General features: G+C 39.2%; 1 protein-coding gene across 1 annotated transcript; it reads right to left on the reverse strand.

The window, feature by feature from the left end:
- Positions 1 to 7916: 7916 nt before the first annotated feature.
- LOC136858011 (cobalamin trafficking protein CblD) lies at positions 7917 to 58211 on the reverse strand. Its single transcript, XM_067137206.2, has 7 exons — positions 58054 to 58211; positions 57779 to 57917; positions 53488 to 53645; positions 46343 to 46412; positions 25484 to 25602; positions 8375 to 8588; positions 7917 to 8286 (listed from the first exon to the last, which is right to left on the reverse strand). Exons 1-7 carry the CDS (start codon positions 58054 to 58056, stop codon positions 8228 to 8230), a joined length of 762 nt encoding a protein of 253 aa, XP_066993307.1. The 5' UTR covers positions 58057 to 58211; the 3' UTR covers positions 7917 to 8227.
- Between the last annotated feature and the right edge of the window lie 13878 nt (positions 58212 to 72089).

Raw genomic sequence — 72089 nt, forward strand, 5'->3', positions numbered from 1 at the left:
TTCTAAGATTTTTATAAGATCACGTCAATTATTTCATCAAAACCGCCAGATTAATGATGACAATTTTTTTTAAAACAGTAAATCCTTACTTGCAGTAAATGTTCAGGAAAATTGAAAACAGTTGGCTGCGCATCACTTCTAAGGTGTACAGTTTATCCAGTTCTATCAAAACAGTCTTCCTCAGAGAAAATTAAATGGTGTATGGCTTTTAGTGCCGGGAGATCCCAGGATGGGTTCGGCTCACCAGGTGCAGGTCTTTTGATTTGACGCCCGTAGGCGACCTTCGCGTAGTGATGAGGATGAAATGATGATGAAGACAACACATACACCCAGCCCCCGTGCCAGGGAAATTAACCAATGATGGTTAAAATTCCCGACCCTGCCAGGAATCGAACCCGGGACTCCTGTGACCAAAGGCCAGCACGCTAACCATTTAGCCATGGAACCGGGCTTTCCTCAGAGTGATCCAACCAGACAACAGCTCTTTTAGAAGGCTCCCAATTCTCTCGCCTGATGCTCCTAATCCATGATCTTAGAAGTTCGGGTCTCGAGAAAGGAAAGCTACAAAAATTGTCATTTTGCTTCCAGAATATGCGAAATGAGATACATTAAACCTAAAACTCAAAATACCCTAGGAAGATTATTGCGTAGTCCAAAAGTCAATGTCCGTCTCCGTGGTGTAGTGATTGGTGTGATTAGCTGCCACCCCCGGAGGCCCGGGTTCGATTCAGGGCTCTGCCATGAAATTTGAAAAGTGGTACGAGGGCTGGAATGGGGTCCATTCAGCCTCGGGAGGTCAATTCAGTAGAGGTGGGTTCGATTCCCACCTCAGCCATCCTGGAAGTGGTTTTCCATTGTTTCTCACTTCTCCAGGCAAATGCCGGGATGGTACCTAACTTAAAGCCACGGCCACTGGCTTTCCCCTTCCCTGTCTATCCCTTCCAATCCCGCAAGGCCCCTGTTCAAAATAGCAGGTGAGGCCGCCTGGCCGAGATACTGATCATCCTCCCCAGTTGTATCCCCGACCCAGAGTCGGAAGCTCCGGGACACTGCCCTTGAGGCGGTAGAGGTGGGATCCCTCGCTGAGTCCGAGGGAAAAACCGACCCTGGAGGGTAAACAGATGAAGAAGAAGATAAAATGCACCGATGTAATGATTTCTCCGTATGCTGAATGGTTCTGTTTGTATAACCATAAGCTGAATACTGCGGCATGTTAATACCCCGTAGGATGTTTCTTCATTCAGATTTAACGTAAACACATACACATCGAAATTGAATCTTGAAATTTACAGGCATACTGCAAGGCAAAGAACCTAAATTTGTAAAGTACACTACTATTTCCTTAGTAATAACACAGCACAGGACACCCGTGAAACTGCAATCAAGAGGCCTGGCGTCTCTGAACTAAGCATAAACAAAGCAAGCGCACTCCTCGTGGTCTTCTGCATGATGCGCTTGCTGCCATCTTACTACGCCAGTCATCTTCTATTCGGCTTACTGCTACTCAAGCTACCAGCCATCCATGTATAGAGATCAGTGGCAGATACCGAATATCGTAGCCTCCAGTAGCCGTCTACTTTCCTCAGCAGACGTTGTCTAAATGAGAACAGAACCATTATTGAGCTTTCTCATTTCCTCAATTTCACCAAGAACAATAGCTTCTACAGAAGTGCTGATCAAGAATGGATTTTTGGGGAGAAAAAACTGAACGTCGACCTTGGAAGCAACCAGGAATCAAGGTACTCGTTCGTCACTTTCTGCAGTCAATGCAGTTGGCGTATACATTCTAATTTTCTTGGATGCTGTTTGGAGTATGCCACCCTTTGCCACTTTAAGGCCGGCAGCCTTCTCTAAATTAAAACTAACAAGACCAGATACCATGCATGGTCCCACAAGTAGCTAGGGAAATAACAGGTCAACCCTCAGCAGAGCCCTGCATGCCAAAGTAAGGCTCTATACTCCAGAGGGTGCCTAGTATCAGAAGGGGTTGCTAATGACTACTTTCCCAGTAGTTATGCATCACTTCGCCATGACCCGAAACTTGTGATTGGGGGAGGATGAAACCTCCATACAAATGTATTCTACCCGAGGCAGAGGAGTCGGCTAGACAGTAAAAGAAATTAAGGAAGGTTAGGATAGAAAGGCAGAAATAGAAATGAAGAAAAAAGAGCACAGACACTCCTCAGGCAACTCGGGGGACACCTTGTTAGTCTGGCTTTACAATGAGGCCAATCCAGCATGGGAAATCCTGAGCTGGCACAGCCCTTGGGATCAACAAGCACACAAGCCCCGACACAGACGTCAAGCTCACAGTGTCCCTAGAGGGGGTCTAGGCGGTTATTGCTGCAACTGTGGTTTTGCATAATATAGTAAGACATAAATGAACATGAGCCAGACTTGGTTCATGTAGATGAATACACACTATAAGGTACGAGGGCAAGTCAATAAGTATCTGCAATCAATTTTTGTAATTTATTATAAGAAGAGTACACACTTTTCATTGATATCATTTTTCAACATAGTCACCCTGCTTTTCAATGCACATGCGCAACAAGCCACATATGCACCGCTTCCTTCACCTGTCGATCAGAGCTGAATCGACGGCCTCTTAGAGCATTTTAAGCGGACCAAACAAATGGTAATCTGGCGGAGCGAGATCGGGACTGTACGCAGGATGCTCCAACACCTTCAAACGCAGCATCTGAAGAGTTTGAGCAGTGTGGGTGGCAGTATGTGGACGCACATTGTCATGCAACAAAAGAACTTCTTCCGACAATCGACCTCTGTGTTTGTTGCGAATTGCAGGTTTCAGCTTGTTTACCAGCATTTCACTGTAATGCTCAGTTTACCCCTTTTCCTGGTAATGTTCCAGGATTGGCCCTTGAGAGTCCCAAAACACTGTGATAATAACTTTTCCTGCAGAAGGTTGACTCTTGAATTTCTTTTTGAATGGAGATCCGGGATGCTTCCATTCCATGCTCTGACGTTTGTTCTCTGGTTCGAAGTGGTGAACCCATGTTTCATCTCAAGTGATGATCTGTTTCAGAAACGTTTCACCTTCATTAACATGACAGTCCAGTAGGTGCTGACAGATTCTCACACGACTGTGCTTCTGCTCTTCATTGAGTTGTTTTGGAACCCATCTCGTACAGACTTGGTGAAAGTTAAGCCTGTTACACATGATTTCATATGCAGAACCATGGCTAATGTTCATATGGTTTGCCACGTCATCAACAGTCACTCAACTGTTATTCAGGATCATATCATGCACTTGTTCGATACTGGTATCAGTTACGGCTGCAGATGGAAGCCCGTATCTTTCCTCATCCTTCATGCTTGTGCGACCCCTTTTGAACTGTTTAATCCACGGGTAAACACTTTGCTGTGGAAAAACATTATCCCTGTATTGTGCTGAAAGTCTAATATGAATTTCCGCTCCTGGTACACCCTTAGACTACAAAAAAACTGATTACGGAACGCTGTTCTTCCTTGGTGCAAACAGAGAAAGGCGCAGTCATCTTTACGTCGCAACAGCGCAAGCTGTACTGATCTGATAACACTGAAACCTACCACAGACGTAGACAACGGTGCCATCTAGCGGCTGGTGAGCACACAACGCCATTGAGCCAACCTAAAGACAATTAGAGCAAAATAGTAGAAACTTATTGACTTGCCTGCGTATAATTGAAAAGGCGTTAGGGATTGAAGAAAACAGAGGTGGAGAATTTGTCAGGCAAATGTTAATTCAAGATTATTAATTTTCAAATTTATTGTGAAACTGATGTAACTAAATGCATAAATACACAAATGGTAATTTTCACTCAACTGTCTTTTTGGAATCATTGTTTCTAGATGTAAATCATCTTGGTTCATTTCAAATTCTCTCCTTATAAAATCCATTCTCATTTCATGCTCTTTTCTCTTCATCTCAGCATCCTCTTCTTTCAACCTCAAGTCTAAATTAATGCTTGCCTTTTGCAAATTCACCTCAAGCAGTGGACATTTGCTATATTTTACATGGCAGTCCACTATCAAATCATTCTTCTCCTTCCTGGACCTTCCATAATTTTCTCTAGAGGCCCTGCCTGTAGTGTCTGTAGTCTCCATTTGTTCAACTTCTTCGATCACGGCATCAGAATCAGGGAACTGGACACAGGTTGCCTCAACCTTATGGAGTCCCAGCTTTTCCACTGCAAATCACTGAAGCTGAGGGAACAGTCAAAATGGGAAACCACAGAAAGCCATCTTCAGGACTGCCGACAATGGGGTTCGAACCTACTATCTCCCGAATACTGGATACTGGCCACACTTAAGCGACTGCAGCTATTAAGCTCAGTGCATTATCTACTGATGTTATTTTAATGGCTGGAGTTGTGCCATCTTCAGTCTTCTACACTTCCTGCTTTTCATGCGCAAATGCTTACTTTCCAGACTTCTTCAAATTTTCATATTTCACTTTCTAATTTTTACCTGATCTGGTTATGCCACAACAACAAGAATTTAATTCCTCAGCAAGTTTCTCTAAGGCCAAATCTTTTTCTTTCCATGTCATAGCATCTGTCTTTTTGCATTTAATAGTGCACGGTCTTTCTGTACTAATTGTACGGTCAATTCTATTTCCTTAGAAGCAAAATTAGGAGAACTACCTTTATGACACTCGTATCCACCTATGCTCCATCCTTAGATGCCGATGATGATGTAAGGGATGAGTTCTACAATCAGCTGAGCACAAGCATCTCCAAGGTACCATCTATAGATAAGCTCTTAGTCGTTGGCAATGGACTGTTGCTTCTTGGTCTATGTGCAGAACATGAACTCTCCAACACCAACACTCAGTTTCGACTGCCTAACCGATTCAAGACCCTGTGGATGCATCCTTGATCCAAGCATTGGCACATTCTTGATTATGTCATTACACAGCATTGTGATAAGAAGGACATACTTATCATGGGCTACTATGCAGAGGATAATCACAAAGTCAGCTGAGGAAACCATTGGTTTTGTAAAGCAGAAGAGATGAGACTGGTTTGACTACAACAATGAAGAAATATTGTGTCTCATCTATGTAAAATAGGGAAGCTTTATCTATCCCAACATAAAGATCCATCCTACAACACGAAGAAAGCACATATCAGACAAAGATAAGAGAAATTAAGAATACCTGGTGCCAAAAGAAAGCTCAGGAAACTTCAGAAACTATCTGATGCTCAGGACCTGAGGAACTTTTATGCAAGAATAAAAGAGCTGTATGGTCCACCTCGCTCTTCAACACGTACAATGAAAACTGCTGACAACTCTACCACTCTTACCGACAGCCAAGAAATCCTAGAGCGTTGGAAGGAGTATTTTACCACCCTTCTAAATCATCCTTCCACTGCTGATGAAGACTTTCTTCGTGATGTGCCTCAACAGCTCGAACAACCATGCATGGCAGATCTGTTAACTTACCAAGAATTCAGTGCAACTCTCAATCATCTGAAAATCAGGAAGGCATCTGACCCGGATAGGCTAACATCCCTTTGGAGTTAATTCAAGCTGGTGGTCAATCCCTCAAGACAAGGATTTTCACTCTCATCCTCAAAATTTGGGAAGTCAGAGAAGTACCTGGTGAACTAAACAATGCCACTATCATCACAATTTTCAAGAACGGTGACCACAGTGTTTGTGGCAACTATTGCGGTATACCACTATCTATTGTAGGTAAAATTCTCGCAAGAATTCTCCTTAACCACCTCCAGGTTCTCTCTGAAGGAGCCCTCCCAGAGTAACAGTGTGGGTTTGGAACTTCCAGAGGCACAGCTCATCTGATTTTCTGTGCAAGGCAACTTCAGGAAAAATGCAGAGAGCAACAGCATACTCTCTTCTTAGTCTTTTATGTGTTGGAAAAGGCTTTTGACTCTATTCCAAGACCTGCTATGTGGGCAGTACTGAAGCACTTTAGCTGTCTTCAGCATTTTGTTAATCTGGTTCAGGCCTTCCATTATGGCATGACCGGACAGGTTTGCCATCAGAATGCGATATTGGATGAATTCTCTATTACTCATGGACTAAAAAAGGGGTGTGCACTTCCTCCAACACTATCTGCATAATATTTGGCTGCCATGCTACATGAATCTTCTACAAACAACCCACGTGTGGAGGTTAGGTATTGTTTCGATGGAGGGCTTTTCAACCTAGCAAGACATCGCTCCCGGAGGCTCACCCAGGTTACAAAGGTAACCAAAATGCTGTATCACCTACCTTTACACCAGAGAAATTACAACAGTCAGCTAACTTCTATAAGAGTGCACGTGATCATTTTAGTTCCACCCTTAACGTTCAAAAGACCAAGGTCCTGGCACAACCCTTCCACATTTCAATATCTCCATTTCAGATACTCCACTGGAGCAGGGAGACCACTTTTCGTACTTGGGTAGTATCCTATATATGGGCTGTAACTATGAGCAAGATGTGGAGATTTTTTTTTGCTATTTTGCTTTACGTCGCACCGACACTGATAGGTCTTACGGCGACAATGGGAGAGGGAAAGCCTAGGAATGGGAAGGAAGTAGCCGTGGCCTTATTTAAGGTACAGCCCCAGCATTTGCCTGGTGTGAAAATGGGAAACCACGGAAAACCATCTTCAGGGCTGCTGACAGTGGGATTCAAACTCCTATCTCCCGGATGCAAGCTCACAGCTGCGCGACCCTAACCACACGGCCAACTCTCCCAGTATGTAGAGAAGAGAATTGGTGCTGCCCATGCAGCATTTGGACGACTATTACACCGAGTTTTCATGAATAAAGACCTGATCGTTAAGACGAAACTCGTGGTGTACCACGTTGTTGTCATCACAACATTGCTGTATGGTTGTGAAACTTGGACCCTTTACTGACATGACTTGAAAAGGCTTGAGTGCCTCCACCAAAGAAAACTTCAATCCATCCTTAGGATTAACACTGCTGTTCTTGAGAAAGCGCATGCCAAGAGTATAGAATCGTCCATCATTGGTCATCAGCTTAGATGGATTGACCATGTCCGCCAGATGTGTAATACCAGATTTCCACTCCAAATCCTGTATGGTGAATTTTGTTCTGGCACCAGACCTCGTGGAACCCCCACAATGAGCCACAAGGACCAGCTTAAGCACGCTATGAAGATGACAGGTCTCAGTCCACAAACCTGGGACACGCTTGCTCAAGACTGTTCAGTCTGGCACCGGACCATCCCTACTATTGTCAATCTATTTGAAGGGGAATGATGCAGATGTGAAGAGGTTAGGAGAGAAGGACGTAAACTCCGTGCAGCACAACCATGCACTCCTCCAACAATTCTGTGCAATCTGTGTGGATGCTTTTTCCAGGTTAGAATTGGTCTGTTCAACCATCAAAACTACATCCACAGACAGAAATGAATTTATTGGAAGAAGTTAATTACTCAAAAACGAGTTAAAGCTGCTGTCGATGATAATAGTGGCCCTAGGACCAGGATTTTGAAATTTGCACCTCAAAAATTATAACTTACATGAAAAGATGTGCATTAAAACAAATTTACCTGAAAGTAATATAATTTTGGGAAACAACTAAAATCATCCTTTTGTCAAACAACCTGACCAGCCACTCATAATGGTGCTCGAGGGGTAGAATATACCTCTGGATAAAATTGGACATTTTGAGATTGGGGCCACATCTCTGCCCTTTGCTCCTTCTCATGACTATCATAGGGTATTTCCCAATTTAAAGAGGTATAGCTTAAAAATATGTGTGAGAAGTAGATGTACATACAACAACAAAACTCACTGAAAGTTGTTTTTAAAATCATTTCAAGAAAAAGTTAGGTGACTGGAAACCTGTTATATAATGCACAGGTTCTTGAAAGGCTCATTAGGGATGGAATGGCAGACTTTTATTCAAACTTCCGAGAGAAAAAGCAGAAAATTTTAACCTAGGTAATTTTTATTTAAACATTTATCCTTTTCCAAGGACTGAGCAAAGTACACGCAATGAAACATTGAGACCATACATCTTATCAAGAGAACTCCTTTCCATACCTATAAACAGTCCATATCAAGCAATCTGCTCTTGCATACTAACCTTAGGAGTCAATCTTCCCTTTGTGTTTCCTCTAGTAATGATCCAATGTTCCCTTTCAATGCACACTTCAGAAATAATTTGACGATGCAATATAACATTGAGAAACAATGATCAACAATTATGTACAGAATAAAATTACTAGGTGTACAAAATAACTACTTTAGTAAGTCCTCCAGTAGAAGCATGCTTGAAGGAGCAGTGGTGAAGAGGCTTCCTGCAAGAAATAAAGACACTATAAATCAAGCCCCAATTCCATTTTAACACAAAAAAAAGTACATACAGTATTTTTCAAGAACACAAACCTATGAAATTTTTCTCATCTTCATTCATGATGAGTTTACAGTTAGCACGCTCCTCAATCTGAAAACCCAAGCAGCGAAATTTCTCATGTGTTTCATAAAGACTCACGCCATGGTAAGGACTAAGGTATGGGCGTCCGGAGAATGGATTGATGAAATCTGCCCAGAAACCTGCTGCCCTCAGTTTGTTGCATATATCTTCGGCTGCAAGGACAAACTGAAATATAAAAATTGAATACATTTACTATATATATTTACTTAGGCTCTAATGATACCTCAGTTATTCTAGATTCATCATCATATTCATGTGTCACTTTAAAAAGACTACTGCTATAGGTTGTACTGTGTAACTTTGATCCTTTTGAGAACAACCTAACTATTTCTTCCCCATTCCTATTGAAAGCAGTAATTTAAAGTTATAAAATAACTGTTGGGTTACATTCAACATTACCAACAATATAGCATAGGGACCCTGCTTGTCAATACAACATCCTGCAGTTATCTTTCATCTTGCACGTTGGCATTATGTGGCGATTCCTTTTTGTGACTTACGAGATTATTACATTCTGCCAACAGTTATACTGCCATATTGTGAAAGTCACTACTGGTATTTTTAGGAGTGTAATGAAATAATATTTTCTTTTTCTGCAGGATTGCAGTAAATCTATTTGGATACAGTAAAACCTAACGAACATGTTTTTGCAAGGAACAAAGAAAAAGAATGTGTTAAGCGAGAAAACGTACTACTGAATATACGAATAAAACCTATCCAACAGGGATATGCAAACACTAGATAATATTTTTTCTGACATGAGGATGTTTATTAAATGGTAAACAATTAATTTATTGATACCACCTATTCAATACTAGTAAACTCTTTAGGACTATAACATTGTCATTATATTAAGTTTAAGTATGGTACATGTTTCACCTGTTATTGCAGGCATCGTTGGCCATGAATTCTAACTCCAGTCAGAGCTGTGAGTGGATCACCTTGTAATGAGGATGTTTTACATTGTCTATTCGTGGGAACAATGAAAACTATATCTAACATTTCTAAAGATGAAATTAAAGAATTAAAAGGTGTGAAAAACATGAGAACAAATAAAAAAAATTATGTTGGGGCTTATAAAAAACAACAGTCTACTGAAAGGTGTAAAAAACACCGGACAAAAATATAAAAACATTTGCATGGGGTCCCATAAAAATATCAAAGTATTACTGCAGAGCATATTCTTTCTAGAGTTCAAAGGGGCAGTATGTGGTCCTGTGGATTCACTTCTTGCTGGTGGAAGTGCACTAACAAAACACAGGAAATGCCATTTATTCCTACCAAGTCTGATACATGCACGTCCACGTCGTGGCCCCTAGGCACACTATTTGTACACGGCTAAGTCATGTAAGTACGAAAAGGTGAGCTCCTGATGCTTCAAAATGGGGTCCCACCAGCTAAGGGAGACAACCCCGAAAGAAAAAAAAAAAAAAAACATCGGCCCTCCAGGAATGCTCGGGGCTGGCAGTGGGCTGACAACCCAAACTGTAAAAAAAATTTGTTATGAAATCTGAAGAAATAGCCAGCCTGACCTCTTTATGACAACCTTGCAAACGTTCAAAGGACTTGAGAATTGGTTTGAAGAAAGTTTTAACTCTTTACCAAGCTGGAAACCTAAGAAAGTTGCTTGATCAGCTCGATGAGTATTGATTAAATATTACTGCTATTCAAGAAGTGAGATGGATTGATGAAGGAGTGATACAGAGAAAGAATCACATGGTATTCTATAGCTGCCACACGAAGGATCACATGTTTGGTACTGGTTTTATTGTAATTAAGCAGATAAATCATCATGGATTTTCAGGCAAAATCGTATACTGTAGATTGTGCAGACTTATTATTAGAGGGAAGTTCTTCAGTTACAGTCACATGCTCCAACCGAAGAGAAGAGCGATGAAGATTCATTTTACAATGAATTAGATGACATTTATAATGAGTGCCCAAGAGCACACTGTAAAATAATCTTTGGGGATATGAATGTGAAGATAGGAAAGGAAGATTTTAAATCCTTGAGAAATATGGTAGTGGGAAGTACAACTTTTAATCACAAGGAAATAAAGGATGACATGGAAATCTTCAGACGGAAGTACTTTTAACCAAATCGACCACCTCTTAATAGATGCAAGACGCTTCTCTAACTCGAAAGATGTTAGAAGTTATACGCAGGGCCAATATTGACTCTGACCACTATCTTCTGCATAGCTGCCAACTTTTAGAAATCAAAAATAGGAAGGTTTCTTTGCTCTTGGATTTCATCACATACAGGGTGAACTTTAATAAAACCAACAAACTGCAGGAACTTATTCCTGACTGGAAATGGAGGAAAAAATGTCCTATGAACATGTATCCAGAAATGCATTGTTGCGACGGTAGAGGGCACGGACGAATGAAATTTTCTCCGACTACTTGCAGTGTGTTACTTCTGTTGCAGATAGTGTGATTGAAGCAGCGTACCGTCGGAAGCAGAATAGTCCGGTATTCATGTCGAGAACAAGCCAAGATGGTGTTTGTGTATGGCCAAGCCAATGGAAACAGTCGAGAGGCTATACCAAAACAAGTACCCTCACAGACACTAACCACATCACACAACGTTTCAAGCTATTTTTGGGGGTTTGTGTGATCATGGGTCCTTTCAGACAGACGAACGTGCAGGGAGGCGGCAGACTGTGCGTACACCAGATCTGGAGGAACAGGTTCTACAGGACATTAAGACGAACCCTAGTACAAGCTCCAGGCAAGTGGCCCACCAACATGGTCTAAGCCAGACTACGATTATGTGTATCCTGCATGACAACCGCTATTGTCCCTATCACCTGCAACGAGTGCAAGTATTATCTGCAGCGGATCCGCCTCAACGGAGGAATTACCTGGACTTCCTGCAGAATACTCTGCCAGGATTGCTTGAGATTGTGCCTTTGGCAATAAGACAGATTATGTGGTTTCTGCATGATGGAGCACCACCCCACTTCTGCATTACAGTTCACCAACACCTAAACAACACCTTCCCCAGACGCTGGATAGGATGCGGAGGCCCTGTTGCATGGCCTCCTAGATCACCAGACTTAAACCCCATGGATTTTTACCTCTGGGGACATCTAAAAAGCATTGTGTATGCTGCACCAGTTCCTGATCTGCTGTGATGTGGATGCGATTCAGCTATGTACTGTGTTCCGGGACTATTTGTTGTCATTTCACGCACACCGTCCATTTCCGGACACATGTTCGTAGGACATTTTTTCCTCTCCAGTCAGGAATCAGTCCCTGCAGTTTGTCAGTTTTAATGAAGTTCATCCTGTATATTGCACCACGGTCTAACTGAAAAAAGGACAGGATGAAAGGCATACATATCTACAGTTACAATGCGAACTGACCAATAAATTTAAAATCTTAAACTAAAAATAAACCATTAAAATGGTTACAAGAATATGTACCTAATCACTCTCATGTATGACACATACATACAAATAATAATACAGTCGAACCTTGATATCTCGAACCACCATTACTTGAATTTTCAGTATCTCGAACTAACTTAGATTTTCCGGCCGTTTGTCCTATTCTTCACGTGTATTTATTTCTCTATTCTCGAAATTCGGTTATACGAATTTCTCGATTTCTAGAAGGAAACATGTCCTCCCTTGAAGCAAAAAATTCTAACTCTAACTGTGCAATACGGCATTTGTGGTTTGTGAGCAACAGTTAACAAGTAAAGGAAGGGTTACAGTGAAGCTGGAAACTAATATGACGGGAACCGAAACACTCAAACTTCTAGTGATCGGCAAAGCCTCGCCGTTTCTCGGGTGTCAATTAATTACCGGTCACGTACGAAAAACAAGCCCAGAAGTAGCGGATGACAAGCTCCATTTACAAAACTCGGATGAGTGGTATTGATGAGAAGTTTCAACGTGAAGGGAGGAAAGGTTAACTGCAACAAACAGAAGATAACGGAGCTATGTTACTTGTTTCACTACTGTATGCACAACATCCTGTGTGCCATTTGGTGATGGCCCTGTATCGGTAGCATTTTGCTATTCTTTGCCTGAGTTTTTGTTTTTATGACATGGAATATCAACATGGATCCCAGGCGGAATGAATCAGCCTTTGTGGCGTTAATCAGAATGTTTTTAAAACGTTCAAATGAAAACAAATGACCCTTTGATCTTTCTAACCGATTGTTTTATATCTTCAGGTATGTGTACTCCTTGTTTATGTTTGTTTCTCGTCTTATATTTTTGCTACATACTGTTTCCACCGTCATTTGAATGGGATGGATGTATGTGATGCCTCGAGGGTCTTATTCCTATTAATGATATGGGCCTGCACCTTTGCTCTTGTGCCTTTTGTCTGCGTGCGTTGAATTAACCGTGCGAAATAACTCGTGATCTGTGTCAGAGCCCGTGATGGCCGGATCTGTATGAATCGTGATATGTTGGTAATGTATGCATGGTTTATTATATGGTCTGAAGGATATGCTTATTGCCTTGCTCGTGGCCTGTGAAGTGCTGGCATTTGATGTGTCTGCGCCCGTTATCCCGTGACTCTGGAGGTCACTATTTTGGTTGTGTCGTGTCCTTAACCTACTGGCGATATTGCTACCATGTACTGTATATCTTATCGTGTTGGAGTGAAAGGTCGCGCGAATGTTGTGATTGAATGAATGGAGGATAACAGACGTATTTATGTTTGTATTTTATTGGATGTTTACTTTTCATTTCATCATTACGACATATCTTGCGCATGCTTTTGGTCCTCAGCCCCTATTTACCCTATGGGAGCTTAGGTACTTTAAACCCTTTTGCTCCTGGATTTTTCTTGGGGAGAGAATTGTTGCCATTCTGATTTGTTGAATTTTGTGTAGGCGTGTACTGCGTGGGCATTTTTTATTTGATATATGATGCTTACATGCACTGACCAAATAAGTTTCGTGCTATGAATTTGAATAAGAATCTGGTGGGAAGCGTGACCTGTGTGAACCTCCTGGCATAATCAGTTACTGAATGTAGTTGCCCATTTCCCTTGATTGTCGGTGGCAGTTGTGCCCTTCTGAATTTGCATGTATGTATAAAACATTTATTATTCCTCCTTGACCTGTTTCATGTTAAATATTTTTCCTTCCTTTTCTCTTGATGCTTTGTTTGAATAAAATATGAATTTGAGTACTTCTCAGCTTTCATTCACAAGTAGCACCAGTCCTTTGGAGGTTTAATTTAAGGGACTGGTCTCCTGTTCAAGGCCTGTTTCTTGCAGCCTTTCTCAATTGTGGTCCTCGGACTTGAACTGATTTTGTTTGTTGTGCCTCTGTGGATTGCATACGTGGAACTTTTGCGTGTATTTAGGGTGGGGGTACAGCTCACCTATCTTCTAAAATGTTACTACAATAAGTATTACAATTAAAGTGATGCCATAAAATAGAGTTTCTTTGTATATCTTTAAGTACCGTTAAATATAATGTATTCAGTAAAAGCCCATAGATATGCATAGATACATATGATTCAATTACAGTAGAAGTCTGTTATAGCGAGAATTCATAACAGTGAAAAAATTACTCGCTATAACGGATTGTCGTTATATCAGATTTTTGTATACAAGTTGGAAAACCCCCATATACATTAAAATCAGTATGAAACGGCAATAGGTTTGTTCAAAACTTGCATTTCCGCAGATGATATCCACACTGGCTTACTTGTTTGTTATTTTTTGAAATCCGATACTAGGTGAAAGTGTATGTTTAATTTCATTCTGAAAAAAATATAGTACCGTATTTCTCCGAATCCAAAATGAACCCCACTTTTTCCTTCAAAAAATGTAAATAAGGCTCAAAAAGACTTTGTAAAATCATATGAATGCCTTTGTTGTACAGTAGGCCTACACATTTTTAGACGCCGAACATTAACTTTCGTCATGCTTTTTTTTTTTTTTTTTTTTTGCGGCTGCGCAATTATTTATTTCCGCGGGTTTAAGGACCATTAACTTAAAATTGACATCATAATACCGAACAGAACCCGCTGAAAATTTGCCAGCAATACCTATTACATGCATCTCTACAATACGATGATCCATCAGGAAATTATTCTTGCTGTCTATAAAACTGTTACAACCAGCTAGCGGTGTATAGGCCTAATCGCGGACATTGAAAGTCAACGAACGAGTTTACTGCGCCACGGTATGGCCATTCCGCCCTTGCGTTTTTCGTGCACATACCTCAAAATTTTATCTTCGACTTCTTTAAAGCGCCCTTGTTGCGGACCACTGAATGCATTTTTTGTACAGTACGCATTTTTTTAGCTCTTTGTCTTCACGCTAACGCCAAATATTGGCTTTAGTTAGGCCTATGCCGTATTTTCTTGCGGCTGCACAATTATTCTACATTTACGAGTGTTAAATAACCATTAACTTACAGTAAAATTGGCATCATAATATAGACTAGAACCCGTTGAAAATTTGCCAGCAATACCTTTTCCACGTATCTCTACAGTACGACTATCCATCACGAAAATATTCCTGCTGTCTATAAAACTTAATTTTACAAAGCGTCAAGTACAATAGACGCGTTATAACTCTGCCACTGAGTAGCCATGGTCTTTCCAAGAATTTGAAGGCTCGCAGGTTTTGATGCCATTCTGCAGATTTGAGAAACATTTCTGTAGAAGCTAATAGAACGCCATACTCTCTTCACTATTTCCTGAGATCCAGTGACGTTACACACAGGCACTGTACAACCAGTTGTCGTGGCTAAGGATGTAGGCTATAGCAAAGAGGCTATAGTAAAGAGCCGGTTGTTTGTCAACGAGTTTTGTGTGCGTGTGAAAAGAAGCAGTGTGGTTACCGCGGTAGTTGCCAGTGGTATCCATTAACTTACTGTTAGGCCGCAAATGCAAGACAACCCTTGAATTTTCGCAAGAGATTCTGAGAAAAAAAATGCCTTGGATTCAATGAAATACAGTATCACTCCAGAGGTTTCTGTGGCAAACACTTCAGTTTTCTTCTTCAAATGGCGTCACCTAACGTAACCGCATATGTATCATGAAAACATACTTGAAACACATGTAGAGAAATGATAACCCACTCGCGAAAAATTTACATTTAATAGACTTTCCGAAATTTAACTAGATGCAAGATATGAAATATCCTCTCAAATCAGTCATGTACTCTGCCATATCTTGAGGTGTATCACATTCTTACTTAATTTCCATACATAACATTCAAATCAAGATATCGTTTACTTCAGTCATTATTTTTAGCGAGTTAACAACTACTATCGGCCACGTTATTTATGCATTTATTACGAAAACGTGTTATCCTCTTTCATTTTGAATTTTCTTTAGAGAACAGCAATCGACGGGTATTACTACTCAATTCCAACATCGCCTTTGAATGTCGACGAGAGAGCTCGCAAATGCAAGTGCACTATACCTTACCGAAGATGATCAATCGCATTTTGTTGCAAACATTTCAGTTTTCTTATTCAAACGGCGTCACCTCTTCAAACTTAACCGTACTATACGTATGATGAAAACACACTTCAAGCATCAGTAGAGAAATGATAACCTTCTCGCTATAAATTTTCATAATAGCCTTTCCGTAATTTAACCAGACGCGAGAAAATATAAACTAACATCTGAAATCAGTTAAGCACTCTGCCATATCTTGAGGTGTATCCCATTCTTTCTTAATTGCAGTATTTAGCCTCAAAATTAAGCGGTCGTTTAGTCGGCCTTAATTTTTAACGAGTTAACAACTGTTATCGGACACGTTATTTACACATTTACTACGAAAATATGTTCTCTTTCATTTTGAATTTTCTTTACGGAACAGCAGTCGCCGGGTATTACTAATTGACTCTAACATCGCCTTCGAATGTCAACGAGAGAACTCACTAGTGCACATGACGAGAAAACGATGCCGAAGGTAATCGATAGCATGCAGTATCATCCCTGGGGTGCATAAATATCGGTAACGGAAAAAATCGTGTGCGCTTAATCGCTCGTAATAACGGATGCATCAGTGATAGGGCTCTCGCTGTAACCGAAGGACAATACACAGTTTAATATAGGAATTTTGAAGGGACAGAAAACAATCGTCGCTATAGCGGAGTTCTCGTTATATGTCGTACTCGCTATAGCGGACTTCTACTGTATGTGCTATACATGCTCAAAAACAGTATTCTCTATATCTCGAAGTTTTGATAACTCGAAATAATTATGTTTTTTGACCATAATGTGAAGAGAAAATACCAAAAACTGTCAGCGACACTACTCCCTGAAATACATATACATTCAACTCATTAAAATTATGAGGTAAGAATAAACAAAAATGCACTGAAATACATGAAACTACCGCATACAAAACAGATCGGTATGTCTCATACATTATTAACATACGACTATGACATGGGGAAAAGCACAGACCGCTAGAAAAAACACAGGGTATACAACTCCAAAGAAATTACACAGAAACAATGTTAATAGTGCGCGAACCACACGATAAGAAAGTACATTCTTTTGTCCCGATTAACTGAATCACTAGCTTCTCTTGCTTGTAGGACGATTGCCGTCCCGAATCCCCAACCGTAAAGCACATATGCTGCTGTAGCGAGCAGGAAACACGATACACGAAGGCGACTGTCTACATTCGCGAAATAAAGCATCAAATAAAAACACTTGTAAATAAGGTTGGGTAAATTACACAAGCACAGAAGAATTTATCCTTTATCCTAGTGGAAGAGTATTGACTGTACTGGAGGTTGTATTGATCAAAAATAGGAAGAATTAAAAATAAATCGGAAGATAAGTTAAAAAATGGAAAGTTTCCGGGTAAATCAGAAGGGTTGGCAGGTATGCTTGTGGCAGCAACCATTAGAAGACTAATACCTAATGCGAGAAAGGTACATGGATCCAATGCAAGGGAGTTCAACAGTGATCGGCTGAAGGAGTCCGAAACTGCTTTGAAATATGCTAACTTGCTTAATGAGGCCCTGACCGATTTGCGTAATGGCAAGAGTATAGATGAAATCTGGAAGAATCTTAAAGACACACTATTAACAACTGTAAATTAAGTTTTAGGAAGGGACGAGAAAGTTAGCTACAACAATTAGTTTGATAAGTGTGCACAAGCAACAATCTTAAAAACTGAAGCATAAAGGAGAATGCAACAGAGGAACCACACCCGAAAAGCAGTGGAGTACAGAACTTCTAGGAGAGAAGAAAAGAGATTACACAAGAAGAGAAAGAGACAGTATGAGAGGAAAGAATAGGAAGAAATGGAACAGTTGAAAGGGATGAATGATGCAAGAGCTTTGTATCAAAAGTTAAATAAAAGTCGTAAGGATTTCCAGCCTAGAACAAAACATTTGTGTAGAGATAAAGATGGCATTATATTGGCAGTGAAGGAAGCAATACTAGAAAGATGGGCCCAATATATTGATGAACTGTTGAATGAATGTCCAGCTGATGACCAAGAAACCTTACCTCCTGTAAATACAAGAAAATCAGAAATAGAAGTACCGGTACCTATTACTGAGGAAGTTGAGCTTGCCATTAAAAAGTTGAAGAATAACAAAGCCCCAGAAATGGATTTAATACAATCAGAGCTTGTGAAAAATGCTGGAAAGGGATTTCTTAAACACTTTCACAAAATAGTGGCAAAGATATAGGTAGTTGAAACAATCCCTGATAAATGGAATGATATATAAGAAAGGTGATATCATTATGTGTTCTAACTATAGAGGTATCTGCCTCTCATCCATTGTTTATATTTTTCAATATTCTCTTTAGCACACTGTTGCCTCATGTGGAAAATGCGGTTAGTGACTAAGAAGGTGGATCTTGCCAAGGAAGATTACTATGGATCAGATCTTCACAATCTGCCAGATACTTGAAAAATGTAAAGAATCTGGAATTGATACACACCATCTCTTCATTGACTTCAAATCATTTATGACAGTATTGATAGAAGTAGTCTCTATGTAGCAATGGAAGCATTAGAGATCCCTAAAAAAACTGATCGCCCTTGTGAAAGCTACTTTGGAAAATACTCTGAATCAAATTAAGATACAGACTATATGTTATCAAGTGCTGTAACGACCAAGAACAGAGATAGGCAAGGAGATTCATGGTCATGCCTTTTGTTCAATATAGCCTTGGAGAAGGTTATTAGAGATGTGGGTATCAACACAAGCGGAATCACCCTATATAAATCGGTTCAAATTTTGGCAGATGCAAATAATATTAATGTAATCGCAAGAACACAAAGAGCAATGAGAGAAGCTTTCACAAGCTTCGAAAAAGCAGCAAGAAGTATGAATTTACAGATTAATGAAGGGAAAACTAAGTACATGTCTGTAACCAAGAAAACACTACCCTAGTGGAATTAAGCTGTTGTTCAGTAAAACTAAAGTCCTAATTTGTAAAGTTTTAGTAAAGTCTGTATTAACATATGGTGCTGAATAAATAATAATTGTATGGCCTCAGCTACCATGTGCAGACATTTCAATTTGACACCATCAGGCTGTCTGCTCGTCAATTTCGACGTTTTGTTTTACTCTAGGGCCACTAGATGGCAGACCCAGTAAACCGAAACTCTCTTGGGCGTCAATGGCTGAGATTTAATGAATTTTGTAGGGTAAACACCAAATGTGTCACCAGAGATCTTTTACATGCCGACATCGTACGATATGGAGTGTCGAATGGACTTTTTTTCGCCCTTCAAAAATCCGACCACCTCTGTCGGGTGAGACCTGGACACACTCAAAATCTGACGAAGGACAGCTTAGTATATTTGAAAGAAGGATTTTAAGGCAAATTTTTGGGCCAGTGGAGGAAAACTGTGTCTGGAGAAGATGATTGTATAATTTATATAATGAACCAAACATTGTGAACTGCGTAAAGATCAGAAGGTTAGAGTGGGCAAGATGTGCTGCGTGCTAATGACATAATGATAAAGAAGATATTTAATGCAATGCCAGAAGGAATCAGGAAAGTTGGAGGATCAAAGCTAGGGTGGGAAGAAGGGGGTGAGAGAGGATGTAACGATAACTGGAATCAAGAATTGGAGGAGCTCTAAACTTAACAGGAGAGAATGGGGAAAACTCCTTCAGAAGGCCAAGGCCCACAGATGACTGTCCTGCCAGTGATGATATATTTCTAAAATATTAGTAAAAACCTTTTATTTCGGACCAGTGGATTATTAAGGATTATTAAACATTATTTTCTGGTCACAAAATTAATTGGAGGTTACACTCAACCATGTGCGACTGTGAAGAATGACTTTGGCCGCCATTTTCAAGCCGACAAAACTTCGACCAACTCAAGTGATCAAGTCAAAACTCGAAGGTGCGAGTTTCACCAATATGCACCACCTCTGAAGATGTGGATGCCAGTCCACTTGCTGACATTTTAATTTTGTCTTCATTAGAAAGGTTCCCATATTCATAAGTAGGCTATCACAAGGCAAATATGCACCACACTAGTCAACTTCACACGATTATGTACCTAATCCAATTACAGGCTATCATGCAACAAGTATTCGCTACACTTCACTGTACCACTCAACACAAAATAAATTTCTAACTTCTAAATGGAACTGTAGGACGAAGGCGCTAGCTATCACGCCAGTGGATTGTGCCTCAGTCAGTAACTTCCTTTTCACAGAGCTCTTCACCCCTTCGGAATTAAACCTAGCGAGGAATTCCCTCTTGAAGCCCGTCCAGTTTAGATTTAATCCCTTCAAGTTGTTCCACCAAGTAGCGGCTTGCCCCTTTAATCGCGGGGTGATGATTTGCACGAAGATATCCTTTGGTAAACTAGTCCTTCCTAATAGGTTGACCAATCCCTCGACGAAGCTAGTCGGGTTCTCCTCCAGTTGGCTGTGGAATTCTGGAAGGCTCTCTATAATCACCTTCGCGTCTAGGTGTCCTGTATTGCTCGTTAGTTTTGAGGAGTTTAGAGGTGTAGCAGTATGTCCTGTTTGAGTCAATCTATTTTCCACTGCGTGAAGGACGCTTTCCCTTATATTCTGCACATCTCCCTTGAATGGCCAAAATCCGGTTTTCTATCCTTCCTTCGACAGCAGAAATATGGCTCCCAAGATTTCCCTCCACAGCAGATATACGACTGTCAAAATTTCTCTCGATGTTAGAAATCCTCCCTTCAACCTGTTGTTTTATGCCGGAAACCTGGATTTCCAGCCCTCCTTGAGCCCCAGTTTTGACCTGATGACCGTTATCTGCTGTGTTAATTGATCGGTTTTGTTGCTAATTTGTGAAGAAATTTTGTCCTTTACAGTTGAAATTTTTTATTCTAGGCCCTGTTTCACATTGTAAACCTCTGTGTACACTTGTGATATTTGTCCAGTTAAAACTGAGTTAGCTCGAAAAATTTTGTCTGAAATTTTGCCTGAAAGTTTATTATTTACATCTGAAATTTTGTTATTTATGTCTGAAATTTGGTATGAAAGTTTGTCATTCTGTTCCGTAATGAGTGCCTGCATCATGGTCCTTAAGTTAGAACACATTTTGGGGATATTTACCTCTTCTTCTGTCTTCGAATCTTCGTCGACTTCAATGAAAAACTTTTCCGGATGTACTCTTTTCTCCACGAGATCTTCCCGTAGTCGGGTCTGTAGCGATTTCTTCTTCCCGTTCGTCGAGAGCGTCCTCTTGGTATGTTCGTCTTTGAGCTGTTTGAGCGACATATTCTCTAAAATGACTTGCATTTTGACCCACTACACTCGTACTCACTCGTAAATTTTTACACCTTCGTTACGGTCGCGAGTTAACGTAGCCACGCAGATGCACACAAGATGCTGTCAGTTGGTACAATGCTTTTATTTACATATATTCACAAATTAATACACACATAACCTTAATCACCGCACCGCAAAACAAAAACACTTCACTTGTAGGATATCAACAAAGCCGCCATCTTTAAAAAGTTGACAAATTACACCGAATACCACAGAGGCTACAATTTGAAACACAGTTGAAAACAGATGACTACCAATCAATTCAACATGGAGACTGCCTGGCTCGGCATGTCAGCCACGTGCCACTAAACAACAATAACTCTCTTCCAATAACTTCCAAAACACAACTAACTAAAAACTCTAACTCACTTCACCATCAAGATCGTCTCTTTATCTATATGCTGGCCAGTCTTCCAGAAAGATAAGTTACCACAAAAAAAAAAAAAAAACTACCTTCTTGAATATTCTAGAGTGCCCAATACATAGAAATAGTGAACAGATCATTTTCAATCATTCTAGTGTTTATACCATTCTGGAAGTTACAGTGTGTTTCACAATTATAGATTACAATGTATATATACAGGTAAGAATAAATTATAACATTAATTTACAGGTATTTACATTAATGGAACTGCTATCAATGTCTATGCACAACACATGTTCATGACATAACCTCACATACAATGTGATCGTATCGTAATGATAATACAAATACTAACATGATGTAATACTTCACAGCCGCGTGCCCTATGATTGCTGCAGAGACAGATATTACTTGACATAACTCAGCTAGGAGACAAGTATAACTACTACAATAGTACCTAGTACCACTGTGTGGGTGGGTACCACAATGAAATTAAGACAATCGCTGTCCTCCTTTCAGCCATTGTCATCATCAACTACAACAATGACCGAGTGAGTTGGGTGTCCAGTTAGGGGTGCAGCTGTGAGCTTGCATTCAGGAGACAGTGGGTTCAAACCCCACTGTCAGCAGCCCTGAATATGGTTTTCCATGTTTTCCCATTTTCATACCAGGCAAATGTTGTGGCTGTACCTTAAGGATACAGCCGCTTCCTTCCCATTCCTAACCCTTTCCTATCCTATTGTCAACATAAAGACCTATCTGGGCCGGAGCGATTTAAAAAAAAAAAAAGAAAAGAACAACAAAGAGTGGTTCAGTCTTCACCGTACAGGGTGACTTGGTAACCAAGCACACCGTAGAAGGTGAACTCTCACTTTTGGAACAGTGGGGTGGGCCTTCTTTTTGGGAGAACTGGGTTCCCCAGAAAGGGATCAGGCAAGAGGGGGCCTCTCACTGTTTCCTACTGTTTCCATATTTGAAGAAGAGTCAGCATATGCTTGGGGAAGTCTTCCTCCCCGCCCTGGTAGGGGAGGAAATCCCAGCCGAACCTTCTTAGGATCATTATTCTCTCCATTATTTTGAAAGTTTTTAAAATTCTATATTTCCTCCTGAATTGTATTGAACAAGAGGAAATTTAGAATTAGAAAAATTTCAAAATAATAATTAAATGTCAATACAGATAAAAAATGAAATTTACGTAATGTATTTATTCTTTCTTTCTATCAACATCTGTTGGTGGCTGCTTGAGGTTTTGGTTCTTTCTAATTAATTTTCTGCAGGGACAAAGGTCTGTGGTGTGATCTGTACCTTGGTGACCTTTTCGGCGAAGGAGCTGGGAACTCTGGAGCAGCCATAGATTTAAACTTCCTCCAGACCTCTCGATAAGAAAGCTTATCCAGAGTTTCTTCTGCTGCCTGAATGTGGGACATTCCTTAGAAATGGGAGCATGCACAACTGTGCAGTTGATGCAGACAGACAGTGGTGTACACTCGACACCAGCATGATCACATTTTCTATACAACTTGCAGGTCGTTGAACCTTAACAAACCGGGCGAGTTGGCTGTGCGCTTGCATCCGGGAGATAGTAGGTTCGAATCCCACTATCGGCAGCCCTGAAGATAGTTTTCCGTGGTTTCCCATTTTCACACCAGGCAAATGCTGGGGCTGTACCTTAATTAAGGCCACGGCCGCTTCCTTCCAACGCCTAGGCCTTTCCTATCCCATCGTCGCCATAAGACCTATCTGAGTCGGTGCAATGTAAAGCCCCTAGCAAAAAAAAAAAAAAAAAAAAAAAAAAAAAAAAAAAAAAAAAAAACCTTAACAACGCAATGAAGTGTGTCCAAATATTTTGGCAGTTCTAACACCATGGTAGGACTATCTAGCGGTACGTGACGGCATTGATGCATTCAGGCAGTGACTGAGCATCAAAGTTCAAGATGAAAGTGCCCGTATCAAACAGCTTATCACTGACATGCCTCTTTAACCTCTTCATGTCGATAACACCTCGACATATAATGTTCCTGATCATATTATCATCTGAATCCTTTCCCAAATCCCTGTGGAATACACTCCATTGCAGTTCAGGGATTTTATTCTTCTCTATTTCGACAGGCACAGTACCGAACATTGTAGTCTCAAGTAATCATTTGTTCTGTTCTACCGAAGCTGGACGAGGACAAATCTGTCATTGAGTTTCCTCATTTCTTCTACTTTGCCACAGACAATATGTTCAACTGAATTGCTAATTAGGAATGGACTTTTATGGATAAATTCTTACCATTGATCCTGGTAGCTATCAAGATACCCCATTCATCGCATTGAGTGCAGCTTCCATTTTGGGTCCCACAAGTAGCTAAGAAAATATTTGGCCAACCTTCAGAAGAGCCTTGCATGCCGAGGTAAGGCTTTATTATATTCCATAGGTCGCTTGGTATCTTTGTTTTGAGTTATTTATAGACGATAAACATATGCTGCCGCATATTATTTTGTAGATTACATTAAGAACTAAAAATGTAATCCATATTATTTTGATGTATCAATACTTGTTTAGGCAGCATATTCACTTTTAAGCATTCTGGATTTGCGATTTTGTCTACTTGCTCAATTTTGATTTAAATTCTCTGCTTCTCAGATAAGCCAGGATAATTTTATATAGCCTATAATAAACTGGACGGAAAGCTTTGTAATTGTGAAACAATTACTATAATCGGTTGAGTATTTCCCAAGATTACCCTCTATGTCCAGTCAAACCTGCCCTAATGGACACCACCCTATATGAACATCTTTTCAAGGATCCAATTTTATTTAACATAAGCCCCATTTAAGTGGACAACACCATTATTCTCATCCACCTGTCTTAAGCGGACACTTTCCACGTTCCAGGACACTATTTTTACACAGGGTTATGCGATTCTTTCTTTGAAAATCATTCTGTAGACATACAGGAATTCCTTTTGAATGTACTTTTTCAAATCCAGGGAGAAGAAAGAAGGAATGCTGGAGTAGCCGTGAAGTTATTGATTGGTTATTGATTTTCCGTGAGTGGATCAGAGACCTTGACAATGTCATATGTTTTCAAAGCTTTGCTGGAAAGTTATCATAACCTAGCTTTATTTCAAACACAAATTGTTTATTGTACAGTTGAAGTGAATTTTGCGGGAATGTGCCATGTGGTTGTGGAATATTGGAAGTAGAAGGTACATTAATGTTAATATGTGTGTCCGACATGTTTGATTTTGGAAACAAGTGCGAAGCTAGTGCATTGAGTGCAGGTGCGATGCTGTCCTTACCTAATTGGTCAAACAGTTGTATAATAATGAAAATCTGAACTCTGATTGGTGGAGAACCTGAATCATAATGAAACTTGAACTATAATGAGCCTCATTAAGATTCAGTTTTCTGGCATATAATATTTATATTTCGGCATCGTCGAACATACAGAAATTTACATACCGTATTTATTCTTTCCTTCTATTAACATCTGTTGATGGCTGATTGAGGTTTTGATGGACACCTCTCGCAATGAACATTTTTCCACGGAACCAACAGTGTCTGCAGGAGAGAGGTTACAGTGTATCTTGCACAAGCAAATTCACCAAGTTTCTCTCTTTATATCAGTATGGATCATGAAGTCTGGACACTCACAATACAACCCCCTCAAATCTCATTCCATCTCCCAATAACTTTGACAGTACTCAACATAATATTCTGCTCCCTTATGTAATTATAATGTTAACATTAAGAAGCGAAGAAAAAAAAAAGGAGGGGGAAGAGACACAGACTTTACTAATATTTAACATTAATTACATACCACTGTGTGGAGAGCAGCTCTAAATTAATCATTCTTTGCCACATTACAAAACAGTCAAAAGATTTCAGCTGCTCTCCACTCATATGGGGATGCCTGTTAGTTCTTATTCAAAGAACAAACATCCTAATACCAAACAAGCTTGCTTACACTTTTGGCTATGGCCTCATCTCCTTCCGGCACCAATTTGCCAGAGGATTCATACTCAAGGGTGATGATGCTCAACTCACTCTCACCAATCTCTGAGCCAGAGAACAATTCCAGTACACCTGAAACATAAAACTTTTCACTTAAAATGTCTATTATGCAAACTAAGGCCACAACATGAAGATATCAACATCAGAAATGTTCAAAATCTGAGGATTCTAGAACTGATTAAACGATTTAATATTGTAATCAGTATGATTAAAATAAATTCTGGACCTCTTAAAGTATGAGGGCACCAAGTTAGGAGAGAGAGAAAAGTCATGAAAGGCTGAAAAAGTCATGAAAGGTGGGAAAAGGCAAGACATCCAGGACATGGGTACTGTTAAGAGAAGTTCTCTGAGAAAAAAACAACATTTAAAAAATGAAAGTGAAGATTCTGAAACAAGCGGAAAGAAATGTTGGCTTAGGCCTCAACATTGCCATCATCTCACAATTTATTAATTTCTTATTGGGTTTTCAAGCTATGAAAGAATGTATGGCACAAAAGAAAATTTAAGATTAGTACTTTCTTTCTCAGGGTTCAATGCATTGGGCAAATATCGTGAACGAGAATTAGAATTTCGTACATGCGATTTCCTGGTTATTTACAATTTAAAAAAAATTATACTAACTACATAAAAACAGTGAAATGTACAAAATTTTAATTAAGTTTATGCCAGTCACTTGCTGTAGACTGGCCAAACTGTACAACTGGCTGACAAAGTATGTCATTTCATTCATGAGAAATGATTCTTATTCAAGGGACCTCAGTTTTAAGTGGAATCAAAACCACAGGGAAGTGACTTTTTCATGTAAAACATCCCACATACATTGGCCAGGTTTTGAACTGTGGCCACCTTAATGTCACAAGTAATGTAACAGTTACGAGTTTAAGAAAAGGAGAATTTGGTCTAACAGTATCCTTGTAAAATGTGGGTAATTGCTATCAATAATGGAAGTGCATTCTAATAGCAGATCGTATGACTACTGACAATCTCAGGTTGAGCAAGTGCCAAGTATGATGGAAGCACATTCTGGTCGAAGGGTCAACAATGACAATCCCATATTAAGCCAGTGCTAGTTGTGATACCAGCACATTCTAATGGAACAACATTCAACAATTAACCACAGAGTGTGAGTGCCTGGCATCCTAGAGGACGAGCTCCACCACGTCAGATAGCATTCCATGCCAACCACCATCTCTGACTGTAGTCATATACACTGCCTGACAAAAAAGTTAAGCACCCAGAAGAAGTGGTCCAATATTATCCCATTTTGGTATACATGCATACCATTGATGTGCGAGTAAATGATTAGATTTGAAAGGATCTGTAATGTGTAAAACGCCCATCAGAGTGCATTCGTGATGCACCGTCCTGTTGCTGATAAGTTGTTACCAGTCAATTGCTGTGAGTCAGACAGTTAAGCAAGACGTTCAGAGAGGACTACGTACAGTACAAAGCACCCACAATGCCTCGCAGACGCGTTAGACGGTCTATCCACCAACTGACAGAGGCCGCACTGAAGGACTACACGAGGCTGGTTGGTCGTATTGTGCAATTGACAGGCATGTGGACCATTCAGATCTTACAGTGGCCCGATGCTTTTTTTTTTTTCTTACAAGTTGTTTTATGTCGCACGGACACAGATAGGTCTTATGGCGACGATGGGACAGGAAAGGACTAGGAGTGGGAAGGAAACAACAATGGCCTTAATTAAGGTACAATGAGTACCTTAGTGAGGAGTCCCGCTTCTCCATAACCTCCGACGACGATCGTGTGAGGGTTTGGCGGCATCGAGGGCAGATCATGCCCATGTTGTGGAAAGACACACAGACGTAATCCCTAGCATCATGGTGTGGTGAGCCACAGGATATGCGTTCAGGTCACCTCTAATAGTGCTTCGTAAGACTTTAACGGCACGGCGATACGTCACAGACATTCTGCGTCCGCACTCCTACCTCTTATAGCACAGCACCCTGGGACAGTGTTCCAACAAGATAATGCACGTCCACACACAGCACGTGTGTCTTTGGATCGCCTGGAGCATGTTGAGGTCCTCCCATGGCCATGAAGATCCCCAGATCTCTCTATCATTGAACACGTGTGGGATGACATTGGAAGGGGACTCCGTCCCAGTACCAAACTTCAGGATCTGGAGGGACAGCTGCAACAACTGTGGACGAACTTGCCTCAGGAGAGGATCCAAAGGCTCTGACACCATTCCAAACCACATAAGGGCATGCATTGTGGTCGGCGGGAGGGGGGGGGAGGAAGGGATGCGACACCCTACTGACCTGGCGCCAACATTTCATAAAGATATACTGGTATTTAAAATATGAAAAACGTCGTGTATATTCATTTCGGGTCTTACAAACCCAACAGAACAGCAGGGCTAATATTGCATAATACAATACCATTATCTCTTCTCTGCGGGGTCGAGTATGAAGTGAGATGATCTTCATAGCAAGTTTTTACTACCAGATGCCCTTTCTGATGTCAACCTCATCACAGGAGTTAATGAGAAGAAACGAATTCCGTGATATGAGTAACTAAAACTGACTATATTTACTTTATACGTAGGCCTAAAAGTAATGTGTTCACCATTTATTGTCCTTTTAAATTTAGAAATTCTGCCTCATAAAGAAAACAGCCAGTAAAACTCAGAATACATTCATAAGTTTGTTAAAGAATAGTGTAGAATGTTTACACGTACAATTACAGCACTTTATAGCCTAGAAGTCCTGTGTTCAATGCATAAAATTTGAGGTTATCGGCGTTATCGCATATTTTGGCTGTAAAAGTGGAAAGAGAAAAAAGTCTAATACACGAGTAAATGCGGTAACTACCATCTGTGGTTTTTGAACAAGTGTTAGCAAGGACTAAATTATGATAAGTGCAAGATTCTACCAGTTGATTTCATCTTTCATTCCTTTGTCTTAGTACAAATTCTCTTACTACATTACTTATTCTTTCTTGGCCTACCACTGCATTCCAGTCTCCCATCACACAATTAGGTTTTAGCTTTTTGTTTTTTTGTTTTTTGCTTTACGTCGCACCGACACATATACGTCTTACGACGACGATGGGATAGGAAAGGCCTAGGAATTGGAAGGAAGCGGCCGTGGCCTTAATTAAGGTACAGCCCCGGCATTTGCCTGGTGTGAAAATGGGAAATCATAGAAAACCATCTTCAGGGCTGCCGACAGTGGGGCTCGAACCCACTATCTCCCGATTACTGGATACTGGCCGCACTTAAGTGACTGCAGCTATCGAGCTCGGTAGGTTTTAGCTGTATTAGTAGAAAGACTGGTAGGAGAAAGCACAGTTCCTGTCGGTAGTAGAGGGCAGGGGTGCAGAAATCCCAAGAGTCAGGTCGCTGTGGTGACTGTTTCTGCTACTGAAGAAGAACTAATTTTCAATGTAAAATTTGTAAGGAACTTTAAAATCAAATAAATTTTCCTATCACTCGCACCTGGGTACATGGAATCACTTGAAAAGAAACTTCATAAACAACTTGAAAAACTTGGCATTTCAGAACAGTTGAATTAATTCATAAGATCAGACTAAAGGTCAGACTTTCATTCCACTTGAGGGGAAAAAATGCAACTGTTTTTGTTTTATTTTCATTCAGGCTTAAAACCACACAATCTTTTCAAAAAAAAATTGAGACCAAAGAGAATACATATATTTCTCTGCACATGACCACTGATGTATCGATGAAAGAAAGACTGATGATAGTGAAGAGTCGATGTGCATAACACTGTGGCAAGTAGAGCATTTGGTGAAAGAATTGAGAACTTCATAGTCATATGTAGTCAAAAGTACAATGAATCCGTGGTACTGTGTTACTTTTTTGTAGTTCTATGAATTTTCTTCATTATTATTCAAATTTTAATAAATGTAGTGTGACCGTTCACGGTACTATAGATACCACATCGTGACATCCCATATCAATAATATGCCGTTTTCCGCATCATTCTACGACGTTTAGCCGCAAAGCTAGCAGACCACAGCGCTGCGCGGAATACGAACGATGCGCTGCTATTTCAGAGGACAAGAGGCTCTGTGCGTGTAATGACAAGGGCGAGTCATACGCTAGCCAGCAATTAGGATGTTTCTCTCTCCTGTGCGAGTGAGTTGGAAGGAGTAGAAGGTCATGTGACAGCCCGCGAGCCATACTTAATAAGTCGGGTTAACTTAGGGAGAAGTAATTCCCTAAATATTTGTTGGTGATTTTAGTGATACCAACCAAAACCTTCATTTGTTTCAGAATTTTCAATATTAATAATAATAATAAGAATCATGTGATTATTGACTTATGCATCTAATATTCATGAATAAGAGCTTGTCATGATCAGGGAATTATTTAGTTAAAGATGACAACGAAACATCTTCCAGTTATTCAACTTATTATTGATTACGTGATCTGAATAGGTGCAGAGAATTACAGATAGATGAAATCAGAACGTGTGAATATATTATTTATAAGGAATTAACATGTCAGATGGAGTGTTTAAGCCACGACCATAGACAGGTATACCACATGTGATGATATTTATCCTGGAGTTTGGCAAGACGCAAGTCAATCATTGCACAAGTGGTAAATGACGCTTTGGCGATTATAATTAAACCACCGATCCTAAGAGAATAAGATTCGATCAGTAAAATATGGAAGGTCAGAGCTATCTTTTGATATGCAGATCAACGCCGACAAACGGCTTTTTACGGAAGTGACCCCCGACATGAAGACGTAGTTAACTCCCACTCTTGATTTTTTCCTCTGTCTTACAAAAGAAATCGGACAGGAGACCACTTACCCATTATCTACTGTGTCTCCGTGCTGTTCAGACGTGTTGCTATTTTGCACGACCTGTGAGATTGTGCATTACTTTCATTAAGTGATGAAGTACTGCAATTGTGAGATTTAACTAGCAGAAGTACTGTATAAATCATTATTTAAACGCAGTGATTATTGACGTGCACTTATTGTGTAAATTTCGTGTATTTATAACATTTTGTATCATGGTGTAATCACCGAGGATAGTGAACAAGGAATAACCCACCTGTTATGAGCTGCGTAGCATTCAAGCTACTGTGATACATGTTCGATGGATTCGTGTGTGGCTAGATTAATTCACTACTAGTCAAATACAGTGAAGTGTTGTGGGAGCACAATTGGAATTACAATTAGAACGTTGAAAAAGTGAATTTGTTCAGGAAATTGCGATTCACGCATAACAACAACAACAACAACAACAATAATAATAATAATAATAATAATAATAATAATAATAATAATAATAATCATTATAATTGGGCAGCTTCTGCTGAAAGTGCAAACGTGGATGTGAGTTGTCTTACATTGTGAGGGGATGTGAAATAAGCAAATTAGTGACCCTTAACGTTGGATTACAGTGCAAGTGAATACGTGATAGTTCAGCAATATCGGGATAAATTTAACCATGCCTGAGTGTTGTGCGTATTACAAGTTGACCCAATTATAACCATAGTGTTTTCCCCTTTGCATATTGGAACGAGTGATCGCCGATCTGGGAAGAGAATACACGAGTCACTTACCTTCCCAGCATCTCATTGTGTTGAATACCTCCAGGATTATTATGCACGGTGAAGTCTACAAGATGATGGATCTCACCCCGGAAACGAATCAAGGACCTCACGACATCAAAGGCAGCAAGATGATGGCTTAAGCTGTTATGAGTGTGCTTCCTCGGACAAGAATGATTACCCTAGATAAGTGCATTTAAAAATTTACTATGTTTGAAAGTCATTTCCCTCCTGTACAAAGTTAGAATTAGCATGTCAAGTAGATTAAAAATGTGAATGATGATCGCAGGCTGTTCGAAGGGATTAAAACTTTTAGTTTGTGTAGCAGGAAGTTTGTTACTGGCATGATGACCAGCAGTTAATTTAAACCCCCTTGGAAAGTAATGCATGTTAGTTATAAGATTCTAGTAATGAATTTTTTTTGTCTTCAAGAAGTGTTGTGATGGATGGAAGTGGTATCCATCTAGGTAATCTCAAATGTTATGATTAAATGAGATGTTCTGCCTCTTCAGAGAATACGAGGATGACTTGCATGTCATGCGTAAGACGGAGCATTTAAAGAGTTAAAATGATGTTTTAGATGCGAGTATAATTTCTAGTGATGTAGATGTTGATTCCCATAGGGAACCTAAAATATTTGTCCTGAATGAGTAAATTTATAATACCAATATAATGGTCCGTTATTGGACATTATAAATTTTCCAGCTAACTCATTCTTGGTTGCCTGCGTTTCGCCCTCGTGTGCTAAGTTAGGCTCGTCAGTTGGGACTTGGCACACCACCCAAGACGCAAGGCTAGTGCATACCGTGGAGGCCACTGCATAGGCTACTTGAAGCCACCAGCAGTGCCAATGCACTGTGAGAGCTATGTCTCATTTCCAAAAATAGATGCCTGCCTGGCCATCAAATGATGTAGATGTTGATTCCCATAGGGAACCTAAAATATTTGTCCTGAATGAGTAAATTTATAATACCAACATAATGGTCCGTTATTGGACATTATAAATTTTCCAGCTAACTCATTCTTGGTTGCCTGCGTTTCGCCCTCGTGTGCTAAGTTAGGCTCGTCAGTTGGGACTTAGCACACCACCCAAGACGCAAGTCCCAACTGACGAGCCTAACTTAGCACACGAGGGCGAAACGCAGGCAACCAAGAATGAGTTAGCTGGAAAATTTATAATGTCCAATAACGGACCATTATATTGGTATTATAAATTTACTCATTCAGGACAAATATTTTAGGTTCCCTATGGGAATCAACATCTACATCATTTGATGGCCAGGCAGGCATCTATTTTTGGAAATGAGACATAGCTCTCACAGTGCATTGGCACTGCTGGTGGCTTCAAGTAGCCTATGCAGTGGCCTCCACGGTATGCACTAGCCTTGCGTCTTGGGTGGTGTGCTAAGTCCCAACTGACGAGCCTAACTTAGCACACGAGGGCGAAACGCAGGCAACCAAGAATGAGTTAGCTGGAAAATTTATAATGTCCAATAACGGACCATTATATTGGTATTATATAATTTCTAGATCGTGAATTTAATAATTTTCTTTTGAATATCTTGAATTAATATCCCTTATGTAAATATATGCGAGTGTTTGTGGTATTGAGCCGGAAGTGATGGTCGGTGAATATTTGTCAATTTATAATCGAGGCGATATAAATATGTGCCAGAGATAATCTATGCAAAGCGTGAAGAATTGTACCACGCTAGTTATAATGGGATTAGGTCGAATAGAACCATGTGAGAATTAATATGTTAGCGTCGAGCTTGAAGGAGCCGTGTTGGCCCGAATTTTCTATCAAGGCAGCTTATTGAAGAGAGATATCTTCCCCCTGACTGTATGAAAGAGGGGCGGACGAAGGTACCGTTACGCTAGGGAAAGTACCAGCTGGACACAAGGGCTGAATGAAGCTGTGGGCACGTTACAAGCCTTGACTGTGGAGCGTTGAGTGACCATTCACTTTCTAACAATATCCGACGGACATTTACGCATAGAGTAGTTAATTGTCACCGCAATTGAATTAATATATTAGGAACAATAGACTTCCTCCCAATTTTATTTTGTTCATTCCATCCGATCTAGAAATTCAAAGCATGCATCCTGCAGTGAGAAGACCCTGAGTTCGACCCCCATCTAGGGCAACGTGTATCGTTGCTATTATTTTTGGTAATGGAAGGACCATTCCCTCCATATAATCTTGTATATATGATTAAGGGTCATATTATATGTTTGGTAGTAGTTGAGTGTATTATTACATGTAAAATGTCATGTTATTGTCCACGCGTCATCCATAAGCCCAGTATTATTTTATGTTAATTGATTAAATGGTATTATTTTTTTAATCCCGGCGAAATATGCCTATGCGATTAGTTACACCTTTGTAAATAATAATGAAGTTAGTTATTAGGGCTAAATATGACTTTCAGATATTTTGGAATGTGCTTGTCATAATTAACATACTGTCTTAATCCTTGATCACGTAATGATATGATCACAAGAAATTATAATATTTCAAAACTCTAGTTCATGAGTAGAAAGCTGGGATGTTATCCAAAGGGGTGATCATTATAGTGCTGATTATTATGTATAATTAATTGATTAATTAATTAATTAATAAATGCCTAACAATGTTGTGAATAATAGAGGTAGTAACAAGTGAAAGGCCTCTAAATATCGGGATTATTGGTGTGGAATACTAATTCCACAAGACAATTAAATAATAATTTCATTAATTTGAATCCCGCATTTTTTTTTTGTAAGTGAGATTATTTACGGCACATTTCATTTTAGTTATGGATGTTCTTTCTCAGTTGATAATGAATTTGATGTTCATAAAACCTTAAAACATCATTCTTCTGATTTAATAGTGACGTTGTATTCCTCTTATATATTGAGATCCCTACTTATAAATGCCCATTAGTCCGAACGTATCACAGACCTGTAATGCTCTAAAATTATAGCCGTGGTTATTCTGAAGTAGGGATGATGAGAATTCGATTCTAGGGCCGTTCGTCGAAGATCTCATCACGTATTCTCCATTCGGCCGATGCACTCACGAATTATTATTATTATTGTGCACTGAAGCCCCGGACAGGCACAGTAGGGATTAAGTCTATTAATCATAAATCTTCTGTTTGTGCGGGCGTTTAAAATTGTGCTAGCCTTTGAACATGAAAAGCAAGAAGAAACCTGAGTGTGATAACCAATCATATCAGGGTAATTTGACAAGGTTCTTCATAACACCCGTACATATTAAGTGGGTACTAAAGGTAAACAAAGATGCAGAAAATACGACTGGTTCTTCCATAATCAGCACAGGACTTCAGGCTTTCAGCACGTCAGGAAGAGAGCCTGTAAATGAAGTTAAATCTGAAGTCAGATATGTAACAGTTCCAGTAGGCTTACAACTAGGTCAAGGGTTATGAATTTCATGTTGTTGGTCCATATTGAACTGAGAATAACATGTGAATAGTAACACAGTAAAGGTTTCCACCTATTCAATACTAATATGTATTTACAGTATTATAAATTACATGGAACTAGTTTCGACCCACCTAGGGGTCATCATCAGCCATATTAAAGCATACATAAGTTTTGTCGAATCCTAAAACGTGTTATTTTTAACTGTAATAATCTTATGGATTTATAATTTATAAAGTGAAGTGTGGTAATGAGATGAGAAATGTTAGTATGGTACAGGTGAGTAGTAATTAATAATAATAATACGAGGAGTATATATACAAAGAAGTTTGGAACAAAGTACAAATGGGGTGCTTAGTGTTGTAAAAATATAAACTCATGGATATCAGTAGTCCTCATACTAAAGAATACAATGTAAAATAACACATATAAACATATATACAAGTATGTACAAAGTCTGGAGAGTAAAAAGTGATACTCTTTTAATGCCGAGTCGGCTTGACACTGATCAGCTTAAGCAGAGAAATTAGGCATTTGGTGCATTAAAGCTGTGTTGACCAGCTGCGTTGTTGATTGTTGGACGTGAAGTTATTTTTGAATTTCTGGTTAAGAAGGTGGATACTGCGCATGGATATATCAATTCTCAGTTCTGGGCGGAAACCAAATTGGACCTGTTAAAATGGAGAAAGCCGGTAAAAAAACAAAAAACACGGAGATAGGAAAAGGTTAACATAAAGTGAAAGGACGCTTACCTCGCGCTGCGGTGTGTGTAGTATAGCTGATGGTGTGCGACTGGTGGCAGGAAGAGAAGTGTGGGCAGAGAGGAGGGCAGGCGCGTGTGGGTTAGGAGGGGGTTAGGAAGAGTGGGGGTGGCTGTGGGCGAGGTGGGGGTGGGAGGGGGGGCCTTAAGGCGGGGCTGAAGGGTGCGGGAGAAAGGGTAATTGTCTCGGAAAAGTACCTTTGATTAGACTTAGGATTGAGTTTTGGTTGGCTGCATTATTGTTTCTGAGGAAAGTGATGAATAGATCGAAGAGTATGTTGGGTTTCTCTGAGATTTCATTGAGATTGTGACTGGCGTTGAAGTATTGGTCTAGGTGTATGTAGTAATTTTCCATTATGTTGAGTAAAGGGCCCTTGTTTGCTAATTCAAGGATATCCATGTCCTGTTCGATATTGGTGAAATTATGGTTATAATCATGCATGTGTTGGCCGATGGCTGAAAACCTGTTGTATTTTACTGCGTTAGTGTGTTCGTGGTATCTGGTATTGAATTCCGGTTTGTCCGATGTAGGATTTTTCACATTTGATCCTATAAACTCCTGATTTTAAAAAACTGCTGGTCTTGTTGATGTGTGAAGTATTGTGTAAAACGTTCGTGTTCTTATTGTTGGTTTTGAAGGCTATTTTAACGCCTTGTTTCTTGAAGATATTGGTTAACTTGTAGATATCATTGTTGAACGTGAAGGTGGAAAATGTTAGAGGTTTAGTTACTTCTTTTTTGAGGGTAGTTTTAGGGCGATGTTTGTGTTTATTGATTATCCTTTCTATAAAATGATTATAACCATAATTTCACCAATATCGAACAGGACATGGACATCCTCGAATTAGCAAACAAGGGCCCTTTACTCAACATAATGGAAAATTACCACATACACCTAGACCAATACTTCAACGCCAGTCACAATCTCAATGAAATCTCAGGGAAACCCAACATACTCTTTGATCTATTCATCACTTTCCTCAGAAACAATAATGCAGCCAACCAAAACTCAATCCTAAGTCTAATCAAAGGTACTTTCCGAGACAATTACCCTTTCTCCCGCACCCTTCAGCCCCGCCTTAAGGCCCCCACGCGCCTGCCCTCCTCTCTGCCCACACTTCTCTTCCCGCCACCAGTCGCACACCATCAGCTATACTACACACACCGCAGCGCGAGGTAAGCATCCTTTCACTTTATGTTAACCTTTTCCTACCTCCGTGTTTTTTGTTTTTTACCGGCTTTCTCCATTTTAACAGGTCCAATTGGTTTCCGCCCAGAACTGAGAATTAATATATCCACGCGCAGTATCCACCTTCTTCTTAACCAGAAATTCAAAAATAACTTCACGTCCAACAATCAACAACGCAGCTGGTCAACACAGCTTTAATACACCAAATGCCTAATTTCTCTGCTTAAGCTGATCAGTGTCAAGCCGACTCGGCATTAAAAGAGTATCACTTTTTACTCTCCAGACTTTGTACACACTTGTATATATATTTATATGTGTTATTTTACATTGTATTCTTTAGTATGAGGACTACTGATATCCATGAGTTTATATTTTTACAACACTAAGCACCCCATTTGTACTTTGTTCCAAACTTCTTTGTATATATATTCCTCGTATTATTATTAATTACTACTCACCTGTACCATACTAACATTTCTCATCTCATTACCACACTTCACTTTATAAATTATAAATCCATAAGATTATTACAGTTAAAAATAACATGTTTTAGGATTCGACAAAACTTATGTATGCTTTAATATGGCTGATGATGACACCTAGGTGGGTCGAAACTAGTTCCATGTAATTTATAATATTATAAATACATATTAGTATTGAATAGGTGGAAACCTTTACTGTGTTACTATTCATATGTTACAACTAGGTAACAAAAAATTCAAAGAGTGGTGTAAGGAACTGCCTTGGCTAGCATTCAGTAAAACTACAGGTATGGCTCAATATAAATAAATCTTGTGTTTAGTTTCCAAATTCTTCAGATCAGTCTTAAAAAATAGTAACAGGTTTCACAGGGCTGTTTAAACTAGAAACATTTAAGAAATATAACAAATGTTTACAAAACAGAAACTTGGTGGCAGCTTGTAATACAACATTGTTTCCAGAAACCCTGGTCATGTGTGTAAAGAAAATGGATCCCAGTATGTTGGACAATTTGAAGTTGGTTTGCAATATTGCATATTATATTGCAAAGAATAACAAGCCATTCAGAGATTCTGCTGGATTATAGAACTGAGTGAGAAATTGGGAGCAGGGCTGAGTGCGGGAAGATAACAAGTTGTGTTAGTTTACTGCTGGATGGATCAGCGGACAGTGAATCTGTAGAACTAATTTTCAATGTAAAATTCATAAGGAACTTTAAAATCAAAGACATTTTCCTATCACTTGCACCTTTAGACAGTGGGTGTGCAGCTGGGTACATGGAAGCACTTGAAAAGAAACTTCATAAACAACTTGAAAAACTTGGCATTCCAGAACAGTTGAATTAATTCATAAGATCAGACTAAAGGTCAAACATGTTGCAGCTGTGCACTGCATAGTACATACGCTTCAATTAAGTGTATTAAGTTCTGTAAAAAGTGTGGACTATATTGGTGAACTTGATTCATTACTGAAGTCGCTCTACAAATTCTACTACAGAGGTGCCAACCTTTGAATGGGCTCTTCAGTAATACCCACCTCCCATCAGAAAGTTTTCGAGTCAAATCCAAATCATTCCTCGATAATGACACCCCTTCTTCCCCTCCCGACAAAAATCTATTCTAAGTTATATCATATTACACAGTAAAAGTTGCACATTACCAGTCAGTTCTGTCATAAGACATTCTTTATAGATATTTTTTTCGCAAACAGCAGCTACTTCTTAATGTGGGTTTTCTAGCTGCGTCCTTACCCTGTGATGACATTTTCGTCTTCTGATCAATAAGCGCTTTCAGTGTAGATGTTTTTAATGTAGGCCTTAATTCCTTTAGTTTTTTCCTATTAATACTGAAAACTCATTATGTGGGAGACTTACTGTCAGGTACACTTAATCCTGGAATAATACATTACATTTTATAGTGGAGAAGAGCAGAGTACAGCTCCTTCATTTACAATGAATTTCACAACGCTCACGGGTAGCAAACTGAAGTGATGACTGAAATATTGTTGCCAACTCATAAGCATTGAAACGAGGAGGATTGAGCAGTAATCCTCGAAACGATATTTTTTTTTTCCTTTTTCCCGTTGCAATTATTTTTTCGTGACAATGTAGCTTTTCCGTAATAATTTCCCCTTAGACCGTAATACCGTAAACTTGTGGAGAAATCCGTTATAATTACGGATAATCCGTAATAGTTGGCACCTCTGCTACTATCAGTATCCCAAGAGGCTACAAGAACTGAGGCAAGTCAGTGTGACATGTGTTTTGTGAGCCTTGGGAAAGCATTCTGATTATATTAGACACATTTGCAAAATTAATAACTGGTTTGATAAGACAGTTCAAGTGTAGAAAAGGTTATTCCAGTGAAACTCAACTTGTAGCATTCCAGCAAGATACAGCAGATATTTGAGATTCAGGTCAAATGAACTGTATCGCTATTGATTTATCCAAGGCTTTTGATATGGTAGATCATGGGAGATTACTGATGAAAATATGGACCCATGGACTAGACAAAAGAGTGAGTGAATAGGGTGGCTACATTTCTAGAAAACAGAACTAAGAGAATTGAGAGTAGGTGAAGCATTATATGATCCTGTAACAATTAATCCATTAGTGCATAAAGTTAATTTTTTTGTGTTTTATTTCAATTTATCTACACACTTCACTTTTAATAATTGCAGGAACACATTCTAACAATCAGAAAGTTCAGACAAGTGATAGTTTTATTTACACAGACCGTCCGATATATTGGACGCTATGCACTCAGGTCAATACAACACTAGTTACACAGCATTATACTGTACAATAATGTTGCAAGGTAGGTAGTATTAGAGAGTTGGATTAATTTATCCAATTTACACTGTAAACTAGATCTACAATTTCCACTCGATTATTTATAGGTGTCAGGTTAGTGGGATTCTTGCCGGCTCCTGAACTTTTAGGCTAGCTCCTCAATTCAGAGAAAATTTCTGCAGCCCTGGTACAGAGAACGAATTGCTGTTGTCGACAGATGTCAAGCCAATGTCCAACAAAACAGAATGGGTCTACCGTATTTACTCGTGAATTAGAATCCCCCACTGGCTTTTCCAGGCAAAGAAAATGATAAATCTTGCATACAAGACCCCCCACGCCCCCAACGTCATTCGTGATATAGTGTCCACAGAAATGTTCTCTCAAGTTTCCCTGACTTTCCCTGACCTACTAAGAAAAATTAACCTGACTCGCGAAAATTGAGTAAAACTCGTGTCCTCATCCCGAGGTAGTGCAGCTCTTTTCAGGCATACCCCCATTGGAGGTGAGCTGCATGTACCATTTCAACCACATACCAGGCCTCCTGCCATTCTTAAATTTCTGGCAGTACCGGGAATCGAACCCGGGCCCCCAAGGACAGCAGCTAATAACACTAACCGTTTCGCTACGGAGGCGGACGCGAAAATTGAGTGAGAAGTTAATTTGTCGAACAGCATGTTTTACAAAGAACAAAAAAAGAAAATTCCAGCCTTCACTATTTCCACAGCTGTACTAATTCTTGCTCCTCTTCCTTTTTTTTCAATTATTTATGGAAAAACAATTACACTGATGGCACTTTATATACAAACAAATTATTTAAAGGTAACATGTAGGCCTAACATAGCCCTTTATCTTATCATTTCCAAGAAACAGAGTACAACTAACTTACTAACAGAGTAATTCAAATACGAAATTAAAATCATTTTACCACAGCAATCTAATACTATTTCATGTGGATTTGAAGTACTCTTGAGATCAAAAGCAATTAACTTGTGTTTCTAATGTAGGTGAATATAAAATGAATTCCAATTACTCTAGGGCTATATTAAAAACAAGTTTCAAGTTTGAAGACAAATCAGTCAGAAAAGATAGAAATGAAAAAGGAAGTTTTCACTTATTGAAAAGATTACGGTTGTCATCATTACCTTTTCCAGAACTATTTTCTTCAATTTCAGCATCCTGCTTTTCTCTTTGAATTTTCTTCTGTTTTTCCTCCAAATCTTTAAATTGTAATTCAATTCAATTTACCGGAGGCCCCGGGTTCAATTCCCGACCAGGACAGGGATTTTTACCTAGACATGAGGGCTGGTTCAAGGTCCACTAAGCCTATGTGATTAGAATTGAGGAGCTATCTGACGGTGAGATAGTGGCCCCGGCCTAGAAAGCCAAGAATAACGGCCGAAAGGATTTGTCGTGCTGACCACACGACACCTCGCAATCTGCAAGACTTCGGGCTGAGCAGCGGTCGCTTGGTAGGCCAATGCCCTTCAAGGGCTGTAGTGCCATGAGGTTTGGTTTCTTGGGTAATTCCTTTGTAGTGGTGGATGTAGTGCTAACTCCTGGCTGCATATCTTCACGTGGAGATGAAGTAGAGGTATTCTTTGCAAGGAAAGAAATTGTTGGTAGAGAAGACTTAGCTTTCATGAATTTTATATAAGTAGGTCGTTTAGCATGAGAAGTGACTGCTTGTTTACCCACATTACTAAGTTTGAACCACTTTTTCCTTTTTTATGTCACACCGACGCAGATAGGTCTTGTGGTGGGACAATGGGATGGGAAAGTCCTAGGAGTGGGAAGGAAGCGGCCGTGGCCTTAATTCAGGTACAGCTCCAGCATTTGCCTGGTGTAAAAAATGGGAAACTATGGAAAACCATATTCAGGTCTGCCGACAGTGGGGTTTGAACCTACTATCTCCCGGATGCAAGCTCACAGCTGTGCGCCCCTGACCGTACGGCCAACTCGCCCGGTTTTGAACCATTTACAACACATTTTACAATATGCTGATGTTGCATCATTTACCAATATGTCCAACCAACCACTCGGTTTGGGAAACACTTTACAGTCTAGCCAAAGTTTATTATATATACACTGCTCATTAGCCATTGTCATGAGTTTCAAGAAAGCATCTTCGAACTGAAATAAAAAAGAATAACATAAAAATGGTTGAAGGAAATGACTCAAGTGCACAACAAAAATTGTAGAATTGTTGTGCACTTCCTGTGAAAAATACTTGAAAAAGAAATGCTACAATAGCCTGGGTTACAGCAGACAAGAGCCTAAAAATATCCCCTCAAATCCATCATTGGGGAAGATTTTCCTGACCAACATTTTTTCCCCTGACTTTCCCTGATTTTCCATGACTTTCCAGAATGTGGACAATATGTAGTGAATAGTTTCGTCCGTTGACCCATGCAATGAAAACACATGTTGAAGTCATGCGGTACATCTGTGTTCCATAGTAGGCCTACTGCAACTCTGATGAGGTGGCACAAACAGGTTAATAGTTTCGTGTCTGACCTGCACACTGCTATTAGTCATTCTATATGTCTGTGTTTTGTAGTTAACCCTTAGAGTGCCGAGGAGCGTAACTGCGCTCCTCCCGACTCGCGCTAAAATTGCCAGGAGCACAATTGCGCTCTTTTTGCCAGCGCCTGAATAAACACTAATTACTGTGTATTGTTTCGTTGATGGGTGGAAAAACTGGTTGTTGCAGGATAATAAAGGTGCAGTATTTTCATTATTGCATGCAGATTGTCACTACGTTTGCTTGTTCAGGTTTTGTGAGTACTTTACGTTTGCTTGTTCGGGTTTTACGAGTGCTTAAACTTGGTGTATGTTTTATGAAGTGTCGCTGAGTAGCTAGTGAAAATGGCAGCAAGTCATGATGCTGACGGTGATGTGTCCACGAACGATGACGAGTTAGTGGAATATTTGAACACTTCACCCTTTAATGGGAGTGATTCTGAGAATAATGACTCGGACAGTGACAGTGAGGTTATGGCGGGAACCGCGCAAGTAAGTGCTGCAAAAATATCAGAGCTTGCAGGATTCCAAACTCAGTGATGGAGCAAATGATGGTCCTGAGAATGAGGATAACAATGATGGTGATAGCAGCAAAGCTCCCCAAAGATCTGTGTTTCGGGAGGTTTTTGTAGGAAGTGATACTCGTTATCATGCTGCACCTGTCTACTTGGAATATCCAGGTCCAAAACATGTCCCGCCTTGCAACGCGAAACCTATTTTGTATTTTTATCTCTTTTTTTACTCAGGCTCTGTGGCAGCTAATGGTGACAAACTAATAGATATGCTACTCAATTCTTGAGGTCAGCACAACAATTGAAGCCGAATTCCCACGTAAAGCAGTTTAGCCTCTTACTCTAAAGGAAATGAAAGGTTTTATCGCTGTATTTTTAGATATAGGAATTACACGCAGACTGACAATATCTTCATACTAGAACACTGATTCTCGAGTCATCCCATGGTTTTCAAAGATGTTCTCAAGGAACAGATTCCAGCTAATACTGAAATTTTTCCACCTTGTGAATAATGACTCGTTTCCACCAGGCCATGAGAAATATGACCCATGTGCTCGCTTCAGTCCTCTTGTGGATCACACCAACAATTTGTTCAGACACCATTACATTCCCACCAACACCTTAGCATAGACGAGTCACTTGTTGGAACAAAATGTCATTCCTCTTTGTTGCGTTATCTTCCAAACAAAAAACATCACAAATGGGGGGATAAAATTCTGGATGCTGTGCAACTCAATATCACATTGATTGGGTTTCTTCTGCTACCATGGAGCAAACAGCAATGTCGATAGGAAAAATATACAGAAACATGGGCTAGCATTTCTTGTGACTAAATTACTTGCAGTAGGCAAGTACCTAATGAAGGGCTATCATGTGGTAACTGGCAATTTCTTTACTATGATTAGTCTGGCTCAGCATTTGTTTTCTAAGGGTACCTAATTCACAGGTACTCTCTGGCAAAACAGGAAGGATATCCCTTTAGAACTGAAAGGTAAATTTGCTATTGGTGAGACTAGGTACTTTAGAAAGGACGACGTCCTGCTAGCTGGCTACAGGGAGAAAATATCTAAAAGACATCCAGTTTTGCTCTTGGCTACGCATTCCATTGCCGAAAGCAAAACTACCACCAAACCAAGAAAGAACAGACCTCCTAAGGAGGTAATGAAACCAACAATTATACACCAGTTCAATAAATTTATGGGGGGTGTTGATGGTTCGGATATGATGCTATACACTTACCCAGAAGAGCGCCGGACACTCAAGTTTTGGAAGAAGGTTGTCTTTTCAATTTTGCGTGAATGGTGCTGAAAGCACATATTATCTATAAGGAAAACTCCTCTAGTAAGAAAATGACGAGGTTAAAATTTACATCTTCCATTATTCTTGAACTCGAAAATGAGTGGATGTCAGAAAAGAACCTTATCTCCAGCATAGCATCCGACAGATCCAAATTCTCCCGCAGCGCTACTGGAAAAACTTCTGGGACGTAACCTAAAACGATATGCCATATGTAGCAAGAAAGATGGTGGACCAGTAAAGAGATCCCATTTACAGTGTATAAAGTGCAAAAGGGGGCTCCACCCACTATGCTTGGGGGTCCACAAGTGTTAAAAGTGGTAGTGACTGAAAAAGTGTAAATATGTACATGATTTTTTTGTAGATAGCGTTAAAATAATTTCAATAAATACTAGGCAGAATATCCCGGGTTTCTTTTATATCAGACTACGAGCAAGTACACTTCATAAGACATCCTGTCATCTTTCTTAGGTGAGTACCTACGTATTTCCGGTAACTTTTGTAGGTCTGAACTGGAAAAATATAATCTGCCCCATGCTAATTTCCCAGGGAAAAACATTTTCTTCCTCAAATATGACCTTACTTGGTGTCATCTGCTATCAATATCAATACAGTCAAACTTTCTGAGCAATTTGGGACAATAATCAATTATCAGGATTTAGAATTAGGAGAATTATGGCTCATCTTGTTCAGCCTTGCAATTTGGTCGTAAAGCGGATCGCATTCTTAGCATACCCACTGTATATAGGCGTGGCACTAAGAGGGTTAAGAAGGTCTGCCAGCGTAATGATTAGAACAAATACCCACCATTCTCAGAAGCCTGAGTTTGAATCCTGGTACCATACTGCCAGAGATGTACGAATGGCAGGAAGGTTGATATGAGGTAAAAATGGTACAAGCAACTCCCCTCCATTAGGGGCGTCTAAAAAGAGCTGCACCACCTCGGGATGAGGAAATGAGTTTACTTTATTTGAGAAATATTCACGGTTGTTGCTATTAATATAGCAGGCGAGATCATTAAGAAGGTGATCGTTTAATATCTCATAACTCGGACCAATATAGGTATTTTTGGAGAGAAGTAAGTTTAAAACATGATAAAAACAATCTAATCATAATGACTTGTGTTACTCACCAAGGTACCTAACAAATAATAATGCCGTGGAACTTCGACACTTTCCAGGCATTTGATACGCATACTTAACCTAAACAATGTGGCCTCTCTTATCTCATTTACAGCTGTTTAGGCAAATCCTGATATGATAAATGTAGAGAACAAGCATGAAATATACTTAAAAATAAGGGTATGGCTTTTAACAGCTGCAGTTGTCCAAAGAATGCTTCCAGTCACCATGTATTATATGCAGAAGTACAACTCTTAACATACGCTGGTTATCAGCTGGTGGATTGGCACACTTTCTACAGCACAGCTTTATATATAAGGAGTGGCTTCTGCTACACATACACCAACTGGGAATATCAGAAACCAACTCCAGAAACCATTTGGGAATAGATTCTCACTGTTTGGACTCTACATTCGTGAACAAAATTTTTAAAAGTTTAAAAAAGATGGGACCTCAAATGCTCTTGATTGCAGTGCATGGCTGACGTGATGGCAGTGAAGATGACGTCATTTGGAATCATGACATGCCGGTACCAGGGAAGCTGGCGGCACGAGACGATAATTTGAATGAAAGCAGTGATCGAGTTTACTCAGGTTTACTGTGTGGTAGGCCTACTACTCAACTGACAGACAAATGACTGGCCATTTAAGTTCTTTGGTATCAATATTACATAATATGATAATACCCTTATTCCTTTTCCCTACGGAGTCAAGTATAAAGTGAGACGTATCTTCGTAGCGAGTTTTTACGACCGTATGCCCTTCCTGACGGCAACCCCATCAGAGGAAATAATGAGATGAAATGTATGGGGTGAAGTAACTAAAACTGACTACATTTACCAGTACTTTGTATATAGGCCTAAAAGTCGTGTTCACCATTTATTGTCTCTTTATATTTAGAAATACTGCCTTCCAACAAACAAAAAAAGAAAAGAAAAAAAGGCAGTATAACTCAAATACATTTATAAGTTTGTTAAAGAATAATGTAGAATGTTTATGTGTACAATTTATAGCTCTTTATAGCCTAGAAGTCCTGTGTTCACTGCACAAAATTTGAGGTTATCGCATATTGTAACACACCGCCCCCCCCCCTACTTTTTTTGGCTGTAAAAGTGGAAAAAAAAGGTGGGAGTGTCTAATGTGCGAGTAAATATGGTACATGCCAATATTACAGTAAATCATCATCGCAATGAACAATACAATGTCGCCTATAGAGTTCCCATGCAAGATTCATAAACCCATGAAGATCTGGACATCACTGAATAGAGAAATTCTAAACCAAGGCCAATTAACATCATAGTCAATTTTGAATATGTTACAGACAGCGAGTTAGAAACTTGAAGCAATGCAGTCCTTTCCCAGAAAAGCATTCCTCTTGCTCACCCTCACAAAGATAAGTTATGTTAGGAGTTTCTGCATAACCTAGCATATCTACTATAAGAGCATAATGTTTTTCCAGCTTATTAAAATACCATGCAACAGTATCAGGTGATAATATCCCCTTAGAAAAACTAAGCCACAATTTAACAAAATTCACCTTGTTTGATTGGAATGATATTAAAATTCATATGGACCACAAATTCCTCCAAAAATATAAGTGATGCTTTTGAAAATCTGAGTATTAAGTTGTTTTCAGAAGCATGAACAGATGTGTATATCTTACCTTTCCGCAGAAGAACTGGACAATCCTGAATGATGCATTTAAAAGTACTACTCTTGGATGCATTTGTAACCTGAAACAATATAACATGGGACTATATACTCTTAAAGACAAATGCATTATACTAAAGAGATAAGGAGTTGAAACACTTTGCTCACTATAAGCAAAAGAGAATGATCTAAACAATTGTACAGGATGTCTGAGAAGTCCCCGTACCCCTACTTTCATACGTTTCATATTATATTGGAGTACATACACATAAAAACTATTAATCCAGGGAATCTGTATGTGCACCATCATGTCTTACACAGAGCTCTATCCGGCTCCAAGACCTCATTGACATCTTGCGGAGCATCTCAGGAGTTATGGAACGAAAGGCTTCCTCCACACTTTGGCGCAATTCTTCGTTAGTCGTGTACTGACGTTGAGCCACATGGGACTTGATTATTCCCCATAATGAGTTGTCTGGTGTGGTAAGGTCCGGGCTTCGTGATGGCCATTTCAACAGGGTTGGAGATGTTGGTGAACCACGGCCAATCAGCGGCCTTGAAATTGTTCATCAAGGAACTCGCATACCTGAATAGCAAAATGTGCTGGAGCCCCATCCTGCTGTAACCACACGTGACCCATGATTCCCTTGTCTTGAAACTGAGGTATTAACCAAGATTGTAATATATGCAAATAAGTTCATTCACATACCCATAAAAAAAATTTAAAAAACGGTCCGCACAAGTGACGTGATGATATCCCGGCCCATACCATAACATGAGGGGGGGTTCCTTTCCAACTCTTGCACCTAATGAGGATTTTTCTTACCCCAGAAAACCACATTCCTCCTATGTGAACTGCGATATATCACACATTCATCAGAAAATAACACTCTTGAGCGAGACACAGCAGTTGGGAATTGTGCCAACAAAGCACGGCAGGCTGCAACTCGTTGCTCCACGTCACTGTCAGATAATTCATTCACATGCATCGGCCTAAATCCTTTCACTTTCAAATCTCTTTTAATGTGGTCATGCATTGTTGACTGCGGTACTTTAAGTTCAGCTGCTCTTTTGCGAATGGATTTCAATGCAGACTGCTCAATTGATTGAGCGACGGCGGCACACGTTTATTCCCGTGTCTTCTTACGTCCACTACGCGGCCTGTCCTTGACACTGCCTGAAGCAAACGCACGTTTCTCCCAATCAAGCAGAGTAACTTTACGAGGTGGGGGTTTGCCAAAGCGATCTCTGAATGCACTAATTTTCACTATCATTGTTTGCCCCATGTGTGCTCATTCGTGCACCCACACATACGTCATTAATCGCTCCTCAACAGTGTAGCTGTGTCCGCTCATGTCCACGATGACTTAACAACTGAAATGAGACTGACACCAACGCTAGCAGCAGGGATACCAATAAAACAACTACCGCTCATGTCCGCCATGACTTAACAACTGAAATGAGACTGACAACAACGCTAGCAGCAGGGATACTAATACCAATAAAACAACTATTGAGTTCCCTAATTATACAAACTCAATTGTCCATGCCATAATATAACAAAATAATAATATGAAACGTATGAAACTAGGGGTACGAGGACTTCTCGGACACCCTGTAGAAGAGTAAATTGTATGCTATTCGAGATACATTTGGCTTTTGGCATTCTACAGACAGGACTTCTAGTTAGTTAACTTCAAATACCGTGCACATGATATTACAGATAAATTTATGATTTTATGACAGAGACGGTTTTTACACCTTCCAACACCTTCATTTTTTAAATTTTTTTATTATCTGTCAAATTGAACCAGTAAGTGATATTATGGTTTTAAATGCTTTGTTTAAACAAGCACCATAATCTTAACAAATGGAGCGCATAGGGTGCAGGACAGGGTGAGAATGAAAAAAGGACAAATACGAGAAATTATCAAATGTTAAGGCCAAAGGCTTCACCGGAAGTCAACATTATTTGATGCTCAACATTGGAATCCCTCAAGATGAAAGAGACAGGGATAAATGTTGAAGAACCTGGAACAGTGAAACCATCTTCACCAATATTTGGTGGAACCAGAATTGAATGGGATCAGATAAGTGTTAGGAGTTAAACAGATATTCCAGAATCCACAAAACCGTTTGACTAAGCTGTTAGTAGTTTAAGCCATAACGATTAGAACATACAAGTGTGCAGACTTCTTCTTGGTCACATGTTATTACTCAGGATGTCTATGTTCTTCCACCTGTGACGCAGCTATCGCAGTCAGGCTATTTCTCGCTGTTGTTGACTGAAAAGTAGCCTAGTGAATAAGAGCCAAATAATTTTTCTTGTCTTCTGCATTGTCTAAAGTGTTTCAACAATTTGCTTTATGTCACACCAACACAGATAGGTCTCATGGCAACAATGGGATAGGAAAAGACTAGTTGTGAGAAAAGAGCAGCTGTGGCCTTAATTAAGGTACAGCCCCGGGCATTTAACTGGTGTGAAAATTGGAAACCACAGAAAACCCTCTTCAGGGCTGCTGACAGTGGGATTCGAACTCACTATCTCCCGAATGCAAGCTCACAGCTGTGCAGCAATAAGAACTCTACCTCCTGTGGTTAGGAGCTGGTCCTTACAGAACAGGACTAAGGTATCTGGTCAGACTTCTGAGTCATTGTTTTTGAAAGCTGTGTTTACTGATACACACTACAGCAGAATTGAAGCTAACCTTATAACGTTATTTTTCTTCAACTAACCTTTCCATAACTGATTTAAATCTTCACAGACGAAAGGGTAAGTGTTTTTATACATTTTCCATGTTTTACCTTTCTTTAAACCCACATTCTCTTCAAAAATACCTTCCTAAGCATTCACTCTCCTCTTGTTACAGACTTCACACCAAAGAGCTCTATCAACGTCGATAACCTTCGACTTTCGTCCTTCAAATAAGATAAATACATCTATAGACAACCGAATGCTTTTTCCTTGCTCCCACAATTACGTAAGGAAGACTGTTATCTTATCATAACACATTCGACTTTCACTCCTTCAGCCAGTTAAATAGACTATAGGCAGCTGAACAGCCATTTAAAAGATCAGTTGTCTTATCACAACATACGATATTGACATCTGTAACAGTGTATCAGCTTTGCTTTTTTCGTATCATCTTCAAGGAGGCACATTTCTGTTTCATTATAAAGACTGAGCTGTTTACTGCCCTACCCCAACAAGTTTTTCAACGCTCCGGAAAGTATATTCATGTGAGCTTATGACATGCAGCTTGATACTGCAATTTTAGCCAAGGACATTCTAATATTTTGTATGTTTAGACTGACACCTATAATGATGTCCTCTTTTTATAGCTTGTAAGAGCAATCAGGATCCTGATTTTTCACCATACAGGTTTGAATTTGAGGCTGACGATGCCCTTAATATGGGCGAAACATGTCCCTTAATATTTTATAATAATATTTAATTTCTAAAAAGATCTCTTTGTATTGAATAGGTGGATATATAAATAAACACTTGTAACATACTTTGTATTTAGGTTAGGTGTTGCCGTTTGAAGAAGAAAACTGAAATGTTTGCCACAGAAGCCTCTGAAGTGATACCGCATTTCTCCGACTCTTAAGACTACGTTTTTTTCTCAGAACCTCATACGAAAAATCAAGGGTTATCTTGCATTCGCGGCCTAACAGTAACGAATACCACTGGCAACTACCACGGTAACCACGCTGCTTCTTTTCACCCCCGCACGTGCATGCACACACAAAATTCATTGACAATAAACGACCGCCTCTTTATTATACATTGCTAGCCGTGACAACCGGTTGTACAATGCCTGTGTGTAATGTCAGTGGATCTCGGGAAATAGTGAAGAGAGAATGACATTCTATTAGCCTCTACTAAAACATTTCTCAAATCTGCAGAATGGCATCAAAACATGCGAGCCTTCAAATTCTTAGAAAGGCCACGGCTACTCAGTGGCAGAGTTATAACGTGTCTACTGTACCTGATGCTTGGTAAAATTAAGTTTTATAGACAGCAGGAACATTTTTGTGATGGATAGTCGTATTGTAAAGATCCGTGGAAAAGGTATTGCCTGCAAATTATCAACGGGTTCTCATCAATATTATGATGCCAATTTTAAGTTATGGTTATTAAACACTAGGAAATGTAGAATAATTGTGCAGCCGCAATAAAATACAACACAGGCCTAACTAAAGCCAATATTTGACATTAGCGTGAAGACAAAGATAGCTAAAAAAAAATGCGTACTGTACAAAAAAATCGATTCAGTGGTCTGCGACAAGGACGCTATAAAGAAGCCGAAGATAAAATTGTGAGGTACGTTCACGAAAAACTCAAGGGCAGAATGGCCATACTGTGGCGCAATAAACTAGTTCGTTGACCTTCAACATCCACGATTAGGCCTATACATTGCTAGTCACTGAAGTTGGCCAAACCTGGAAAGCAAGACATGCTTGTGCTTGACGCTGAGTAAAAGTGACAGTTTTATAGACAGCAAGAATATTTTCCTGATGGATCGTTGTATTGTAGACGCATGGAATAGGTATTGCCGGCAAATTTTCAGCAGGTTCTCTTCAATATTATGAAGCCAATTTTAAGTTAAAGATCATTAAACCCGCGGAAATAAAGAATTATTGTGCAGCTGCAAAAAAAAAAAAACACGGCATATTGAAAGCCAATGCTCGGAGTTTAAAAACGCCTACTGTACAACAAAGGCATTCATATTATTTTACAAAGCACTTTTTGAGCCTGATTTAAATTTCTGAAGGAAAAATTGGAGTTTGTCTTGGGTTCGGAGAAATACGGTACTATAATTTTTTCAGAATGAAATTAAACACCTTTCATGAAAAATAACAAAAAAAGTAAGCCGTAGTGTGGATATCATCCGTGATAACGCAAGTTTCGAACAAACTGATTACCTTGTCATACCGATTTAATGTGTATGAGGGTTTTTCTGACAATCCATTATAGCAAGTAAATTTCTCGCTGTTATCAATTCTCGCTATAACAGACTTCTAATGTATCTTCACTTGTCGAAACCTTCTTTCTCCTTCCTTCAAGTTGTTTAATAATTCATCATTTCCATTAATACAAGATAGATTACGCTTAATTTTTTTAAAAATCAATCTGCTTTATGTCGCACCGACACTGATAGGCCTTACGGCGACGATGGGAGTGGGAAGGAAGGAGTTATGGCCTTAAGGTACAGTCCCAGCATTTGCCTGGCGTGAAAATGGGAAAGCACAGAAAGTCATCTTCAGGGCTGCCAACAGTGGAGTTCAAACCCACTATCAATCTCCCGAATGCATGTTGATAGCAATGTGACCCAAACCACCCAGCCACTCGGTTGGTGATTTCACCTTTCACGGCTCTTCTTTCCCGATACTATCAGACTTGCCATTCAACTTCAAGAGATTGCAATTCCCTGTCAGATTAGCAATTACGTCAATAAACAAGATGCAAGGTCAGACAATGAAGGTAGTAGGACTGCATCTAGAGAATAACAGTAATGATAACGTTATTGGCTTTACATCCCACTAACTATTTTTACGGTTTTGGAGACACCGAGGTGCCGGAATTTAGTCCTGCAGGAGTTCTTTCATGTGCCAGTAAATCTATCAACACAAGGCTGTCGTATTTGAGCACCTTCAAAAACCACCGGACTAAGCCAGAATCAAACCGGCCAAGTTCGGGTCAGAAGGCCAGTGCCTCAACTGTCTGAGCCACTCAGCCCATCTGCATCTAGAGAAACAAAGCCTTCAGTCACGGCAAGCTTCATGAGGCATGATCTAGAGTGTACCTGATGAGGTCATAAATATTGTTTACACTAGTGGGTTGTAAGACACATACTTTCAGCCTTTCTCATAAATCCATACAAAGAACGGGTATGGTACTTAAGCAAGTATAGCCACATTATGTTCCAGCGACAGTATAATACAACTGGTTGAATACAATCCACTTTTATTTATTTTGATAGCTATTAAGTTTATCAGTCAGTTCATCCTGACTAAGGTTTGCAATTGGAGTTTTAGGTGAACATTTGAGGAAGCTCTAAGGCTGGTTTCACACCAAGGAAGTCTTTACAAGTCAATCCAGTCACGTCTGGGTACGTCTAGGTCCGTCACGGCCAAGCCCGTCTAGTTAAGTCCTGTGGTTTCAAACCAAGCACGTCCAGTCCAGTCACATCCCCAGAAGAAAGGACAATGTGTGGATAGAATTCATTTTTCCTTCTGCCTTGGAAATGGAAATTGAGCTAGTTAAATTTATAGTTTTGTGCTAGATAGTTTGCCGAAAAAAAAAAGAAAAGAAAAAAAAGCAAGATCGCGATTGTGGGTTCATCCGATTAATTTCAGAAGGGATATCTATGGTGCTTTCTCTCATTTGTTTCCCGACTTGGTGAACGATCCGTTCAAATTTTATATTTTTTTACGAATGGGGTATGAAGGTTTGTGAAGCTTAAGGACCTGGTTCGAAAGAAGGTGAAAAGAAAACACTAATTACCGAAAGGCTATACAACCAGAGCTTCGGCTAGCAATATTGTTAAGGTAAATTAACACAAATACTACCTTTAATGCAAATAAGTATTTATTACACCACACAAAATAATTACAATACAAATTATATTATTTTAACATAAATATTATAATTACAGTGATATTAACGTAATTACAAAGCATAGACATTTAAGAAAATTGCATAAAAGAAAATCCACTTTTCCAGATTCATGCACAAAACGCAAGAAGGATAAAACGCTAAATAACTACACTGATCAGAATGTGACTCGTGTTGTTAAAACAATGAGACTGGACTGGACGCATCACAATCAAGCCCGGTTTGGTTCCCCTTCCACTTGACGGGACTAGTTTAACCTTGACTTGACTGAGACTTGGTCTGTGTGAATGAAATATAGCTGTGGTAACCCAAAATAAAGGGAGATTTCCGTGTTGGATTTTCCTGTTGACGGACTAGACGTGACTGGACGGGCTTGACGTGATTGGACGTGTTTGGTGTGAAACCAGCCTAAGGGTGTTCTGGCTTTACCGGATGACTATGAATGCTCTACTAAGCATCCCTTCTGAGGGGAAACTCCAGGGGAGAACTATGAACATGGGCATAAGCAAGGCATAGCAAAATACGATAATACTCACAGCAGTTTGTTTCTTCAGGGAAGTTTTGGCAGCTTGAGCAACAGTGGTGATATCATGCCATGCAGGCCCAACACTACCAGGCAAGAAGAAACGGTAGCTACTGGGAGCTAGCAGCTCCCAGTTAGGGCTAACACCAAGGGAGGCAAATTCATCATCATCTGTAACACACAATATTGTGTTACAGAACCTTTGTTGTCTTCACAGTCTTCTACGTAATCTTACTTTCAAGTTAAGCAAAATTATAGATTATTCAGTCATTTAAGCCTATTATTACTTACAATAGACACTGGCAGTGATTAAGAAAAATCTTCTTTCCCAGTGTCCAGACTTACAACAAAAGAGGTGACTTAAGGTACAGTAGATTTCACAATAGAAAATGTTCATATTATGTCAGAAATGTATTTATACTTCTGCTATAAGAAACTTTTTGAACTTGCTGCTTAACATCTCTTAGTGTTCATGTGTGTTTTAACAAATTCTTCTTAAGCACGGGTATGATGCGCATAGGTATCACCCAAATATCACTATAAAATTTGTCGCAAATGGAACATAACAATTGCTTTTACACATATCAAGTGAAAAATCTCTGGCAAATTAAGAAATACCGTTGTTATTTGAGAAATATGAAAACATACTTAAGGTTTGTAGACAGGACTGGTTTATGTCGTATTCCGCTGCTGGTGCCGTCTTTTGTTACTTTCTTCAGGTCCAGGGCTAGCACCGTGGAATGGGAGGGCTATGTCTGTGGATTCTCATTATTTTTGTCCATTCGCTGCTGGCGCCGTCTTTTGTTACTTTCTTCAGGTCCAGGGCTAGCACCGTGGAATGGGAGGGCTATGTCTGTAGATTCTCATTATCTTTGTCCAGATGACTAGAGCAGCCAGTTCAAACAGCAAAATGGAGGTCAACAGAAAAATAGCATGATCCCTGGACCAATAAATATTTTTATTTCTGTTCGAACGAAAGTAGCTCGATCCCTGGACCAATAAATCACTAGTCCACTGAATTTTTCTTATGTACATTGGCCATACCATTTTGTCGCCTATTAAATATTGCATATCGCGATACAATTCATGAAATTATGTCACTGACAAGTGAAGCAATGAAACGAAAGCAAAGAACTTCAGTAACCACAGATATCACCCACGAAATTGTTGAAAGTGTAAGACAAAAGACATACGTGTGTCACTGTGAGCGTAACACCAAATGTACTTGTAAAGTGGTAAAGTACGCATACATAATATACTCCAAAAATGAAATATTTCTTAATTTGCCAGAGATTTTTCTCTTGATATGTGTAAAAGCAATTATTATGTTCCATTTGTGACAAATATTATTGTGATATCTGGGTGATACCAATGCGCATCGTACCCACAGATAGGTCTTATGGCGACGATGGGACAGGAAAGGGCTAGGAGTCAGACAGAAGCAGCTGTGGCCTTAATTAAGTTACAGCCCCAGCATTTGCCTGGTGTAAAAATGGGAAAAATGGAAAACCATCTTCACGGCTGCCGACAGCGGGGCTCGAACCTGCTATCTGCCGAATACTGGATACTGGCCACACTTGAGGAGTTAGTTAAATTGAAGTGTGAAAAGTTGAATCTTGCTCAATATCTAGCAATACAATCAAGGACTGTGGGGCAGTGTACATTGTATAGTTCATCAGTTTGTTTAAATACTAGAGTTGTAGGTCTATGGAGAAGTGTAATTTATATTGTTTATTTAAATACAAGTAAAGAATCACCTCATACTGACTGAAGAACAAGCGACTTAAATTGTTCATTTAAATAATGACACTAGTGTGGTAGGACAGAGGTAATTTGTTAATTATATTGCTTATTTAAATACTACAGAGCTGTGCAACATCTCCAACTTGTGGGAGCAATATGAAGTTGGAACACGTGTATTGGTTTTCTTAATAATAATGTTATTTGCTTTACGTCCCACTAACTACTTTTTAAGGTCTTCGGAGACGCCGAGGTGCCGGAATTTAGTCCCGCAGGAGTTCTTTTACGTGCCAGTAAACCTACCGACACGGGGCTGTCGTATTTGAGCACCTTCAAATAACACCAAACTGAGCCAGGATCGAACCTACTAAGTTGGGGTTAGAAGGCCAGTGGCTTAACCGTCTGAGCCACTCAGCCCGGCTTGGTTTTCTTATATGAACATTACTTGGTTTTCTTACCCAAGATTCATGGTTTACTTATCAGTACAAAATCCATCTTCTCCTCAGCAAGAAGCGTTGGCACTCCATTTCCAAATACAATGGCAGTGGCTCTAAAATGTTTGACCATTTGTTAGTATGATAAGGCAGCAGTGAAACGAAGCATGCTAATTACCCTCCAATTAAACTTCGGAGCAATACAATGAAGGTCTCTGAACACACTGAAGACAGAGATTCACAAGATCACCAAAGTGACTGAAAACTACGCTGGATTTGTGAAAAACTGCAGTAAAAATGACATAATCCATGCTGCATAACTCTTAGTAAGTACCAATCAAAAGAACAACCTGTTCCATGCTGGTTTCCTGGATCTCAGGAAGGTCTTTGTCATGTGTTCAACAAAATAACTTTATTAGCACTTTGAAAACAAGATGTTCCAGAGCACTTTGTCAGTCAGGTTCAGCTCATTAATATATTGGGAATGCGCACAAATGTGCATAGTACAGCAAAAGAAATAATTTAAATATTATTTCTATTAATACTTGGTTTTGCGTATTCACTTATGGTTTTTGTTAGCTTTGTACACAGTTCGATGTGATAACGATCACACGTCTTTTCACACAGTTGGCATATGCAAGTCTTCATCGGATTGTGCTACACCTTGTTTTTGCAGAGGTGATGATGGAAGCCGTGCACAGACAGCCTCGTTAGTACATGTCTCATCTCGAAGTTTGCTGACGTCCAGGTCCTATCGATCATCGCACCCGTGCTGTAGAATTCTGGCCAAATTTCTAAGCGGCGGTCCCTTAAACTTTGTAATTCTTGATCTGCTGCTATAGTAGATGGGAGCACGAAGGTTGTTTTCAAATCCTCTAGCAAAAATGATTCTCTAGCTAGTACATATGTTAGGCGGGATCTTGTTGATTAATGCAGTGCCAAAAAGCTACACCCAAGCTGCAACATAAGTGTGCAATAAATTTCTGTATTACAGTTGTGTCCACTATAGCTCAGTCCCATTCTTTCAATCCTTCTGATGAACAATGTTCCAGCATACCTACACCAGACGATACCTGAGACTCCTCTCTCCATTGACAATGATAGGCTAACTCCAAAGGTTGAATTACAATCTCTTAAATGAAAAGTCATGTCCCTGTAGCTTAGATTCCATGCAAAACTAGAGGTCCCGTAGCTATGATCACGATAACAACAGTTGCAAGAAACTACAAGCTTGCTTTCTACCATGTTTGATCCCTGTCAATACTTTATGTTCCCTCAGCCCACACCACCCTGTCATTATGTTCATCTTAAGCCCCCAGGTTAAAAGCCACGCAGCGGTCCTAGGTCTCTAGTAGCCCGCGCGACACCTTCATTGGTCTGGATTGGTTAGGGTAGGTTAGTGACAAAGCCATTGGTCTGGATCACGCAAAGGTGATCTGGGGGCGTAAGCCCCCAGGTTAGAAGCCGTGAAGCGGCCCTAGGCCTCTAGTATCCCGCGTGACACCTCCATTGGTCTGGACTGGTTAGGGTACGTCAGTGACAAAGCCATTGGTCTGGATTGGTTAGACCGGGTAATGTGTACAGTGAAATAATTGTTTACATTTAAGATTACATTACAGGTTGTGAAACTTTCAACATGGAAAATGATATATTTTCAATTGTTATTACTGTATGTTTGTCCAACCCCTGTCCCGTTTCTCTACGGCATCAGGTATGAGGTGAGATGAAACTGTCTTGGCGGGTTTCTAAGACCGGATGCTCTTCCTGACGTTAACCCCATCAGAGGAGTTAATGAGATGAAATGAATGATGTGATACATGATAATAGGGAGGGAGAGGGTGAAAATCTGTGCCGGCACATAGCCTACTACTGTCGAATAGCACCAATGGGTCTGATAAATGCTTAACGTCCCCATCAACAGCGCCATATGCCCTCATGTCAATCTCATAAAAATATTTTTAAATATTACAAAAATTAAACAGTTACCTGTCATCACTCTAAGTGTCAACCTGTATTCGAATTGAAATATTGGTTTTCTTACCTAACGTCAGGTTTCAAAAAAAATTGTAAACTACCTTGGTGAAATTAAATAAACCCTTATGAAATAACAGATATCCTTCATAATCATACCCCTTATCCTCTGGTCGGATTTCACAACCTTGTAAGAATTAGAGGCTTTCGAATCACTCCGTTTGGAATAAAAGCTGGCAGATGACTTATAAATATTCTTCAAGCTGGAACAACAGGAGAGCCGCCGGAAACATAACATCTGGGGACAGATTGGCAACAATAAAACAGTGTTATCTTAATCTTTCCCACGGAAAACTTTGCAAAAATAAAGAAACTCCAAATGCAGTGTCAAATAAGAGCAATTTAACGTCACTCTGCAAAATTATGGCCCCTACCATTATTTTGTGCTTCACAATTCATTTTTCAAAGAACCACCTTAAAAACTCATCATCAGCATAGTTCCATACACAAATACAGTCATGCAAACACGAGATTCACGGAAGGAAAAAAAAAAAAGATACCTCAACTAGTGATGGGAATATTCGAGACCAAAATGTCAAAGACTTCGATTCTTACAAGTTCTCGAGATATCTCGAATACTGTAAACTATACGTATATCAAATACAGTAGAGATAATACGTGACAATGAGTGAGATATCGAGGGACAGCTACTGGAGCTCACTCTTGCGGATAGACCTGAACAGTACTGATTCTCTCATAAGAGCACGTTTATTTTTGTGTGAAGTTTTTGGTGTTATTTATGCGTTTTCAGTGAGTTGACATAAATAAATAGTAGTAGGTGGCATTCCTTAATATCTCCTCTCAACATGAGGGGAAAGGTATGTGCTGTGTTTGGCTGCAGTAATTACAAAGTAGAGAAAAATGCGCGGTCGTTCTTTAGGTTCCCTCGTGACAAGAACATGTAAGTAATATTGTGTTTGCATATATATTCTTCCAGTGACAGAGATTTTTATAGTACTTCATAATCTTCTGACCTGCTCGACCCATATTTTAACTGGCATAAAATGTAATACGCATATTTTCTTCTATAGTGCAGCAGTTAACCTTCAATACCGATGAGTTGTTGTAGGTGTGACCTGTGGGTTTTGAAATGTCACAAAAGCGATTTGGATAAGGTTTACAAGAAAGAAGGAACATTACGCTTATATAAGAATTATAAGATCTGTTCAGATCATTTCCAGGCCAGGGACTTTAGAAATCCTCGACAATACAGCCAAGGCTATGTTACATTTTTGCTCTAATTGTACGTAAATATTCCTTAGAGCATCACTATCGACATTTTCATACTTTTCTTTCTTTATCCCTCTTCTCAGATTAAAGCCGGGATTTTATAGATTATCTTTCTGTTAGTAGGCTTCATGTTAAGAGGAAAATTGTCCAGCTATTAAATGTTAATTCGTCGGGATGAGTGGCTCAGACGGTTAAGGCGCTGACCTTCTGAACCCAACTTGGCATGTTCGATCCTGGCTCAGTCCGGTGGTATTTGAAGGTGCTCAAATACGTCAGCCTCGTGTAGGTAGATTTATGGGCACGTAAAAGAATTCCTGCGGGACTAAATTCCGGCACCTCGGCGTCTCCGAATACCGTTGTAGTTAGTGGGACGTAAAACAAATAACATTATTATTATTATTATTATTATTATTATTATTATTAAATGTTAATTCATTGCATCATATGTGTAAGGAATATCTTTCTGTTAGTAGGCTTCACGTTAAGAGGAAAATTGTCCAGCTATTAAATGTTAATTCATTGCATCATATGTATAAGGAATGTGCCGATATTTTTATTGACAAGTATCTTAATGTGATGATACAATGTTTTTAAATGAGAAAAAAGACAAATCCAACCGTAAGAGTTCAGGCAGGACTGCTAAAGCTAAAAAAGTAATGCATAAATGGAAGATAAAGCCATTTCACACCAGTCCATTTCACTTCTTTACGTGTCTAATTTCAGTCTTTGAATAATAACCTTTTAAATAATTCTACATTAATTTATCCAGAATTGCTTTAGCAACTTCGAAGTTAACATCTCACTAACATTTTCTTTCTAGACGTAATTTATTTATCCATTTCCGTATATACAGTTCCATTGATATTTGAATTTAGCGCGATTTGTTCAGGTCAGGTCACTAGGAGCGCCAAGTCGAATTGTCTCCCATTTTAGCAAGGCTAAATCCGTAAGTGTCGCGTATTATCTCTACTGTATTTGACGAAGTTTTACGTGAGGATTGGTACGCAAGAAATATAGTTTGTTTTAAAAAGAAGATTTCTTTAAATACTGAGAAAACAAGACGGAATATAAAATCATAACTCTATATTCTTATTATACGTAAGAAGATTCATAATCGGAGTATCCAAAAGAGAACAAAAAGAATAGCTGAGCTCAGATTGGAACCGAATTAAAGATTCATCATCATCATCTAAAAGCTTCGCCTTGTCGCTGCAACCATTGATCTCTTCTCTCTGCGATCCTTTTCATCTCTCCATAACCTTGGCATCCCATCATCTCAACTACCTCTTCAGTGATCTTCTTCCGTGGTTTCCCTCTGCCTTTCCCATCACCTTGCCTTCGAACAAGTTCTTTATGAAGTTATTATGCCGGAGAATGTGACCGAAAACTGATGCTTTTCTCCTTTTTATCGTTGTTATTCAATGTCTCTGGGTGTATATTTCTCTAAGCACTTCTTCATTAGTTTTCTTCTCAATCCAGCTAGTTCTTGTCATCTTCCTCCATAGCCACATTTCCACTGCCTCTAGTCGTTTCACGTCCTCCTTCAAGAGAGTCCATCCTTCACAGCCGTATAGCAGCACACTCCAAATGAACGTTTTGATAAATAATTTCTATTGTTCAGTATTTAAGGATTTGTTAGTTAAGAGCTGCTTTTTCTCCTCAAAGGCTTTCTTACACAGGGAAATCCTTCTTTTTATTTCCACAGTGCATCTGTTGTCATCGGTTATAACTGATCCTAAGTAGCAGAACTTGTGCACCTGTTTTATTAAAATATTACCAATTCTGAGCTGTGCCTCTGGCTTCATTTTAGATTTGCTTACAACCATAACATTATTTTTATTTACATAAATGTTAAGTTGGAAATCTTTTAAGATGGATGTTAATTTGTTGAGCATGATCTGCATGTTCTTCTCATTGTCAGCCAGAGATGCAATATCGTCGGCAAATCTAATACAGTGTACAGTTGTTGCATTTACTTTAATGCCAGGTGTTTTGGATTTAAAAATTTTCATGGCCTCTTCAATGAACAGATTAAATAGAAATGGTGATAAGGAACACCCCTGTCTTACTCCTTTTCTGATTCTCACCTTGCATACTTTATCATTACTTCCGATGTTTATTCTTTGATTGATGTAGAGGTTAAGTATTGCTTTTCTGTCTTTCCAGTCTAAATGAATGTCCTTCATAATTTCGAACAGCCTTTTCCAATGAACATTGTCAAAAGCTTTTTCCAGGTCTACAAAAGCTATATATGTATTTCTGTTAAGCTCCAGTCTTCTCTCCAAGATGGTTTTAAGTGCTATAATAGCTTCTCTTGTTCCTACTCCTTTCCTGAACCCAAGCTGATCATCATCTAGATTCTGCTCAATTTTCATTTTGATTCTGTTTTTTAATATGCATGTGAATATTTTTGCTGCATGTGAAACAAGACTTAGTACTCTGTAATTGGACCATTCTGTTGAATCTCCTTTTTTGTACAGAAGTACTGCTTTACTTTCAACAAAATCCTCTGGCATATCTCCGTTTTCATAGCAGTACTGGATGATTTTGAAGAGTTCATCCTTCAGCTTTTTTCCAGAGTTTTTCCACAGTTCAGCAGGAAGTTTGTCTGGTCCAGGAGCCTTGTTCTTTTTCAGCTGTTGCAGTGCTGTTTCGAATTCACTTCTCACTGTGGGAGGACCTAGTTCATCTTGTGAAACCTGGTCTTGTTTTATGATGTACTCATCTACATTGTCAAATTCTTCTCCATTATATAGATCCTCCAAATACTCTTTCCATCTCTTCATTACCTCCTCATCTTCTATTAACAGACTTCCTTCCGTATCTTTTATTACACTGGATTTCATTTTAGCCTTGAATTGTGTTCTTCTTACTTGATTGTATGCTCTGTCAAGATTTCCGATTTTCATATCATGTTCTATGCTTTTACAAATGTCATTCACCATCTTTCTTTCGCCTCTCGGCACTTCTATGTAACTAAGTTTTTTAGTTTCTTATAGTTTATCATTCCTTCTGGGGTATTTTTCCGGTGTTCTATGTTTCTTTCCTGAATGAGATTTAGTATTTCTTCAGTCATCCAGTTCTTCCTGGGTTCAAGCGTCTTTTTCCTAGCACTTCATCTGCTGCCGTTGTAAGTGAAGCTTTGACAGCGTCCCAGTCTGTTTCGTTGCAGTTGTTGTACATGATCGTATCTGTCCTTTCTTCGAATGCTACTTGTGTTAATGGATCATTTAACTTTTCTAGATTCCATTTCTTGCTTCTTGGTTTCCTAAACTTCTTCAGTCTAATTCGACATTTTGCTAAAACTGGGACATGGTCGCTGTCGATGTCTAAGCCAGGATAGCTATGGCATGAAGTTACCTGATTTCTATACCTTCTCTTAACTAGAATGTAATCGATTTTGTATCTGTTATTATCTCCAAAATCCTTCCATGTGTAACCTCTTCTATTAGGCATGTCAAATACAGTTTTCATTATGATCATGTCCTGTTCTTCACAGAAGTCCATCATACGTTCTCCTCTATCATTTGTTCGTCCTAGACCGAATCTGCCAGCAACTTTTCTGGAAATATTGCTGCCAACCACAGCATTGAAGTCTCCCATTATGATTCTGTTATCTTTGTCTTTGTTTAGTTTAATTATATCTTCTATTTTATGATACATTTCCTCAACTTCATCGTCGTCATGTCCAGTAGTAGGGAAGTATACCTGTATTATTACCATATCTGTTGGTTTGGCAGCTATTTTCACCATCATTATTCTATCAATAACATGATATGTGTTTAGCACGTTGTTTGCCCACTTCTTTCCTAATATTACAGCTACTCAATATTGTCCACCAATTAAAGATAATCATATATTTATTAGAGAAGATGTTGAAAATCTCTTACATAACCCTTTATAAGGCGGTGGGAATTTTTTTCCCACCTCGATTTTTTTATCATTTCTGGGCGCTGGGACTTTATTTCACATGTATTGATGTGTGCTGCACTCTTGGGAATATCTGTGGAAGTATACTGATCTCCTTGGAATCTTTAGCTTCTTTGGAAAACATCTGAATAGCGATATTGTGCCAGCGCAACGCCTGTTGTGAACAAGATTCATGAGGTGAAAATATGGTAAGAAATCAAAATTTTATTAGTCTACATATAATTTACATGAATTTTCGTTGTTTATTGTGCATTTTCCTCATTTTTCTGAGATTATTTACTACCTTTTACCAATTGAAGAGTTCTGAGATATAAGTTTATTTCACATTGTATGTGGGAATATATTTTCCATAGCCCGCATAGGTGTCCGAAATATTTCTGCTAAATAAAATATGAACTAACTGAACTAAAATTGTGTCCGTAGGGAGGCCATGGGAAATATGTTCCCACTTCTGAATGGCAGACAGAAGTCGGTGGAAAGTAAATTACCATCTTATTACTGACCTCCTGAGCACTGAATTGTCTTTTTTTCTTGTTAAATTTTATTATTTTACACTTACAGTGCCTGTAAATAAAGTTATTTAGAAAAGAAAGTGTTTCATCGAGTACTGCCTTATAAAGGGTTAAAGTACTTAATCATAAAACAAGGCAATATTTAATACACCATATAGGTCATTCAAACTAAAGTATTGACATTTGCGACGTCATAATCTACCTCATTTATCATAGAAATAATTCAAGAATGTTCTGCAAATAGCAAGATATGAAACTAATGACGCTTTTAAATATGTTTCTTATGCATCTCTACGAGATCACCGTGATGACCGGCTAAATTGGAGATGGATTGACGTCTAGCGGTAACCAGACTGGCTATTCCTACGAACCCGAGACTTGAGACCACAACCCGGATATGTTGCAGCTGTAATCCGGAGAAGATCTTCCCATAGGAGTACGAGTGAACATCCGTCCCAGTCCAGAATCGCAGGCAGAATAAGTTAAGTTTCACAATGTTTATTCAAAATTTATTTATGTCTAATTTACGAATATTTAGTAGCAAGTTGTTGATGGAGTTATTATAATAGATAGGTCGATATATCTTCGAGATATAATTTCAATGTGTAGTTTCAGCGCGAGTGTACCAATAGTGACTGGGCGCTGGGACTTTATTTCACATGTATTGATGTGTGCTGCACTCTTGGGAATATCTGTGGGAGTATACTGATCTCCTTGGAATCTTTAGCTTCTTTGGAAAACATCTGAATAGCGATATTGTGCCAGCGCAACGCCTGTTGTGAACAAGATTCATGAGGTGAAAATATGGTAAGAAATCAAAATTTTATTAGTCTACATATAATGGGTTTAGGTAGTCTTCCAAGACTTATAATTACACCACATGCAGGGAAGATAATACTCGCCAATGAAGTGCCTTGATGACAATTAACAGTTTACTTTTAAAGAATATAATGTGATCTGGTGTATCGGAAATGTGAAAACGAAGCTTGTTTAATTGTAGGTTATTGGGATCGTATTCGACGTCAACTTATTGCACTATGTAAGTGAATATAGGCTAAAGATGTTCGTACCTTGACAAAGGAAGTGCATATTGATATGACTAATGCTTATTGATCAATTATTCTGGTTGAGATATGGCAATGTATGAATTAAGCGTTACTTAGAACAGATTGAATTATGTTTATATTTACGGCGAAGATAAAAAACGAGGGAGATATGAGGTAAGAAGTGTGAATGTTATGATTAATGTGAATGTTTTGAATAATATACGTTCATTGTTATGCTAACTGAGGAATTATGACAAATACGACGACGTATAAGAAAATAATTTTTATGTAGCGTTAAGTAATGTTAATTTATGTAACGCAGTAATGGATCAAGGTTATATTTGATGTTATAGTGACGTGTATTATAGTTCGACTCGTAATAAGAGTTGATAGCACTGGGTTAATGGAATTATAGGTTAATGACAGAGTACGATCATCAAAATAATTCCTAATAAGCTATAGTAAAGGGTAATGATGGCTTTTTCACGAATAATTTCATATGATACTTAGTATTTCAACTGATTTAAGTAGAACTAGCAAATGATTGACGGTAGTGGCTTCATAATGTTTTATCAATACCATTAACCAGCTAGAAAATTTCATCTATGGTATTCCTTGACTATTTGCAACCATATGATTGAATTTATGAAACGATACGACCACAATATAATCCATTCAAAATTTGTTGAGAATATGTTGGAGAATTTTTAAATTTTTCTTAGTGAATATTTTGAATATGACCAATTACGATTAATATATTTTTATTTATTAGTATATTATCATATGTAGCCCTTGAATGCTACAGACGTGAAACATTACTTATTCTGCGTACGTTTATTAATAGAATTGGTATTGAACTACATGAAACAATGATCAGACGTAATATCAAAAAGAAGTATTTTCATTTTATCTTTTAAACATTTATGCACATATGTAATAAAGAATATCATGTAACGGTTTGATATGTTGATAGAACGTAGTAACATGATAAGATTTAATATTTCAAGAGAATTCAACTACTCTTAGGTTATATACCCGAAGATATATATTTTATTTTATTCTTAATTTATATATATATATTGATATGAGAATGAGGCGATGTTGAAGGTAATCCATATCAGGTCAGGAGAATTTGTTCTATGATTTTCCGTCACAAGACGAATAACATAGAATCCAGCCTTCCAAACCTGCTGAACCAGGAGGAAAATTCATTTCCTTTTAATGCCTTCACCATGAATTAGGCAGGCGGAATCGTAAATTTCTTCATCAATCCATGAATTACAAAGCACGACAATTTGTTGGCGTGTTGAGCGTTTATTCGGCAAGTCCGCAGAATCTGTCCTCTTCATTATTATAGAAAAAGCCGCTCTTTAACAGCCATTTTGTCGCAAATAAGAGAGCAAACTTTCTACAGACCATTCTGCTTGCAAACATTCCTTTCTTCTTCTTCTACTTAAAAGGTTATCGGGCACTGATTTTTAACCCGTTCCAATAACGATCTTTCCTTTATTTGCGGTGAAATACCTGCCCCAAACTGCATCGCTCATGGAGACCTATCAAATGTACTACGTGAAGGTGACTATATTAAGTCTGATGTCTGTCTTTATTCGTAAATTCGGAGGAGCAATCCGTTAACAAATACAATCCCGTATGATAATCCGTCTTCACTAAAAAGAAGGAGAGTATTAGCCTATTTTTCCACTCTTTCATTCTGACAGTCCTGAGGCCATTTGGTCTACCCCGTGCCGACGGAATTTTTAGATGCACTCTTTCATTTAGTACCATCAGGACGAATAGAAATGAATAGTGTGACGACTCCATCTGAATCACATGTTAACAGACACGGTGTACATGTTCTCCGCCACCTTCAGCGCTGCCGTCGATAAAAGTCCAAGTACGCGGGCTTTTTGTCGGCTTAGTGTGGAAGTGTGTAAACAGTTTGTGGTCTTTCTTCGGTACTTTTATACGTTCTTCAGCTTTATGCGGGCAAAATATCTTTTCGTGAACTGAAAAGTGAAAAATGTGAAGCATTTGAGAACTAGAGCGTATAATTTGGCATATGCATCAATTTAATTATGCATGTGCATTTGCCTACAACTTGCTATGTCCCGGGTTGCAAGTCGGGTTACGATAAACATTCGAATTAAAAACGGCATATTTTTAACTTCCAAAAGTTCCCACTCTATTCCCAAAGTGATCGAAGGCTATACAACGTCAAGATCTGCCTTCAAGTGGTAGTACCTTTAACATAATTTTTCAGTCAGATTAGAGCCATGGCAAAAGCTGTTGTCAATGAGAATGCCAGAATCATAAGTACAGCTCAGGAAAAAATAACAGCAAACTTACCTTTGATCAACTACGATTATCAAGTTGGGAAGATGAACAAGTAGTTCCTTTCACCAGTTCAAAAATGGATGTTATTCATCACTTTTGTGGGGATATTGCATTCAAAGTGTCAGATTTTACAGCATGTACTGGTCCTTTGCAAAAGAATACAAAGGGGACCGTCTCCATCGCTAAATGGTTAGCGTGCTGGCCTTTGGTCACAGGCGTCCCGAATTCGAATCCCTGCGGGGAATTAACCAGAATTGGTTAATTTCGCTGGCACGGGGCTGGGTGCATGTGTCGTCTTTTCATCCTCATCACGACGCGCAGGTCGCCGCGTCAGATCAAAATACTGTCACATATTAGGTCTATTGTAATTGGAATTGAATTTTCTGTGACGGGACTGTACGCCACGTGCCCGCGCTGTGTTCGCGGCGGAACACAAAGGGATGACTCTATTTTTTCTTTTTTATAACCTTTTGAGTGATGAAGAACAGCCTTATCACAGCAAGAACAGACGGGAAAATGTTTTAATACTGCTAAACTCTCCATCCACGAGAAACATTACATTTAAAACTTTTCGTAATATCAAAACTTCAGATTCGACGTCTTAATAAACATTCTCCAACAGGTGTTCATAAAATATTTGATAACGCATTTTTAGGAAGCCATAAATAATTATATAAGGAAATAAAATTAATTATGGTATTAATTAACTAATTAATTGATAAGAAATCAGGGGACATGTTAATTACGATCTAGAAAAATTCAGGACGTCAATCGAATCACGAGGTACGCGGGACGTCGGAGCACAGAATATAGCTGGCGAACTCGAACAAGGACTCTCTCACTTACTTGCTGGCTACGCGTGTTGTTCAAAAGCTCTCTACGCAGGGAAATCTTTTATGGACCTGGACAGCTGTTACTTGCCACCACGAGGAGAACAGTGTCATTTCTTGATAGTTTAACAGACCATCTACAGTCATAGCAGACGCCAATAGTGTCTCTGAAAAAGTACGTATCATTACATGTCCACTGTGAAACTACGAGTTGGGAATCCATACTAATATTTTCGTGAACGTTTCAGTGTACATCAGGAAGTACCAGTTCGTGACCGGCCGAGGCAATGAAGACCAACAGTCGGAAATTTCAATGCCCAGAAGACATCGCCCAGATCAAGATCCTGCATTAAAAGGCAGGACCGATGCCGATAGCGTCCTAATGCCATGAATCCAGCCTAGAAAGAGACCAGTAGTTTGAGTAGATTTCTACTACCTTTATCATGTCATTTTTTGTGTTATACTACGTTGAGCCTGCATTTTCTCCCATTATACGATTTTAAGGTGCGTGATGACGGTATGTCAACATCATCGACCACGCGGGTTTCAATAAGTCATGTCATCGGACAAGTATCTGGTTTAAATATCAGCCATCCGCTAACCTTTAAGGAATATTACTTTTCCATTCAGTTACTACAATATTGAGGATCGTGCACATGTAATATTTTTATTCTCCGGAATTTATTTCTCCCATATTTTACCAAAAGTGTTTGCTACATTTTCATAGGACAGCAAGCTCATCTGACGTATTAATGCTACGCTAAAAATACGGATAGATTTCATTCTTTAAGGGAGGACGTTGTCTGATTATTATATTCATGTGTGGTTCCAGTCATTTATGTGATTTTATCCGTGATATTTTGGGCGGATGTTGCGAGTTATTTTTGATATTTACCTCTCACGTTGTGCCATGTGTAGAGATGTTGCATTGGATTCAGTGGCGGCGCGTGACTTTCGTCACTGGGGGTTCAACAGAAGGAAAAATACCCCCCTCAATATCTCCCCTCCCCCTGTCACCTATGCCATGACTAAGTTCAAAGAATGGGCATAACGGTGCACATAATGTGCATGCCTAAAATCTACCCTGATGAGAACTTGCACCCTGAATGGTGACCACTCATTACATTTTCTCCATCGTAACCTTGTGAAATCAACTTATCTCTATTATCCACAACTTCGCTCAAAGAAAATTTTAAACACTCTGCTATTGTCTTAGCATCATGACTAGAGGGTAGAGGAAACCCCAGAATATTTCAACTGGCTTACCGTTGGGAAGAATAGTGCTGTAGTTGATATATCGGTGGTCTCATCTGCGATTACCGAAATGAATTGCGCTGTGGTGATTTCTTTTTTTCTCACGACAGATTTCATACATGCACGAAAGCAAATTATTCTGAATGTCTTTCGAGGTGCCTTTGAAAACAGTAGCTTTGGACAGATGGTCTCTTAATGCAACGTCAATTTCAGAACTAAAATTGACGAGGCCTCGAAATATGCCAGGATTCGATGATTCACTTGTTTCGTCATGCCCACGCAATGCCATCTCAAACGTACCACAGAACTTTACACAGCACATAACAAATTTTCCGTACTTGGTCGTTGTCTCTTGCCACAGACTGCCTGTAAGCACAGTCAAATTACTGACGGTTATCGTGTCTTCCCAGGAGATAGAATTGTAACTGGGCAAGCATATGAGATTGAGAACTTCTCTGTTTCTTTATTATTATTTTTTTGGACAAATAACCTATATCTACCACTCCGACTTTGATCCAAGTCGCTTCGCTTTCATCACTCATGAATCATGAAAAAGGAAAACAAATCAACATGTTAGTAATTTCGCACCCACAGATCCACTCGATTGTTTTATACGGTATCAATCCATTCTGAATTTACGCACGATTTCATTACTTTCACTGTTAGGATGCCTCGTTATATCAAGATCAGGCATTGGGCGTTCGGCATCCTTAATCTTAATCTTAAGTGTACGCTCAAGAGAGAGAAGAAAAGTTTGTCTTCTTAAGTATCATATCACCGTTCAAACTCATTATGTAGCTCCTTACATTTCCCGGGAAAAAATTATGGACACAACTACAGTGCACAAAAATACACACACCGAGAAAATATTGTAACTTCTTTATGTCCTAACAATTAAGTTTCTGAACGGCACAACAGTGCAGAAAAAAACACTCACACGCTTGCACAGCGTACAATAATATTACGAATTATGATAACTATTGCAAACTGTTGTAAACACTAGCATCACACTTGAAAAACAGAGTAAAGTTTAGGGATGTATGTTCTCAATGTTGGTAACTTAATTTTAAGAACTCCTGTGGCTAGGCAATTAACGTTTTCTTTGGTATTACATTCCCGCTACTCTTCGCCTCGGTGATTTTTAAGTTAATTTTCTCTCAAAAAAGTAATTATTCCAAAGAAGGCAAATGAATAGATGTTTAGTAAATATTGATGTATTTGGGAAAATACATCAATTGGAATTTGGCAGTTTAATGTGACTGCTATCAGTAATGATGCTCTTCAACACTAGCGCTAATTATGTACACTATTTTCTGCTACGTAGTTGAATTCCAGTAAGGGCAACAGATGGCAGGCAAGTACTTAACTCAACACAAGGTCAGTCTGGACAGACCTTGCCCCAACAACCCCCGACAGCACGACTAGAGAGAGTGGCATATTGCACATGCGTAAACCAAGGATATCTGTTTCTGCGATATCCTGGTCTTGTCTACGTGCCGGCCGATTCCCCCCCGCACCTCGCTACTCCCTTCGCCCATGTACGGACGGAGAGATTTCCTTCCAAGGGGGTTCATTCCAGACAAGTATCCAGCCACGGAACATGCGCAGTTTACAAGAATTGAAAGCCAGTACGAGTATATTACGGATAGATGGGCTAAGCAAGAGCTTCGAGATTGACAAGGGAGTTATGGATATTAAGTAGTTGAATAAAATTTGATATGAACTGGAGGTTCATTGCTCCATTGCGCTATACCAGAAACCGCCACTGATTGGATTACGATGATTTTATGTGTTATTTGGGGCGCATCTTCGCGTCTCTGTGATCAGAAGCACATGTAATCTATTTTCTCCTACGTTGTCTATAATGATGAATGGATATTTAGAAATAATTTATCATTTTATTCATCCTAATATTAAAAGAATGTATTTGCGAGTAGTTGTTTTCATCAGAGAACCATAGGCGATATCGTCTTCACAAAATATTATTGAACAACGAGGTAAACCACATGTTTTCCTATAAAATATAATTGAGCGTATGAAATTATTAGAGCCTTTTGTCATACTAGTTGAGCGTCTTCGCAATAATATCAAAATCGTAGCTGTATAATACTACCCAATTCCTCGATATTTGATAAATTTTGGTAACGACCTGAGTTCGATGTAGATATGACGGTATTATCAGTCACCATTTCCCACACTATGTCTACCGGATTGATTACTGTTGTTTCAGGCCATCATTTATGGGAGTCTTGCGTCTCCATAAAATGGATGAATAACGTGTGGAAACGTGTTGTATATTTGGGAAATAGTATTCTTAGTTGTAGTTGTTACATTTCATTCCTTGGTGGATGATGGTAACGGGAGATTTATTACGTGCATTTTATTTTATTATATCCACAGGTTGATTGATTTTTATTTTTATTGCAAATTATTGATGTGTGTGTTACCATCGTTGTCCTAAGTTTCGGCGTTGTGTTAAGGTCATTACACATGGTTAAAAATTTAATATTAATTTTTCCTTGTTTACTTTTACCACGTAAAGTCACTTCATTATTTACTGATATCTGCCCATTTCCTTTGATCCACACCATCTTTTTTATGGAACCTGTCAATCCGTTACTGATCACTGCTGAGGGTGTCTTGCGTCTCTGATGTGTTGGTCGTGACTTAAACGGGCAGAATACCAACATCTGGCGAGCCAGCTTGTCCTCGGACACTCCCGGCACTAAAAGCCATTCGTTAGCTTTTTTAATACAGAGGGGACAAAAGGCAGGCCGTTTTCAGTCCTAACATGTCTACCAGAATATAGTAACTCACCCAACTATCCCATTTACCCATCGAATTAATTATTTATGTTTTCTCATGTAGAGGAAGTTGTGAGAAATTTTAGTGTACAAGAAGCATTATGGGGAGAAACATTTCAAGAATGCCTGGATAGTTTACCTCCAATTACTGTTTTCCATGGACTTAGGTGCTGTACTGGACATTGCTCAGGACTTGGTACCAAAATTAAATTTCCATTACAATACGATGCCGATTTTATTTCCGGATAAAAGAAGTAATGCAAGCTCGAACGACCTCAAAACATACCCGGAAAATGCCAAAGGTGTCCAGTTAACTGACTGATGGAGTGATGTGCTGGCAAGATTCATTAAGCTAAGCATGTTGATATATATTTTAAGTATTGTATAGGAATTCAATGTGTATGCCGTACTGGTACCTAGAAATCATGTGTGTGCCTGCATAGTTAAAATATGTTTATATTACGTAGCAT

Source organism: Anabrus simplex, chromosome 1, assembly GCF_040414725.1.
Source record: "Anabrus simplex isolate iqAnaSimp1 chromosome 1, ASM4041472v1, whole genome shotgun sequence".
In the NCBI taxonomy this organism is placed as follows: domain Eukaryota; kingdom Metazoa; phylum Arthropoda; class Insecta; order Orthoptera; family Tettigoniidae; genus Anabrus; species Anabrus simplex.

Coding starts and splice junctions, on each gene's coding strand:
- LOC136858011 (XM_067137206.2), bottom strand. Junction 46,413..53,487: donor CCCTGAAGAAACAAACTGCT/GTGAGTATTATC, acceptor ATATTGTTTCAG/GTTACAAATGCATCCAAGAG. Junction 8,287..8,374: donor AGATGAGAAAAATTTCATAG/GTTTGTGTTCTT, acceptor TATTTCTTGCAG/GAAGCCTCTTCACCACTGCT.